The following is a 72,089-nucleotide window of genomic DNA, read 5'->3' on the forward strand; positions in this document are numbered from 1 at the left end:
TGGGCAGCAGTAACTCGGCAACTCGAAAGATCGCCCATATACTGCTGTACGTCTCTGGGGTTGGTGCGGAAGCAAACCACACATTTCCTCAGGATTCGGTAAATAGTTCACTTCGCGTTACTGGTTTACAGCTTTGTACATTTGTTTCAACTCTGGCTGAACTTCTAAGCGGTGCTCCGAAGACAAAAATCGCCGCATCTCATGATTCCGGGATTCTCCGAGCTCTCCAACATTATCGCGAAATGACAGCATTATCAAATAACGGCTTGCCTTGGTTCTACTGTGCGTCTTCTGGAAACTGAGTTCCCATTTATCGTCTGGCCTAGGCGACGCATCACCCCCAAGCTCGTCGATGATCCAAAATCGCCACAGCAATCATCGGTTTCCTCCGATATTCCAGCTTGGCATACCTTCACGGTTCCTATCACCGCAGTGTCGGACACCGGGTCCAGAAACAAACCATCCAAACTGACTCTCCTGCAGCAATGGAAGATTCGTGGCCAGTTTTATCTTACCTTCTTGCAACACTTCGAAAAACAGGACAACCTGGTTCATAGAAAATCGGATTCGCTAGTTGCACCGACTTGGGAATCGTCGCTCCGGAGTCCAGTAGCACACGACACTTATGCGCCACTCCGTTGGAATCATACACCATCACGATAGCTGTCGCCAAAAAAATCTGCTTCGGTTTGCATTGGCTCGATTGAAATTGTGCACTTTACTGCACTTAGTGGATGAGAGGAACTCATTGTCTGCTCTGCCGCAAGTGGCTGAAGGGTTTCACCTGCAATTGGCTTCTTTTCTTCCGGATGCATCAGTGCATGTTTCTTCGAGCAAGTTGGACACGTCTTACCGCTCTTGCAGGCTACCGTTCGATGTCCTCGTATCAGGCAGCTGGAGCATAATCCCAGCTACTTTGTTTGCGCATACCGCTCGTCAACATTCAATTTTTTGAACGCTCCACATGCATCGACCGAATGAGCACGTCTTACTGGTAACGGTAAATGGCTGGGTCTTCATCGGAACGATGTTACTCTTGATTGGCATGACATTTTGCTTACACCACTCCAGAACATGACAATCCTTTGAAGGAATGCAATCGTGTCCTTAAACACAACTTACCGTGTTTACAAGATGCCTCCTAGCTCTTCGGGTACTCGGATCTAACTTTGACGCGAGTAACGTGATAACGATGGCTTCAAACATCTTGTCCATCTTGAGCTTGTGGAGCTCCAAGGACTCCAAACGCTTCGTACAGTCGTCGATCAACATGCGCGATTCCACTAACGACTCCTTGGCCATCTGCTTCATGTTCAGCAATCTTATCATGTGACCATGAATCACCATCGAGAGTTTTTCGTAGCGTTCAACCAGAATTCTCCATGCACCGTCGTAGTTGTTGTCGTTGAGGGTCTGCTCATCGATTGCCCCAAGGGGTGGATCACTCCTGATGCATCGAAATATTTGCATGCATTCAAATGCATTTAAATGCACACTCGATAGATTTACAATTCATGGCTTGCTCAAACGTTTGATTGTTGTTTTTGTCGAAGTGTCAAACTCAGTTTTTGCATTAACTTTCGAAGAGTTGCGCTACCTCATCTAAAAACGGTCAACCCGGTACCAAAAGGGACTGGAAACATTATTCATTGAAGTGCCGGGTTCGATATTTAAATAACGGCTTAACAAAAAAAGCGTTAAATCTAAACGTGAATCACACCATTTCGACTGAGCTGACAACGAATGAAATTGAATCAACGCTGAGTCGACAAGCTTGTTGTAGTTCATGCTGGCGAACCGGTTCCGCATTCCGTTGCCGTTCCGCTATCATTGCGTTTGGGCCTTTAGGATGCTTGCGAAGTGCCTGCTTCATGATGGCCCGGTACTTTTCAATTGGTCGCATTGCCGGTGCGTTCGGAGGGTTGAGATGCTTCGGCACGAAATTGACCTCCTTAGCCTTGTTCCACTCCAACACTTCTTTTGTAATATACCAATCCAGTTGCCTGCGTAGTAGTGCAATATTGGCACAATTTTCTTTGTTTGCTGTGAGAACTAAACAACATTGCTTTTGTTTACTGTGAGAATCCAAATATAAAAGAATTGCTGAAAATCAACCACTTCCTTGTTGGCCTGCCGTTGGCCGAAAGCTCAATAACGTCAAACAAACATCGATTCGTTTTCATTCTGATCATCTTGTAGCCTCCGAAGAGGAAGTAGACGCTTTTGGAGGCATTCCTTTACACCTGCCTAATGATCGTTCCAGTTGTCATAAATGGGGTGCACCGCTTTTTTTAAGGCACTCCGTGCTCGCGGCCACTATTGTGCCGAAGAATCAGTTTATCTGTATCTTCCTTACCGATGCAGTTCTATTTTTAACTAATCTTTATTTACATCTGCTTTCACTCTCTTCTGCTCTTTTGCTCTCACACCGAGCAGGTAGGAGAGTGCTCTGCTGTTGGTCCAATCGATTTCCATAAGCCATAGTCCAATGCTCTTGCGGTGGTTCGTTTTGCCGTGTTTTTGAGTCGTTTGAGGCTAGCTGCCTGTGAAGTGGGTCAGTTTGTCTCAGTCACCATCTGATACTGACGGAGGATGGATGTGCTCCCCTAAGCACGGTCCTCCGTGCGGTGTCTTCTGGTGGCTGGACGGGTTATTTTTTTTTGGAGGGGCTGGGAATAGAATCCATGACCTTCCGCTTATGAAGCGAAAGCGTAACCTCAAGGCTACAGACCCCCCTAAGGGGTGCACCGCTTCCCACACGAGCAAATTGCTTGCCAATATAACATAAACTGGAGCAGGGATGGGAAAAGTACTGTAGCCAACATATACCACCTCTACATTTACATGTTTCCATGTTGACCATCAAAATCCAAAACAAACTTCGAGATAAACCAGCCTAGGGCTGAAAATCTCTTAAATAAAGACAATAATAATAATAATAATAATAACAAAACAAACCATGACCGTTCAAATCAAAAAAATGTCACGGCTCTTCAAAACTGTAATCTTTTTCTTCCCAACGTTTTTTCAAACCCGCATGCGAAATGACTCGAGCACAGTGGTGACACGATTTTTCCGATTTTCAGGGTTTCGTTTTTTTACTCGATAAAGGCAGCATGAAATTGAACTTGTTTATATGTATCGCAACGGAATGATTGTGCTCTTGCTGTTAGCGCTAATAGATTTCAATTAGTTGAAAACACAAGCGAAATATTAGCGATTGAATTATTTAACATTATTTTAAATCATTCACCTCGGGATGGCTTCCCGAAAACGATCATAGTGGAGAGACAAACACATTCAAGCAGTGTGTTAACCGTTGGCAGCGCAACGTGTGATGGTATTGATGCTGCTGCTGCTTTGTGGTTTGGTTGAATGGCAGAATCGATGAACTGTGCTAAATTGTGGTCACAGTTCCCAAGCCTGAACTGGAGCCTCGGAAGCTACCGGAAGTCTGCTTTTACATACGTCTCATTATCCATAACGAGGCAATCTTGTTTCGTCAACATCTGGGTGTAGAGCTTCCGTGCACGTGTTTTACCTACCGTATTCTGCCGTTCATCGCGATTAGGCGTCTTTTGGATTTTGTACGTACGTAACGTGAAGGACTACGTTTTTTTCGCATCTTGCACGAGTGTTTTGGATGGATTTCGCATCTTGCACGAAAGTTTTGGAAGGATTCAGTTTCTTCGCTACATCTTGAACTGAACTGTTGGGATTCTTGAAAGCTTTAACTACCCGTTTGTGATCCATAACACTATACGGAGATCCATTTTTTCCACTTTTTTTCTTTCCGATCGATGGTCAAACGTTCAAAGTTTTTTGGCCGTAAACTCAAGCGTTTGGTACTAAAATTTAGACATGGCTTTATGACTCCAAAGCTGCATTTTAAATTATTCTTTTTTTGCTGGGCGTGGGATTAAGGATTTTTTTCTTTTAGTTCTAACAAATTTTAAATACAACTTCAAAAAATTCCGTCGTCTAATAGTTTTTTTTTATTCGTATATGGTATAAGTGTATGCGTGTCATGCGTGTGTTCTTGGAGTGCAGTATTGAGTTAAAAATTGTTTCTTTGCGATACATTCTAATTCTTTCGTAACATCATTGTTCGTTTTAACACTATCATAAAATAGTTAAGTCGAGTCAAGTTGGGGAGGCTCTAAATTTACTTTTTTTCTGAACAATATTGGCACTCCCTTTTCCCAGTAGATAATTGTTTTGAGCTTCCATATATCTGTTTCGTTACAAACATCGATTAAGATTTTATACTTATATTCTCACATATTGAGAGATAAATTCGGCAAATGCTCAACGGTAAAAGTTATCCATGTTCTATATAGATTATTATTTATGCCATCCAGTGAATACTATGTCTGCTTCATTTCTAGAATACTGATCAATGCTCGCAAAATGATGTATTAAGAAAGAACTGCATATTTGTATAGTTTATAAAATAAATATAAAATGAAGTTTTCTTGTAGAATCACAAAACAGCAGCTCATGTCATTTAAAAATGGGGTTTTCAATACCGAAAAATGCGTCGCGCTTCGTTCTCTTACAACCTCTATAATGCGATATTCTTTCAGTCATTTTAACGTCTTTGTTCGCCATTTGTAAAAAATATAGCTTTTAATAAGTGACAAAAAATAAATAAAAAATTTATTTGGAATAAATTTCTACTCTATATGACTTTCGCTTATCCCTTCGCCGATAATAGTGCTAGTGCAAATAACGTAGGCGTGAAAACTCATACAAAAATCACTATTGAATTGTATCTGTGTTTTGTCTTTTAATTATAGAATAGTTACCGTATAGCAATAACCTCATCACCGACCACAATCGTGAGCTGCCATTGCTATAGCCACAGGAATTCGGGAGATTTCGATTGCGCGATAGATTTAAACGGCGTCCGTTGGGCTCTGGAACTCCGACAGGGCGTGCACCGGATTCTGGGCCTTTTTCTGGGATGCTCGTCGAACCTTGGCACGGACCTCTTCGGGCTTTTCCGGGCGAACGAGAGGTTTCTTCTCCGGGGCCTTCATCTTCCAGACCACGATCGGAGACTGCGAATGGGGAATAAGTGGGAATAGAGGGATATGAGGATGCGTTGTACGAAACGACCGATTGCCAGTTTGAAATAAAGTTGGAGAATAAAATTGTTATGAATGACGATTATAATATGAGTGGAAAGATACTGAGCCGACTAGTGATCTTCAACTAGCGGTGATGCAAGCGTGTATGATTCGGTGTAAGTCAAGTACCTACTATTTACAAACTTACCTTAGAATTATCTTCCATAATTCATATTTCATAACCGAACTTACCGCAGTTGATTTATAAGACTTTTTCGATGTCTTAACAACCTTTTCAGCTTTCACAGACTGGAGTGGACTTCAAGATTTCCAATACCCTCAAAAACCAATTTCTTGGAGAAACCGCCACGAATGATGAAGGCGACAATGGGTCAAGTGTAATCGGAGTAGCAAGGTCTCTGTCTCGAGTTTTCAGAATTTCGCAGATCGAAACGGCAAGGTGACGGGTTTTAAGCTCGTATATGGGAATGGGAGTTTAAAGCTGTACCTTTACTACCATGTGCAGCGTAGTTGTCTCATTAGAATAGAAGCAGCAGCACTATGATGAACACGTGAATGGCACAGAGGCGGAACACCAACACAGTGAGACGTGCCAACTCGCCAAAGCCAGAAGGGTGCGATGGTCGGGCACGTCGAATAACAATCTCGCTAAAATGGCGTGCAACTCGAATCCGCTACAGGAAGAAAAAGGGCGCAAAGAGCTAGGTTGTGTGAACAAATAGGATCTTGGAAGTGTGGGTCGAACGAGAAACTGGAGGCAAGCAGCCATGGACAGAGTTTTTTGGCGTGACATAGTGGCGCAAGTCATGCCTTGAAGGACGTAGCTCCATCAAAAGTAAGTAAGCAATCATGAGAAAAAGAAAGCGTTGAGAAACTGAAGTAACATTGTCGTAATTTTTAAACGATATTTCACTGAATATTTGCAACATAGATATTGTTGAAGCACTTCGGTTGCACTGGAGTTGATGGTAACGTGAACCAATCAAAAGTCAGTTATGTTTGTAAGAAATGCCTGGTCAAGCAGGGACCTACAGCCAGAGGTGTCCTTCAAATTTCCGGCGAAGGCTCTCCGAATCGCCGAAGAGTATAACTGCCATTGTCCGTGCAAAGGTGTTAGAGGAAGAGTTGGAGCTCAACGCAGCAGCAAAAGAGCAACGGCTTCAATAAGAAGCATTGCAGTAGCAGAAGGACATGAGAAGAGATCGACTAACCGAAGAGGAACGCCTTACTTTACCTTGCCAGTCAGGCTAAGGCCATGTTTTTTTTATTTGTAGTAGGGTACAGGAAGACTTTTTTGCCTGGCCTGTTGTGGGTTGGCACGGTGTGGGACTCACGTTAAGCGTGCTTAACCACTAGAAAACTTTCCCTACTGCGCCTCGATCTTCCCCAGAATTACATCACGCAACTTCCTCGTGGAAGGGCTGTGCTCATGCATTTCGTCAGTCTCAGCATCTACCTATTCTGCTGGTTCGCCGTTGGAGCTTAATGTCATCAAAAACGCTGCTCACGACATTTCTACGGTGTCTCTGCAACTACTCATTTTGCCCAACTGTCATTTGAAGATTGGGTAAGGGCAGCTTTCTATACGAAAACGCATACTTACCTTGAGCTGGCCTCGCGTCAGAGCCCTGTTGAAATTCTACTGGACGCTCATGTGCATTTCGTTGCTCTACGACGACGACGTTCTCCGCTGCTGCTTTTCGAGCTCTCCTGGTTGACCAGTTGAATGTCGAGGTCGGTTCAATGATTCCGGTTCACTGGCGCCCCGACGATCCAGAACTGGTTTGCGACGATCGATGCTACTCGGCCTAGTCCCCGACGGTGGAGCTAGCCTACTCCGGCTACCAGCTTCTTCATGCTTCGATACTGGCCGGTGGAGTATGGAAGATGGCTTCTAGTTTACTGGCACTTCGACAACTCAAGCCTACGTACTACTCAGAGTAGTTCCCAGTGGTGGATCTATGCTGCCCCGATAAAGATTTCCCCGGCGGCGGAAGATCTCCCGAACCGATGCTATCCGGGCAGTCGCCGAGGTCGATCCTGCGATTCCGGTGAAGGGAAACTACTCTAACTGGACTTTGATCGGCCAAATGCCAGGATCTCGCCAGTTATCGTAAGAACGATGTCGTCTGCGAACCCGACGATCTCAAGTCGATTCAGCAGTGTCAAGGTTAGTACTCCATCGTACATCATATTCCATAGTGTTGGCCGAAGTATGGATCCTTGTGGAACTACCGCCGTTTCCTTCGTTGACCTTCTACAGAAGTTTACCAAGAGTATCCAGCAAGCATATTGGTCTATATGCAGCAGGATCTCCTGGCAACTTTCCCGGTTTTGGCAGCAATACAGCTTCTGCACCTTCCATCTGTCTGGGAAGCAGCTTTCTACCACATTTCTGCAACGCTGTCCTAAATATACCTATCTGGGAAAGGCAAGATTGCAGTCCTTAGCGCTACGTTAAGGATACCATCTGGACCAGGAGTTGTGTTCAGTTTCAATCCTTTCGCAACCGTTATCAGTTCGGCGTTGGAAACTTGGATGTCGGCATTTTTTCACCTACGTCAGCATTTGGTGTGGGCGGCCACGCGGTGGGAGCATGCGTAGGACAGGGATTATCAACTTCAGTTTGTCGGGGCACATTTCAGCTGGTGATCTTCATTAGCAATACTCAATATGCGTCAACTTTTCGGCACAACTCCGTGTAGCAGTTCCATTTACTCGTCGCTATCTCTCGTTTGAACGCGGCTCTGGCCAGCCGGTAGGTCACCTTACGCTCTTCCATGTTGGCTTCCGATCTAGCTCTCTGCACGCGTCGTCTGGCTCATAAGCAGGCTGCACGGAGGGTGAGTCTGTCGTTCTACCAATATGCAGGACGCCGCTGATTCCTTGGCTCCAATTTTCTCGGTATAATTGCGTCACAACCTAAAGCCTCGGTTGCTTCTGCTGTACGTAAGAGACGTCTCCATTAGACTCGGTCCATGGCTGCCCGTAGCCAGCCACGCATTCTAAATGAGATCGTCCTCAATTTGATCGAGCCATTTTGCTCGCTGCGCATCACGTCGTTTGTGTCAGGTCGGATTGCTTTCGAGAACCATTTTCACCGGGTGGTCCAACATTCTAGTGACATGCCCGGCCCACCGCAACCTTCCAACCTCCCATTCAAGAACACCAAGAAGGGCGCGTTGATTCTCTGCACGTAGGGTCCATGTTTCGTGCACATAGAGGAGTACCGATCTAATCAGCGTCTTGTAGATGATTCATTTCGTGCGATGGCAAACTTTGCTCGATCGAAGAGTTTTGCGAAGTCCAAAGTAGGCACGATTTCCAGAAACGATGCGTTTCTGAATTTCTCTGCCGGTTTCGCTGTCGGCGGTCACCAGTGAGCCCAAGTGCACAAATTCTTCAACAACCTCGATTTTACCACCGTCAATATGAACTCGAGATGGGGGCGTGCTGTGTCCTCTCTTGAATCTGTCGTCTTCGACACATTGCATTGATGCTTAGACCCCTTCACTTAGCTTCAGCCCTTAGTCGGATGTTATCAATGTCATTGGCGAAACCAAGCAGCTGAACGGATTTTCTGAAGATCGTGCCACTCGTGTCTATCCCCGCTCTTCTCATAACACCATCTAACACAATGTTGAAGGGTAAACACGAAAGGCCATACCTTGCCGTAACCCACTGCGAGGTTCAAAGGGACTCGAGAGTGTCCCTGATACTTGGATTTGTATGCACCTCACTCGCTCCATCGTCGCCTTGATCAATCTTATCAGTTTGTTCGTGAAACCTTATTCGATAATACGAAGAGGAACGCCGGCTGAAGCAAAAAGGGCGAATAGCGGAAGATGCGCAAACGGAAATGCAGGAATCCTAATTGCAGTTGAAGCGAAAAAGATCCGAAAGGACGCTCGAATAACGACAGGCCTTCTTCCGAGAGGAGGCTTTGACGAGTAGTAGAAGCAGGGTGCGATCTAAAGGAGTAACAAGTGGCTGACTTTTCGGAATTGTGTTGGATGGTCTAGACTAACTATGGAGTGCAACAACGATCCACTAGAAGATGCCGTAGATTCAGTATTCGAATTCCCTGATATCAGAGCGCATAAAGTCGTATTTGTCCTTTCCCTATCAACTTTAACTCGCAAGTTTACAATACGTGGACCTTGTGTTGGCTCGACGGTAGACCAGAATTTCTCGTTTAATCTCTGCAGTTGGAGAAAATACCAGGTACCTACCACGTCTCGATCATTTCAAAGCAAAAAGCGAGCTAAATCATTTTTCAAGGTTGGCATTGCAACTTGATTGAGCAATCCACTAAAACAAAAATTTGCAGGCAAATCTCGACACGTCCAGCAAAGTACCTGTTCTCAGTTGAATCTGTGCAACATGTGCAAGCTACAGTCGGTGCTTGGCATGAAATGGGTTCCATACGAGGACGTCTTCGCGTACACATTCGGGATGAGAGAAGCTCAGCAAGCTATACTCGTCAAAGGTCACATCACTAATAAGCGCGAGATCGTCAGGATTGTGATGAGCTTGTTCGACCTGCTTCTAGTACACGGTAAGATACTGCTACAAGACGTATGGGCTAAAGAGTGTGATCAACATATGTCGTAGGACATCAATGAACAACTCGATCGGCGGAATTGGGAGTCGGTCTGAAGGAATGTCTGCCGAAGAAATTTGGAGTAGCAGACCTAATATTAGTGACTTCGTAACAATGGCTTTAGGATCATATGGAAGGAAGAATGTGACAAGCCTTGGTACAAATATCAAAGAGGGTTCATCCGAAAAGCAACTGTAAACTAGCCGTTATGAACCTCTTTCTGATATTCTGAAAGTTCCGAATTAGATTTTTGGAAGATTTTGCCTAAATTTAAATATTCATTCGATTACTGGTTGACGACTGACTCGTACATATTCAATGTTGTGCCTAACATAGTTATATCTGAGAGAAACTCGGTAAACATACGAAAAGCAGATTTTTTTTTATATGATTTTGTGATATAGTCTGCCAAGGAAGCCTAGAATCATGGAGATGAACTCTTATCGGGACGTGCCTGTCAATGACGTGTACCATCCAAGACCAAGACATATTCCTAGTTAAGACTGGTCAACAATTGGCAAGGACTATCGACGGAAATGATCAATAAAGGGTGCTGTGGGACATCCTCAACTAGTGGACAAGGTGCCACTGAGATCAAGGACGCTCATCATCAAGCAAAGATCCAAGCTACATCCGTTCTCATTGACTACGTGATTTATTTAGGAAAGCATAACGGCACTACAGCTGTACGAAGCTTTTGGAGACCATATGGAGGACCTTATCGATCTGAGAAGCAACGAAAATCGATTGACAGTGAGTATCGAAGATAGCGTTGTCCCGAGGTAGATCGGGTGCGATGTAGAGCGCATAGAGGAACAGTTTTCGACCGCGGAGATCAACAGCTATTCAAACTTGTTCTAGACATTTCCAGGGGTCGTATTCGACGTACCTCGCCCACTCCCAATAGCTAGCCGCAATTTATCAGCCTAGAATGGTTGTCGAAGCATACACTTACACCGAATCAACATTTCCAACCGTATGAATTTTGAAAACGAAAGAAATAAGCTAACGAAATGAGAATACAGTGTTTCATGAGTTCAAGCCAAACTTTTCAATCCGACGTATCTGCAAAAATAAACAAATCGAGATTTGCTTTGCATGGGCTTGACAAACGCATAATCTACCTATTGTGTCTTTAAAAGTATTCCTACATCCAATTTTTGATTTTTAGAAATAAATTAAAATTATGCCCTATGTGCACTTTACTCAGTGTTTTTAATTTGGCTACATACACCCTTCGTTTGCAAAGCGACTCAACTGTCAACATTTTTCATGCTAGCACATACACCGTACATATGCTCATAGTAAAGCGACCTATATGTAGAATCAAAACATAAAATTTCGAACACCAGATACGTCATACTGTTTCCAAATCACTAAACATGTTGGAAATCGAGAGAATTGGATTTCCACAGTTGAGCGAACTGACGGGTCGGCAAACTGATGTAGAACATCATCAGTATTCGGTTTAAGACAATATTTCTCACCAAATTTCGCACAAGAACTGTTCTCCTCCTGCTTTTGTTATTTACGGCTCCGTCCGGTGCTCCTCTTAGTCGAGTTGAAATTGGAAACATTCGGAAACTAATATTCGTTGTCGTTGAAAGTTGAAACTGACGAATTGACTAAGTTTAATAAGTTTTATGGGAATTTGCAAACCGGTGTATGTGCAACTTCAAAACAATACTGATGTATATGACGTGACGGATGTGCAAAACGAACTGTCAAACCGACGCATCAAGCAAGGTGTATGTATCAATCAAGGTATGGTATCGACGAATCATCCATGGTGTATGTGAGCAGCACAAAGCAAAAGGGTTTATTCTCTAATTTTACCTGTTTTTCAATTAAATTCAAAACAAATCGGATTTGTTTAATAGTGGTTAGAAACAGTGTTCTTTTTTTCAACTTATAGTACACATCGCAATAGAAAAAATGCAAAACATTTTAAACAGGATTTAAAATGCTTTACAATATTTTGCATCGCATTTTTCTCGAAACCATCCGAGTGTTAGATACGCCGATTTGAAAAATCATGCTTGAGTTGTTACTTTCATCTACTGCTACGTTTGGGTTAGAATGTGGGTTGTTGCTGTCTGTTCGGTGTCGTGTTTGTGAAAATCAACTCAGGAGAATGCTTTTTAAGATATATACATCCAGATTTTGGAGAAAAAGACATGTAGGTTAGGAAAGAGGCGAATGTACAGACGAATAATCTTGGCAACACCGAGAGAGAGAGAACAACTTACGTAATTCTGAACAGGGTGCAACGTTCCCGTTAGTTACAGAAGTGGGGAATAGAGAAAGAGGTTAGTTGATTAGACAATTGGTTCCGATTGCAAATACCATTTGGGAATCCGAGGTGGAAATCGGGGGGTAGAAAAGAGGACAGCGAACTCCCTCGCCGACACTTACCGAAACGGTTCCCTGGCGAGTATATTTGGTAGACGCAACGTAGGAGTATTTTACCGTGTAGACCACGGCGTTCATCAGATTCTTAGCCGCCTGAATGAGCGAAGTGGCACTGTCCAGCTGCAAAGGTAAAGGAAAACGCAAACGTCAACGGTAGATTATATCGCTCAACTAAAGAAAATGGAACAAATTTTACAATTACCCCTGATACAATCAGCTCACCGCTGATGTTCTGTACGTCAGCCTTGACCTTGGAGGTGATTTGTATCTGATGGCAGTAGAGCGCGATGCGTTGAAGGTACGCCAGGAGATCCTTTTTGGTGGAACTTTCCGGACACTGATCGGCGATCTCCCGCGTCAACTTGTCCAGCTTGGTGCCCGCTTCGGAGATCTTTTTGGCAGCGTTGATCACGTCCATGGTGGTCTTCAGAGGACCACGACCGCTGTAAAGAGTGACGATTGAAAAATGCTAACAACTATCAAAGTAGCAGAGAAACAAACCGTGTGAAGTCCGTCATCTCCATCATGATCATACACATGTGCTTGGCCAGGTAGATGATATCGTTTCCGGTATCGTCCCACTTGGCCACCTCCGAATCGAACGTCAGCTTTTCGCGACGGAACAGCTCTACCTGTTGCATGATCTTCTGCTTGTCCTCTTCGTTCATCTTACGCATAGCTTCCTATAATTGTCAATGGTACTGTTTGCTGATGTGTGTTACCGGTAAGATTTCGATAACAACTTACCCTAGCTGTGGTAATTCCGCTGATGTCCGGGTACTCATCTATGGTTTGATCACCCGTGTGTGCGCTCGCTAAACACAAAGGAAGGTTCATTTGTCATTACAAATTCATTACCATAGATTGTGATAAGTAATAGACTAGGACCCTGTACCAAATACCAATTAGTCAAACGTATAACTATAATGCTACAACTCTAACCCTACTCGCATAGAACATAGAAAACACGCAATCCTTACATCTACTTCTGGTTTCTACGGTCATGTCTTCGACGGGTTCGAACTCGGTATCGGTGTCCAGCTCGTCGGAGCTCTGAAGGATTATGTTGATGGCGATTTGATGATTTGATTTTGGGATGTGACGGGACAAATGATACAGAAAACAATACGCACAGAAACGAACAGGTATGGAAAGAAAAAGAATGCAGATAGTTTAAATTATTGTAAAGGTACAAAACACACAGCTGGAAGGTTGCGATGGGTTACTACAAAAACTTATGACACGAATTTGTACACTTTTCGAATTACAGTATGGCCGTTGAAAATGCGAAAATGGTACGAACTTGAGTTTAGCACACACAAGCGTTATTTAACATGATATTTCGATTTTTACATTTTTATGGGCCATACATAGGAGTTGGAAGGACGATGTGACTAATAGGATATCATTAGCATTAACTAGATGGCAAGACACACAAACATTGAAACAGAGATGGTCATACTCAAGGGCCTAGTCACAGCTTAAGACCGCCCGTGAGGCTTACATTTGCTTCTAGTTTCCAGTGTGTACTGCTCGTCTTCAATATCTTCCGGATCGAGATCTTCTTCGTCCTTGGAGGCGATGTGGCAAGGGAGAAATTCGTGTTATTTCGTGATTTTGAGATCATTGATTCAACCCATAAAATCAAAGCCAGCAATATCAAGCTTCGTCCATTTCACCCCAAAACTTACCCTGTTCATGAGCACGGCTCGGCGGATCTCCCGCACTCCATCGTACACCAACCGGCTGGCATCGATGAAATCGTTCTCGTCCACGTCTTTGGGAGAATTGGACGACAACGCATCGACTGCCACGTCCACCCGCTGGGCAAACTTGGACATGACCTGATCCCGCAGGACCTTGACCGCTTCCAGCACGCGTTTGGTGTAGATGCACGGTTCGTAGTTGTCCATTTCCGCTTCGACGACGTTGCAAACGCGTGCCGACCGCCCTTGGATGGCACCGGCCGTGTTCCGCAGATCCAAAGCATCGCCTTCCTGCAGTGCCAGCACGCACTTGTTCACGTCCTCCAGAATGTGATTCTCCGATACGGCCAAGAAGTCATCGATCGTCGTAATGTCATCGACCGCTTCCGTCAGAATACGAACCTGATTCTCCCAGGCCTGACGGTAGGCTTCCATGTTCTCCTGAGCCACCTTTGAGTTTGGCCTGGCGCACAGAATCAGCGCAGCGTTGATCACCTGTGGACACAGAGTTTCAATCTGAGCCGCAGCATAACGGACCATCTTAACGCCGTCCTCATTGTTGGACATGCTGCACACCAAGTTGGCCACCTCGACCAACTTTTCCGCATGTTTGGTGAACGTTTCAGCACGCTCGTGCACCTTCTTCTCGTTTCCGGAGCGGGCCGCATCAATCAGATCCAACAAGGGCATGTTCGTCTCCAGGAAAGAATCCGAAACGTGGTCCACGACGGCCTTCCGCAACTGGCGTCGTAGATCCTTCGTCTTGCGATACATCTGACCGATTGCACGCTCTAGTTCCGGGGTGCGTTCCTTCGTTCCCATCTGGAAGTTTAACGAAATTTATCATTCTTTTTGTTCGGATTATCCATTACGACCATTATTCAGATCTATTGTGGCATTACCCGTATTCTTAGTGTACAGTGTATGTTGCATTACTTCATTTCTATGATAATGAAGTAATGATTTCTGTACAGTTCTTGTTCAGAGATCGTCAAAGATTGATGAAAAATCGAATGTGATGAAAAGGTCCCGCTATGTACACCTCAAGGAAGACACGCCTCTTATCAAACACAATCGAGTTTGAGTAACTAAATCGGTGGTACTGATATTCGACCATGCTACGGAACTCTAGTCCTATCCCTGTTTAACTTTTAGGCTAATCGCCGAAAACTACAAAAATGGACTATGTAGTCGAAAAACCGTATCATGCTAGAATGTTTATTTAGTAGTCAGCATTCATGTGAATTACAGTATCTAACAGTCCTTCTTAAGTCGATACTCATGATTGTTGCCCTGGTTTCAAGTGTAGTCTCATAGATAGTAAACTCCGAGTCTTTAGCCCTTTAGCCATCTGCTAGGTAAAATAGATTCAATTTCAAAAACTGTTGCCAGTAACAGCTTCATACCGTGAATCCTTGAATTACCAAAACATAACACCTCAGCTCGACACACAAGATGAGACTAGTGTTCAGATTTGTAGATCTTACCCCGTAAGGCATCATGAAAAGCGAGTTTACCCCGTTTGGCATACCGTGCTGCATCGAATTGCCGGACGCTTCGAAAGCCGGACACTGGCCTTTTTCATGGTGTTTATGGACCTTATTCCGATTCCATAAATAAGATGTCTTCTACATTTTTCATGCTTTAAAGTTGTCAGAAAAATATTTTTTTGGTGATTTAAGGCCGGTGTCCGGGATTCGAAGCATCCGGACACTTCGAATTAACACGGTAATAGCTGTTTGACATACTGCCATTTGGCATAACAGTCGTTTAACATGATCGCCATTTGACATAATATCCATTCGGCATAATTTTGAAACACATTAAATTTGATCTAATTCCTCCCATTAAACAAAAAGGTGTTGATAAACTGCTCACGATCGATTCGTTGTCAGTTAATGATAGGACATACCTCTAATCTTCATTTTCAAGGAAGCCAATATCAAACCAAGTTTTTTTTTTTTTTTTTTGAATTGCCTTATACATCACTTCCAGGGCCATCATGTCCATCCCAGACAACTCGAAGCACATTTTAAACAAAAATACAGTCGACTCTCCACATCTCGATGTTCTACATCTCGATATCTCTCCCTATGTCGATGATTGCTTCGGTCCCTTCATTCTGCATACGATTTCTCTCTCCATATCTCGATATCCTCCTTATCTCGATATCTCCATATCTCGATATGTTCCTGTTGATTTCATGTTCCCAATTTTCTCTCCATATGTCGATATGAACATAATCAAAGGTTACTAGACCAGATTTAGGAGGTTCAGAACAATTTGAAAACTCGAAATGAAGTTTGTTTGTTTATTATTTTCCTAGTAACGGAATGATTTTCAATCTAGTGTTCATTAAATTAATCTTCTTTGTCTCGATCTCTCCCTATCTCGATGGTCCCTTTGATATCGAGATGTGGAGAGGCGACTGTATGTCCAACACCAAAGATATGCAATTTCCTTTAAAAAAATAGAGCGAACATGATATATGACGCATTTTATGGTCCCGGATATTGATGTACACCACTACAGTATCTTTCTTTTCAAATTATGCCAAACAACTCACAAACGGCATTATCCCAAACGGAATATATGATTAGGTTCTAGGTTGGTTGGTTTGACTTTATTAACGAGATTTTTCTCCTTCCAGAAGCAAGTTTTTACTAACAACTGTAAAATCAAGCCTCGATTGACAGAATACTTCCAATAGATGCAACCTCCCAACTCGTAACCTCCCTTTTTACCTGTTCTACAAATCTAAAATTGGCTAATTAGGCAAATTTAGATTATGAAGCACAAAGTAAATGATTGGTATCAGTGTCTGCATATTTCAATATACAGTCAACAACGCCGATCCTCAGTAGGCTCCGTCATCGTTGAATTCTTCTTTGTGTGAATGTTTGTTTGACAATACATGCACGAATCTGGTAGAACGTGCATTCAGTTTTCAATTACTTTTGCTACACTAATTCTCATCCAATACTGACATTCAAATTCAATTTCCCTAGTGAAAAAAATCATTTCCGTCAGAATACCCCACAAAACATCCGCAAATTGCAAAAGTTGTATTTTTTATTAAAAGACAATCATGATTCATCAACTGGAGGCATCACATTGCCGTTTTCTTACACCAGTAATATAAAATTCATTTGTAATTTTTTATATTCAATTTTCAATTTCAGTGCCTCTAGGTGAAACTGAATTTTGAAATGACACCAACAGTAGGTGAAACTGAATGTGTGTGTGTGTTGCACCCACTCTCTTTCTCGTCGCATTCGCGCTCGAAGTCAGATTGGCTTCTTGCTAGCGGAGTTTGTTTTTGTTCGTTTTCGCACTGATCGGGTATCATTCGGCTGAATTTTTACGACACTGATTGGTATATTCCTTTCTAACAAAGCTCTACTTATAAGATACCAATTTGTTCTTGAAAGTCTATGATTTGTAATCGTGGAACAGGTAGATTTAAGGTTAGGGAATCGCCACTGCATAATATAAATTCATCATGAAAAGATGTCACCGGTTTAGTTGGGTAGTTTTTGGAACACATCATGTAAACTATTGATTGCTTGATTAGTTCAAGTGTTCAGAAACGAAAACATGATCTTTATAATCAAGAATATTAACAAGCCTAAACATTAAGTAAAATTAAAAACGAAATTACAGAGCAGGCATACGAAACAGCTTTAAATTACGAATTCAAGTCAATAGAGAAAATCCCCTGGAAATTCGAAGTTCATCATCTCTGAAGAAAAAAAATATGACATAATTAGCATCAATGGCAAACCTTATCGTCAATATTCATAATAGCTGTTTCATATGCCAAAAGTTTCTTTCTTTAGGAGTTTATCTAGTGTTTCTTAGATTCCTAAGGAATCCTTCGAAGATACCTTCAAAAATTCAAAATGGAATGTTTCAGAGAGCAACCTCTGAAATAACCTCAGAAATTCCAACAGGAATTTCCCTACAGATTATTTTAAAATTTTCTCGAGAAAGTACTAAATCCTTCAGTTCTTCCAAGTTTCCCGTTTAGAACATCTTCAAGAAGTCTAACGGTAATTTCTACCGGAGATGCTTCTGGAGATTTTTTTTTAGGATTCCCTCCAAAATTGTCGTTTTTTATATAAGGGGTGTGTTGAAAAGGATAGAGGATTCAAATGAGTTGGAAATGAGAGAAACATAGGAGGCTTTGAAAATAGAAAAGTGTCATGATTTTGATGATTTAAATCAGTCTTTCAACGAACCTTAAGAAGCACAGAAGCAAAATATCAATAGCTTGGATTCCTCCGGTCACAACAATGGCGCATTCAAGTCTCCCATAAACCGAAGTGAATTCTTGAGATGTAGATATGAAGTGTTGAAAAATCTAAGGAATCACGAAAATGCAAATCAGAGAATATAACGGTATATGCAATTCAATCATATTTTGATTTTACAGGACCTGATTGCGTCAAAGTAAATGATGGGCTCTGATTGAGAAGGCAGAGCGCCAATGAGCTCCGATAGTTAAGGCGGAGTTTCATAAAAAAAACTGGGCTCTGATAGGGAAGGCAGAGGACCCTGCAGATATTGATCTTCGATTGAGAAGGCGAAGCATCTTATTGAAAATGGTCTCTGATAGAGAAGGCAGAGTAACCAAATAGAAAAAAAAATGATTGAGTTATTTTGCAAACCTCTGTTGCTGAGAACAGAAATCTTATTGAACAAAAACTGTGTAGTACCGAACCGATAGTATCTTATACAAAAAAACGAAGAGAATGATTAAATCGGAATTGAGTAGCTTGATAACTAATTTATAGAATATTGCTCGGTATGTCAACTGTTGTGTACGTCTAACAGCTTGAAACACTATTTGACAGAGTTGTTTGAATTAGATTCATAGATTCATTTACACCTTTAGCTGTTTGTTAAAATACGAGCGGAACAAGTTACAAGATTTGGAATAATTAGTTTATTCGTAGTCAAATCACGTGATACTGTTGGTGTTTTACTCATGCTCTTCGGCAAAATTATTATTCGTCTATAAAGAAAAGCATTTGGTAAAAATGATTAAATTGATGCTCGAAAATCGTGGCTTTCGTGGCTAAGCTTACAGTCTCAATAACATGGAATGAAATACAAATGTGCAGTATCTTTTCTTTTACAAAGCATTATGAAAAAATATTGACATTGGAAAATGCATGGCAGTCTTTGATAAATAAAAGGGAAATGAAGTTCATTGCAATCTTTCAATGGCATGAAGGAAAACAAATTCAAATATGTACAATTTGTATGCAATATAAATATGCAAATTATTCAATATAAAAAGGGCTTGATTGATTAATGTCACATCGCTCTGAGGAATGAAAATTGTGCATATCAGAGTTCTAGTACGATTGTCAATCCTAACTAAATAATCATCTAATGTTATTCAATGTGTTGTAAAATTAAATTGAAGTTGTACTGTAATTAAATGCTGTTTAAAAATATAGTGTAAGGCTTTGGTTCGATAATACAAATATGAATATTATTATTAGCTAACGACTGTTTGATCGGCACATTTATGTTGCGCAATAGTCTTTTTCATAAATCCTGTTATGTCAGCATAAGATATATTTGCTGATAAAAAAAACTATTCTGAATATTCAAGGGCACCACATCAGCATACGAGCTTAAAACGTATTTTTTTGAGTGAATCCCATGGGAATCTGAAGGAATATGTATCACGGTGAATATAGTTGAACAGTTAGGCTTGCTGACTGATTTAGTACGACTTATCAGAAAAATGGTTTGGATTAAACTTTCTTGTAGACAAACGATTACAAGTAAAGTTGTTGTGCCTTTTAAAAATAGTGATTTTATTAAATGAGCTTATATAATCAACCATCACTGTAAACGGGATGGATTTATAGTAATCAGTGTTATCACATCAGGATGCTATTGCGCTGTTTAATGTGGCAATGGTTTAGAGTTTCGACAAAAATCTATTGCAATGAGAGGAATTTATTGCAAAAACAACATGGTAATAACACTGGATTAATTTAATTGACATGATGACTTCTGCAATGGTTATCTTGATGTTGAAATAAAGAAATATTTACGAATTACTGCATTGACACACTATCATTACAAAAATTAGTTGTTGTGGAAATAACATTCTATTGGGGTACTAGATTGAATGCCGCTGGTCAAACACGAAAACAATTTTGAACACACATCTCAGAGTTGATAGCAAATCTTTGGCCATACTTTGATAGTTGGTGAATGAAATGAGGTGAATGGTGTATAAAAGTATGTAATAAATATGTCAATCTCTCCGAAATTCTTTACGAATAAATTGAATAATGCAAGTTAAGAAAAAGAATAATAATTAAACCCAATCAACTGGCAGACGGGGACATTAAATAAATCTTAAAATAACTTAGACAATTACTGGAAACGATGATTGTGATTTAGCAAACGAGCTCTTTAAAAAATCTTAGTTGAGAAATTTTATAAGAAATCAAATTTAATTCCATGTACTTAGTAGGAAAGAGTTCCAAAATAACACGGTACTAATTCAAGATGAGCATATTTGATTTTTAAATCACCTACATACATTGAAATACTTATTTTGATGATTAATTACCCTTATCATAAGAAACATGACATCGTAATTTTTGACAACTAATGTCGTTGTCAATGACTGCTGTGAAAGAAATAGTCTGTTAATTACAAAAATTAGAAAAGGGATAAAAACAAATATATATCATTCGATACCTGATTTAGTGTAGAGGTTTCTTGATAAGATCATGAGGAACCGAATAGTACTGAACCGTTTTGTAACAGGGCTGTATTGCTAATGTTTTGAAAATTTCCCGTCCTGCGAAGTTTTTTGTTCAGCCGCAAATCGGAAAGTTATTTTTAAAATTGCAATAGCAAAGAATTTGTTTATCACAATTGAAAACGTATAAGGTACCGCGGGGCAAGTGGGTAAATGGGGTAAGTGAAAACAATTGATATATTTTACTGAATATGTGAATTAACGTTTTAAACTCATGCGTAAACCTTTGAGGTCATTGAGAACATTACGATAGGTAAGAGATTTCTGAGATTTTTCAGCCATTATTGCATAATAGTGTGAAAAATTGTTAACCTGTCAACTGTTACTCCGTAGCAAGTTGGCGGCGTACAATCTTATTTTAATATTTTCAGTGGAAAAAAGTTGCGGAAAATAATTTCCTGTGCCACTTCTTAGTTGTCCTCTGTGACAGTTTCAAACTGCAATAAAAAAAGTTTTAGAATTAATTCGACGAAGATCTAAAAATAACTAAATTTAAACACCGTCAATTTTCTTATCAGGTGGGGTAAGTGAAAAGTTTATCATTATAGATTGAATTTGTGCTTTCTCTTTAAGTAGCCATAAGTAAACATGGTTCGCAATTATCATAGAAAAACATAACGTGCTGATAATTCAAGAAACACTATACTCAAGCGTTAAAAGCTATTAGAAATCATGGAAATTCTCTAAAAGATGTTGCCTAACATTACAATATTAATATGTCAACTTCGGGCAGCCAATTAAAAGGAAGACGTTGACTGAAAAGTTGCAATATTAGAGAACACACAGAAATCTCGTGAAATGTCTATGTAAAGCTAGTTCAAAACATAAAAATGGGTCTATCCACATAAAAAAGACCCTAAATACGTTATTGAAGGATTCCGTTTGATTTCTCCCGAAGAGTTATCCGACGTCATATCCGACTTTCTCAAAAACAAATAACGAGCGGTGGAAATTCTACAGAGCAGAAATGCTGTCCTATAATGTAAGAACTAACATTGGAAATGTTACAGTTATAATGTTGTCGAATCATTTCAACTAACATAACTGAACAGAAGAAAATTCAAGTGAAAAGAATAACATTTTCTTTGTTTACATGTTACTCATGTTATTGTTCATTGGGAAGCCTTAACAAGTGTTAAAGCTAATAGAAATCGTGAATATAACTGTTTGTTTTTGAATTTATTGTTCAAAACGGTAAACTTTTCACTTGCCCCACTTTTGGGGCAAGTGAAAAGTAAGAAGACATTTTTCAAAAAAAAATTCTGTATTTTTTTCTTCAATTTTTCAAAAAAATCAATTTCAGCATGCTGCTTATATATGGTGGGAGTCAAGCTAAAAAATATACACAACCTCATTTGTTTCAATTTAAAGTCTCTAGAATTGGAAGAATCTCAACTATGCGAATTGCATTACCCACTTGCCCCACGGTACCTTATAGAAGAGAACAGACGATTTTTTTGACCTATCAATGATTTGATATAATTTCATCATTTAAAAATTTTAGTAATGCTGAGCTATGCTATTTTAGAGGATTAAATCTCATAAAACTAATAATTGTATGGAAGCTCGTGATATTATTGAAAAATTTCAATAGATTGTCTTTTTAAAGCTAAGACATTTAGAGTAGAGATGGGAAGTAATGTTGAGAAGGATAGAGGATTCAGATGAGTTGGAAATGAGAGAAACATAGGAGGCTTTGAAAATAGAAAAGTGTCATGATTTTGATGATTTAAATCAGTCTTTCAACGAACCTTAAGAAGCACAGAAGCAAAATATCAATAGCTTGGATTCCTCCGGTCACAACAGGGTGTACTTCTATAGTAAGACGAATGAAACTTCTGTAAATTCTGAAGTAAGCTTCTTTTGAAAGTCTTTCGAAACATTTCGTATATAAATTTTCAAGATAATCATTGAAATAAAACATCAATCGAATCTCGGGATAATATCCTGAACGTTTTCCTGAAGGAATTTTTTGAAGAACCACGTTGGACGGAATCTCAAGATTAATTTGTGTAGAAATGATCGGATGAATTACCGGAATAATTACTGTAGTATTTAGCGGTGTAAGCCATCAATAAGAAAGAACTCATGCTGCAGATTTTACTCGGAAAATTACTCGAGAAATGTTTGAAAGAATTGCAGTAATCCTTGGATGAAACCTACATCCTAATTCCTAGAGAAAACTCTGAAGAAACATCATGGTCGACTTTTGTTGAAGAATTCTTTGAAGAGTTTTCAAAAACTTTTCTCGATTAATACCTAGAGTAATTTTGAAAGCAATTGCTGGGAGGAACCAAATAAATTGAAGGCTTTCTAATCGGAATGCCTGGAAGAATACCCAGTTTGAAGAATAGGCATAAGAATTCTTATAGGCTTTTTTCTATTATAATTTATCGTGTTTGCGGCTAACCAGCCGAGTGGAAGTTTTAAAAACTTGGAATTTAATGGACAAATTGACAAACTTGGATTAAATGGACAAATTGAAGTGAAATTTGCGAAAAGTTACACGTCTTCTCAGTGAAAATCGAACTCTTGACTTTCAATGTGCTTGGTAGAGCGCATTGGGGCTTTCCTTAGCCGAGTGATTAGAGTCCACGGCTACAAAGGAAAGCCATGCTGAAGGTGTCTGGGTTCGATTCCCAGTCTGTCAAGGATTTTTTCGTAATGGAAATTTCCTTGACTTCCCTGGGCATAGAGTATCATCGTACCTGCCATACGGTATCTTTTTCTTCTTTCTGGCAAGACGTCCCAACTGGTACAGTATTCTTATGAGCACTTCCACAGTTATTAACTGAGAGCTTTTTTTGCCGATTGACCATTTTTGCATGTGTATATCGTGTGGCAGGTACGAAGATACTTTATGCTCTGGAAATCGAGAAAATTTCCTTTACGAAAAGATCTTCGACTAGCGAAATTCGAACCTCAGCATGGTCATGGTGAATAGCTGTGCGTTTACCACTACGGCTATCTAGGCCCCGGTATACGGATACGAATGCGAAAATGGCAACTTTGGCAAAGAAAGCTCTCAGTTAATAACTGTGGAAGTGCTTATTAAACACTAAGCTGAGAAACATGCTCAGTCCTCAGTAAATTCGTATAGGGTTCTTTTTAACTGTGATATAAACCGTTGTGATTTTTTTAGAACTCTTGTATGGATCTTCGGAAGTTTGACTTACTGTTACAAATGGTGAAATCCATGGAATTAGTGGAAAAATGACATCCTTAGATAGTCTAAGGGAGGATTTCCAGGATAATGCATGTTGAAATTACTGGAGGTAATTTCCATGAAGTGCTCAAGGATTTGCCGGATCAAATTCAGGAGAAATTAGTCTAAGTTTGCCTTGAGAATCGCTGGAGTATTTTCGAGGAGAATTGTGGAAGAAACTCTCGAGGAACTCCCAGTGGAGTCCCGGAAACTATTTCAGATGAAATCTCTGGATGAATCGCTAGCAAAATTCCTAGCTTTTCCTCGAGGAACCTCAAAAGAAATTCATAAATAACTGCGTAGGAGTCTCTGAACGTTTTTTCTGGAATGTCTATCACGTCCCAATTGAGAGAGGTATTGGATCCAGAGGCGACTCGTAACATCAATTTCTTCATGTTCTAAGTTACTAGAAATTGATGTTTTGACGAATTACTATCTAAAGCTAAGTATATGCTATTTCGCTCTAGAAAAGTAAAGAAATCCCTTGGCTGAATGGGTCAAGAAATTTTCTACAGAGAGCCTCATTTGAAATGACATTACTTCACAACTTCGTACTGCGATCAAAGAAATGCGATTTACTTGACTATTCCTGGCAAAAAAATTTCCACGCATAGGCGAGATAGGCGATTTTTTCTTGTCAGCAACAAATCAGCCGTAATTCAAAACGCTTTTCAATGTATTCGAATCCGCTGAGCAGAATCTCAATAAAGAAACTTAAAAGTAGATTGGAGTACCTTGTACATTGTAAAAGATAAATGATTGAAATCTATTTAGACCATTCCATACTAAGTAGATTAGATACGCGTTTGTTGGGAAAATTCAAAAATTTCGATACGTAGAACAGGTAGATTTGGGGTTAGGAAATCGATACTGATTGGATAGTACCACAATATTCGTATATAATGGAAGCAAGGAAAAAAATTCTCCACAAACGAGGAAAAACTACCTACATTCGACATATACTCCGACAGCAGATCCTGCAGTGCTTGCCGAACGGCATTGCATTCTGCGACGATTCGCTCACGCCTCTCATCCCTGGTACAGTCCGCATCGGCCATCAGTGCAGCAGCACTGATAATACTCTCCAAACGTTCCTCCAGCGACGGCCGCGAGCGAACTTCATTGTAGGCCAATGGATCCATGATGATTCCCTCGTCGAAATCGTCCAAAGCAGCTGCCAGTTCACCTGCTCCGACGTAGATATCCTGCGGGGACGTTGCCTTACCCTGGGCAACATCGCTGATCGTGTTAACCGCTTCGCACACTTGTTTCAAAATGTGATCTCGATTGACCTTGGCCAGATCCAGCTCCGGGTGACGAACGTAAACCTTCGAAGCCGTCAACAGCATGGTGGAATGCTTCTTCAGCACAGCCCGAGCCGCAGCCAAATCATCCCGAAGCTGAGGATCCTTCAATTCCTGCTGCCTCTTGGCAGCCTGTTTGATAAGCTCGTTTGCATTCCTTCCGAATTGCCGCATATTATTCATCAGTTCGTCTTGGGAGGACGCATTCCTCAGTTTGTCCAAATCATCCTCCACGACATGCAGTGACTTCAACAGCAAGTGTACATCGACCATATCAGCGAGAATCAATAGACGCGTGACGGCCGACAAAAGATTCCTCGCTGCTCGAACCATGTTTCCACGTTTCAGTGAACTGCACGGATCTTCGGAAAACTCACGAGCTGCAATGCTCATCGCTGAGCCTGTTTTACGCACCTCATCCACTGCCGAGAGCATTTCCTGTGTAATATCCGGATTTTCGTAGGCGATTTGCTCTCCCCGTTCGATGAAAATATCTGTCGCTTTCTCGACGGCCGCCACCAAAGCACTGGCGCGTTTTGATTTACCTGAAACGATTGAAAGTTGTTAATTGATGCAAAAATATTGTGTTTCCTACGGAAAGCTGATATAATATAATATAAAAAAATTGAAAGCATAAGGCCGAACTATTAAAATGCTGAAAATATCGAAAGACTTCGCACATCAATAAATCAATAAATATGTAAAATCTGGTATAAACTTCTGAGGTTTTTCTCTTGTAGGAATATTTGGAAGATCTGCTCGAGTAACTACTGAAGAAATCAATGGAAGAATTAGTGGAAACAATCTCTGGAGGATATCCTGGAATAGTATCTGAGAAAATGTCAGGAACTATTCCTGTAGAAATTACTGGAAGCAGTTCCATTGGAATTCCTGGAGAAAATTCTTTATAAATCCATTTAATTATTCCGTAAAATCACTGGAGGAATCTCAAGACAACTTCCCGTAAGAGTTTATAGAAAATTCTGTAGGAAGTTTTAGAGGCTTCTGCTTCTGAAAATATTCCAGAAAAAAAAACATCAAAAGAATTTATTAAGCTTTTTATAGCGTGAGAGCCTCTAGAATTATGCTTAAGAATTAACTGCAGGGAGAAAAAGAAAAATAGTGGCATTAAAGACTAATAATAAAAATAATTAAAACGGAGATCAAGTCTCTAAAACAAGATCTGCTACCTGAAATACCTTAAATTCGGGTGAAATTGATCAGTAGGGTGAATTTATTGTGATCAAATCACACGATTTTTATCTCATTAAAAGAGCACAAATATTAATGCAACATAATGTAGCAAATGAACGTTGTTTGCCTCAACTATTGTCGAATTATGTGTTGTGAAGTTTTTTGTATAAAAGAACGTTTATTTCTATGAAAATAATGTAAAATTCCATAATCGTGTTCGGTATGGTATTGACATACATCTATAAACTTCTAGTTTTAAACATGGATTGAGACATGGTGTCAACATGAAAGTTTCTTAGGATGCTTGACATATATCCCTGAAACAGATTTTATCATTGAAATAGGTACCTTTTTGCTCAATTTATTCAAATTATTGAATTTTTGAAAGACATTTGGAAATTCCTTAGGAAATTGCCTACATTTAGGCGTTTTCTGCGGTGGTTTCAATTTTTGATCGTTCGTTATTTCCATAAATATTGCATTTTTAAGAATTTAGCAAGCTTATTTGGATTCGGGGAGCCCAAATTGAGTATGTATAGTTATTTTCAAACCTAACACTAGTGGTTTTGACCAATGATCAATTTCACCCCGAAATGGGATCCCCTGAGTTTTTATTTTAGAGATGATTTTTAGCCCTAAAATCACATCTGTTAGGAAATATTGGTACATGAGCCAATGAGGCTCACCTTCGTACTTGTTTTCCTGCATTCAGTTGTTTAACATTGTCATTATTGTGGAAAACAGACCAAAAAAACCTTAAAAAATGATCAATTTTACCCGAAATTACGGTATGTGCTTTACGTATTTTTTGTTTGTGGTGTCACTTGGACGGCTAAGACCGCTCACGGTCCATCTTGCCAATTTACGTATTTTGGTTTTCATTCATATTGAACATTTCCTTTTATAAAGATGTCCAGGTATCAGCTTATCGTGTTGAGCCTTATGTTAGATTCCATTGCTAGAATCCCAAAACATTCAACCCCCAATCGAACTACCCCCCTCTTACCTTTCTTTTTCTTGCTGGGTCCCTTTGTGTTGACCAGGGTCGTCACCTGCAGCACCAACGGTTCCAACGTTTTTTCCACCGACATCGTACGGATCTCGAGATTCTTCGGGTCCCACTTCAGGGCCACTTGCCCAAAATCCGACAGGGTACCCATTTTGTTCGCCTTCCCTGCCTAGGATGATGAGTCACCAAATATCGCAATGATTCTCACCCCGCACAGCAGATAGCAAAGCTTCGTACACAAAATCGATCCGACTCGCGGAAGAAGTTGACTGCGTTTTGGTAAACAAATCACCAACACTGCGAAACTGGGTTCCGCTTTTCGAAATGCGCCACCTGGGCCGTCGATCCAGTTAGCCCAGCGAAAGGAAGAAAATTAAGAAGCCCAGCGCAGGAATTTTCAATTTCACTCTATCCCTCCCGAAAACACTTTCCCCGGAGAAATTCCACTTCACGCACTTTTTCGAACACTTTATGCACAGTTCCACAATGTTTTCGATCACTTTTGAATGAAAATTAAGGCAAAATTCCGCACAAACTTTGAGGGTGTGACAGACTTTGCTGTCTGGATTTTTGATGACTTCGATTGTTTTCTGCAGAAAAGGGGCGGCTGGAATTCCAAAATCGCTTCAAAAGAGCCGTTCGGCGGCTGATGGCACAACAACACGCACGCTAGTAAAATTCAACTCAAAACTGTTGGCATCTCTTTGAAAACATCGTTAGGGGAAGGGGTGGTAAAATTAACACCTTATGCGTGGTATGCGAAACGTAAAGCGCTCAAGTTAAATTTCTCCTTTTTACCTAAGTAATTTTGACAGTTCATCCAGTATGAACGAAATGTCACTTTTACTTGCGGAATAATTGAGCGGCACATTTTTCCGTACGAAAAAGTGAATGGCGCTCGAAAAAGGGTTTATTCAGAAATTTCATAACGCCAAAAATGGTCATTTTCGACACCCACCCACTCCCTCGTAACGCTTTTTGTATGCATATTTTCAAATTTTGTATGATCCGTAACATCATGAGTGTAGTTATTTGAGAATATTTTCTCAAAACGTCTTTGCGAGCCAAAATTAGACCAATAACTGAAGGTAGCTTGTTTCTTGGTTTCCATCCAGTTTTTCCAAGCCTGCTTATTATAAGATGATGTCTGAACAGATTTTTTGAATACACTTCCATTACTTCCTTACATTACTCCCTGTATCTACTCCTTCATTCAAGAAGTGTTAAATTCGTGTTTCTTTTCATTGGCGATAAAACATATATATTAATATATATATTTTTAACGATATTTATTAGCTCTATTCATATTTAACAGGTTTAAAATTCTTAACTATTTTTTTTATTTATCCGAATATTGTATAAAGTAACATGTCCTTAAACTTGGAAGGTTTCTTCGATGCACGATTTGGCCTTCTTTGTACATCCTCTAGTATGGGGCATTGCTCTTGATGATCACTCGATTTTGAACAACTTTCATGGGAGTTCGTGATTAAACCTTCTGGTACCCTTTTAGCATCCTGAACGTTCCTAGAAAATTGAACACCACGGTCGCTACAAACAACTATTTTGGCTCCATCTCTAGCAATAACAATGTACTTTTCAGAACTGAACGTGGGGTCACTTTTACATCGTTTGGATCTGCATAATACCACAGTATCGCCAACCACTATATCCGAAGGCTTTGCTCCTCGCTTCTCGTCTGCATATTGCTTACTTTCCAACTTTGACATAGCATCTTTTTCTCGTATTTCCGACCGATCCAGATTATTTTCGTGTTCGTTCCAAAGATGAGGAAATGTACCACGGAATTTCCAGCCTACTAAAAGCTCGAAAGGAGTTACCCCTAGACGAGATAACGGCCTTACTTTGTTGTGCATATGTACGTATCGGTCCAGAGCTGATTTCCAATTTGCTTTATCGATTCTTGCTGCCGCAAGCGCTTCCTTGATTCCTCTATTTTGCCTTTCTATTGCTCCGTTTGATTGGGGACTCAGGGGAATAGATTTCCATACTTTCACACCTTTGTCCTCCCATGTCTTGATAAATTTCTCACTTTGAAATGGGGGGCCATTATCACTCTGAATGGCCAATGGGTATCCCCATAGTTCAAAAATTCGACTCAAAGCTAGATTAGTAGCATCGGCATCAATTGTTCTCATTTCGACAACGTAGAGATATCGCGAATAAGTGTCGACTAATACTAAGAACTCTCCATATCCAAAGTCCTTGTCCGTGAAAAAATCAATTTGAAGAATCTCCCATGGCCCGTGTGGAAGCGTTCGACTGGACAATGGAATTGGCGGGTTTTTATGCGATAAAAGAAGACATGTTTCACACTTTTTAACATACTCGTCTGCTTCTTTGGCCAACCCTGGCCACCAGAAGTATTCACGAAGAATACGTTTCACAGAAAGTGCTCCCATATGGCCTTCATGAGCAGATTTCACTGCTTTCCCGCGTAGCTTTCTTGGAAGAATGATTTTACTGTCTTTGAATACCAGAGGACCTAACATTCTAAGGTTCTTGGCCTCGGACTCAAATCTTCGCAATCCTTGTTCCCATTGTCCGGAAGTTAAGGCGTTTCTTACTTTTTGGAGTTCTTCATCTATTTCAGCTTCGATTGTAATTTCGTCCCATGTGATTTCCATCATGCCCACGTCAAGAAAGTAAAGTAAATGTTTCTCATGCGTTTCATCGAACGATTCTGATGGCACAGGTTGAATCTAATAATAAAGGCAAAAACATATTCTTAAATAATTTATCTTTTTATGAAAAATACGAAAATTACCAATCTTGAAACTGCGTCTGCAATATTCATGTTTCCAGGGACTCTTTTAACGTTGAAATCGTATGTTTGTAGGCGCAAAGCCCATGCTTCAGCTCGAGATACAGCTCGTTTTCCAATTCTGTGTTGCCCGTTAAATATAAATTCATTTGCTTCAGCGTCAGTCCTTACAGTGAAAAACTTACTGGTGAGGTATATTGAAAACTTCTCAATTCCCCACACGATTGCCAACGCCTCTTTATGTGTATGTGGATATCTTTGTTCAGTTTCCGAAAGAGCTTTAGAAGAACACGCAATGATCCTTGCTTTGTATGAACTATCATACTGGACCAAGACGGCCCCCAGTGCATACGGGGACGCATCAACATATAACTCGGTTTCATCGTCCCGACTGTAATATCCTAGAACTTCGATCGCCTTTAATGCCTGATCTTTGAGATAGTTGAATTCAAATTCTAAATTTGTATCCCAATAAAACTGGTCAGACTTCACCAAATCTCTCAGATTTTTAGTTTTGTCTGCCCTATGATATATGAACTTCTCAACAAATGTAATCAGACCAAGGAAGCTTTTCACTTCTGCCAAAGACTGCGGCCTTCGAAAGCCCTTGATTGCACTAACTTTCTCTGATTCTATGCTCCAGCCTTCTGATGATAAAGTAAACCCAAGAAAATCCACTGAAGCCTGTGAAATTTTCGATTTTTGCTGATTTATCTTGACATTGTGATTTTCAAACCGATGCATAACTGAAATTGGAAAATATACTCAAAAATCTGTGTGGCTTACGTAAAACAATAATGAATTTACCCTCACGAAGATTTGCGTCATGTTCTTCTTTAGTATCGCCGAAAATTAGCACGTCATCTAAATAATTAACCACCCCTTTGCAGCCAGCAAGGATGTCTGTTTGCATTATCTCCTGAAAAATATCAGGAGCGTTGCATAGCCCGAAGGGTAGTCGGCAGTAACGGTACATAGTATCTCCAGCGAAAAAATTGGTCAAGTGACGGGAATCTTCGGCCAGCGGTACGTGATGGAATGCGCTTGAAAGATCAATGGTCGAAAAAAATTTTGCACCATGAAGTTCCATCAGAATTGACTCGAATGTTGGCATTTTGAAAGGTGTACGAAATATGCATTTGTTAGGCCCACGAAGATCGATCACTAGACGAATATCGGCCTTTCCTTTTGGAACTACCAACAAGGAGGAACAGAACGATCGGTCCATAGATTCAGTCACTTCTTCAATAATACCTGCGTAATGAAACATGAATGTATGATAACTACAGATATAGCTAAGAAGGCGTAACAGAACAAGCAGTCCATGAATTCATCAGTAATACCTGAAGATAAAAGTTCCTGCAGCATGTGTTTTGTCCTATCCTTGAACGCTGGTGGAATATGCGTAAATATGTTCCGAGCTGGAGCAATTTCTTTGTTATAATGTAGACGAACTGGTGCGATATTGAAGATTGGAAACTTCTCTGATGACACGGAACGAATATAAGGTGCATAAAGCTCGCATGGCCATGCTAGATCACCTGTATCTCGAATCGGAACGTTGAGTCCAACTGCCAGAACACTATATCTTGAAGCTGTGTTGAAACCCAACAGCGATCTGATTTCATTCACTACGTAAAACTTCTCCATCGACACTGGACGATCATCCGATATGAATAAGATAGCACTGAACGTAGCTATAACTTCGATATTGCTGCTTGAAGCATATGCCTTTAGAGGTTTATCCGTTGCATATTTTAAATTATAAATATTCTCTGGATTAGAGAGTATAAGATCGAAGAAATTTTTCGTAATGGTGTTGACCTGGGCGCCTGAGTCAATGAAGAATAGAATTTCCACACCTGCCACGCTAGCTCGAATCAATGCTTCGTTTTCAGATTGGGGTTTGTTTGAAGATATACCAATTTTACCGACATTGAACGGGACTCTGTTTAAACCTTTTTCGTTGATTGCTGAATAATTATAACTGTTCTTGGAAATGTGATACGCCTCGATATGGGTTGTTGCAGCTACGATTGCCTTGCAGTCCTGCAAACCAAAATCATGTTTTATTGTACAACTAGTTCATTTGCATTTATTTTATTTTATTAATCATGATATAAAATTTCATTGCTGCTATTATTTACAAAAGCTACTGCCTGTTTGTCTTTGCTGACCATAATATTTCTGAGCAGAGTTTGTTCCTTGATGCGAAACTGCCGCAACTACAGCGGGTTGGACCGGTACGGCCGATTTTTGCTTACGTTGAAATTCTTCCTCGTTGAATTTTTCTATCTCGCTATCTCGAACCATATCTATGAGATCTTTCATTGATCCTTGCTTGGTCCAGTTTCGATATGCCAGAGCACGCACAGTACTGTCATTGGTGCCTTTCGTAATTGTCCTCGCAATCGCTTCCATCTCTTCATCGCTGGTGTACTCACATAACTTGGCTGCGACACCGATTCGCCGCACGAACTGTATGTTTCCTTCGTTTGATAATTGGCTCAAGTTCATCAATTTGCTTCTCTGTGATAGTAAGTACGCTCTTGATCCATAATAGTTGTCTAAGCCAGAGTGTCGTGTTTCTCGTGTATACCTAAATGAGCTAGTGTGCCATGCGATATTTCATATCGCAGCTCACAGATTATGTGAGACACGAGATGCGGATACGTACAAAATATATCTTAGTGAGCGAGTCTCATGAGACATCTCGTGAGGCTCGTCACATGCGCTTACTAGGAGTACTTTTATGCAGTTATGTTTGCCTAGTACAATAACTCCACGGAAGCATACGACTTCGGTCTATACCTATGCTTCTTCGTTGGTCAGCCCAAGTTTTTCGATTCAAATTCTAGAATCTCAACCGCGTTGAACCACATCAGTCCTTTGAAACTGCCTACACTGAACGGAATCTCCCGCCACAAATTGAATGATTTTTGGCTCATCCGAGCCCCAAACCTATTTTCAGACACATTCAAGATGATTTTCATCTTTGTGGAAATCATCTGTTTACAAATCGCGCTGAATGAAAATCATCCAATCTTAAAATGAATTTAGGCTTCCTAGGAGATGGATGAAATTGAATGATTTTCATATGGACATGTAAACAAACCCTGCTATGCTAGTTTATCATTTAGAATAATTTGAATTCCAAAAATAATGACCAATATTTGATGGTTTTACGTAAGATTTATAAGTTTATTCTATCGTTAGTATCAAAAACATCATCTAAAATCGCCATAAGTTTTTGTGCAACAAACACTTCGATAGTCCAAACACAGCTCCATGATTCAATCCAAAACATAAGCGATTTGTGCATTATCTATATCAGCGGGTTGTGGGGTATCAGCAAATCGTGTGTCCTATAGGTTGATAAACACATGCTAAGAAAAGATAATTTTGTACAATTATTACAAACAGTATGCACTTACCTAGTTATATTCGCTCATAAATACCGACCGCACCACATTGCTACCACCATGTTTGTTTACAGTTTACAAGGATGATTTGATAACTTGGATCATTTGGTATCCATATGTTATTTTAGACGAAAATTGAATGATTTTCGATATGGGACATGGAAGAAATTAAAATCCGTCATAGAATAGATGTTTTTCATCTGTGTTATCATTATTCAAGAATCTACTTATTTTCATTCGTATGTAAATTGAAAATCATCCTAGAATTGGATGATTTTTGTTCAATGGTCGTTGGATGCATCATATGTTCTCACATTCATTCAGTTTGAGGAATATGGAGATTTGCAGCCAAATGAATTAGGAATCATTCAATTTTCGGCGGGAGATTCCGTTCAGTGTACGGGCAGTTTGATCCATAGTTTAATCCCTTTTCCTTGCTTCTGAAACCTTCGCCTGCGAGGCTCAAATGTACTGTCACATTGAGATTTGCGCATGAGCCAGTGCAGATGTGATCGTTTGAGCTAGTACATTGCTACATGAGATCTAAAAAAATGTGTCTCACCATAGCACGTGCTCAAGCGCGCGATTATTTTTGTGCGCTCATGGCAAGCTGATCTCAAGCTCTTGATATGAAGCGCGTATACATGATGTCTGGTCTAAGCGAGCGATGGCGTTCGAGTAGGGAAATACCATTTCATCAGGCATGCCCGGAGCTGAAACTGTTCCATTGAAGATTTCCAACAGTCCTGCGCCTGCCTTGATTTTGAAAATTCCCATCTTCATGTGCTCATCCGTCGTGTTGATTAAATTCAACGATGTTTCCAATATGTCCTTCCAGCGTAGGTATGCTTGCTTGTCAACTTCGAATTCTCCATCGGACGGCTTACATTCCGGAACACTCAGCGTACTTAATGAAAGATTATTCATAGAGGCCATCATCATCGACTCGCATGTAGCAGTCTGCCGCTCGGTATTTCACTGGATTGTGCCGCCGGACTATGCTCACCGAATTCCGACACAGAAGATGTAGCGAGATTCACGTTATTGGCCATCTCTTGAAGTTGTGCCCTGAGTGATGCGTTTTCTGCTCTCGACGCTTCTAGTTCTTTCTGGAGCCTTTTTTTCGATGCCGTTTTTTCACCTGCCTCAGCCACCTTTTTTGAAGCCGTATGCTGGTCACTACATAAATTCAAAATCATATATATATTTTTTTTTCTCCAATTAATCTTGAAATGCTTACCCATTTCTCTTCAATTTTCTAGTTTCCATGATCCAATATTGAAATTATTTTTCTTAAATCAGATCTTTAGATTTTTTTTTTCGCTTATGTACAGCCTTAACAACTGAATGCCTGAAGTGATTTTTTTTCGTATGCGCATACTATGTTACGTTTCCAAGAGACAGGAAAACAAACCATATATCAAAACGACGCGAAGCGTCGCCTCAGCAGTTTACACTGAATGAAACACGTATCACGTATTGCCAATTGACAATTTGTTCACTTGTTCTTTTATATATCTACAATTAATATAATGTACTTTTTTTTAGTATTATGAATAAAATGAAATTTGCAACGATCTTGCAACAACAGATTATTTTTGAGGCTTTTCTTAAACAATGATATCAAATTCTTATTTTTTTTTGTGAAACGTGAATCACTTTTTAGTTCAGTGTGCAACAAAAGCTCTTTTTTTTTCAGGCCAAGTTTGTTATTTCCATGGAAACCTCTAGAAGCTCTGTTTAATTTGCTCATTGATTCAACATTTTATTTTCTGTCCGAATTCAAGCTATTTTCGACTGCCATCGGAAGTCATTTTTTTTTTAGATTTCTGCCCATTTCCGTCAGAATCTATTTTGCGGTTCTCTGCCTTTGTCCATCAGAGACCATAATATTTTCGCGAATTTCCGCCTATTTCCATCGGAAATCGCTCATTCGTCTCCGCCCATGTCCGTCGGAGACTACTTCTTTATATGTACAATTTTGAGTTTCTGCCTTTGGCAATCAGAAAACTCACTTTTTTTTTTATTTTACTCTACTGACTGCGCCAATGTAGTTATTTGAGAATATTTTCTCAAAACGTCTTTGCGAGCCAAAATTAGACCAATAACTGAAGGTAGCTTGATTCTTGGTTTCCATCCAGTTTTTCCAAGCCTGCTTATTATAAGATGATGTCTGAACAGATTTTTTGAATACACTTCCATTACTTCCTTACAATGAGGACACCCACCCACCCCCTCCAGTGTTATGAAATTTATGAATGGACCCAAAGCTGGATACAACCACCATCACCATTTTACGGTAGCACCAAATACACCAAGTTTCACCGTCAGCTGCCATTTCTATACCTAGTCATAAAAAAGCCCTTTTACTTATCTTCTTGAAATTGTTGGAGCACCATAACATTTCACCCTTCAATATTGTTATGACCTAAATAGCATTTTGAAAATGCCCCGCTAGTTACCGTTGGCCGGAGAGATTTTTATTTTATTCTATGTAAAAAAAATAAGAGGAATTGTGAATCCGTTTTTTCGCGTGTTGAAAATTCCGATTTTCAACTGTGTGAATAATATTTATGGTGGTAAGCTCCATCGAAGGTAATCAAGAATCAAACATCAAGAAAATCACATTTTTCTGATCGCAGTACGCAGTTGAGAAGAAATGTCACTTCAAAGGAGGCTCTCTGTAGGAAATTTCTTAACCCTTTTCAATCAAGGAATTTCTTTACTTTTCTTGAGCGAAACAGCATGCTTAGCTTAATGGCCGGTACGCTGATCATAAGTTCTGTGCAAAAGGATAGGAAAAGAAACGGTCAAGGAATGATTCCGCTACCGAAATTACTTTAGCTGTACGCTGCTGAGAAGTAGAGCTGATTTCATAACGTCTGTAACGCCTGCCGTACAAATCAAAGGGAGCTGTCACTTTTCCGAACGGAAAAATGTGCCGCTCAATTATTCCGCAAGTAAAAGTGACATTTCTCTCATACTGAATCAGCTGTCAAAATTACTTCGGTAAAAAGGAGAAATTTTACTTGAGTGATTTACGTTTCAGGTCCGTACTTGGCTTAATACGCGATTGGCGTATTAACTTCGATGGAGCTTACCACCATTAGGGGTATCTACAGTAATAGCAAAAGTGGTAGCAAAATGAACAGGGATGGTAAAATGAACACCGAGGCTTTTGCCGAGAACAAAATAATTTCAATTAATTTTTATCATGCACGGACGATTTAGAGCATAAATCGGAGTATTCAAGTTAATACGGAGGTCAATCGAAGTGAAAATTTCAACAAAAACGAAGATTTTAGAAAACTACACTGTAAAAATTTTAATAGTTTTCTGTATTGTAATTTTCACGACTGATTAGACTTTCATGACGAAATTTAGAAGTTGCCAATAATGTACTGATGGTACATTTTCAAACACCATCTAGCTTTCATCCTTGATTTCAGGCACTACCAGCTGGTTTTAACACGAGAACACGATCAGCTGGAGCATGAGAACAATGACGATGACTGTAAACATCGGAGGACCAGCTGGTTTTGTTGTGTACACCTCGGTTGTGCCTCAGTATTGATGTGGTGAGTGTCGAAAGAGTTATTGTGTATTTCTTTCACTATTGCAGGTTGCTTTGAAATATGGATTTTCAGTGCACTTCGTTGATCACACCGTTTTCTTGCTTGAAGGCGGTTGCTAAAAATCATTTCACAAATTCATTTAAAAACAAACTTTTTCAATGGAATAAACGAAAAAGATCGCATAACTGGCAGCTTTGCTCGCCCATTAGTGGTGGTGTAAAATCGAAAACCAAAACAAAACAGAGAAAGACAGGCAAATTTGGTAGCACGTGGCTTTGAATGACATTGCTGTTTGTCAAAATGCTGTCATATCGCGAGGTTGCATTTTGCCGTCACACTTATAGGTGTCACACTTTCAAAGTGTGTTGTTCGATTTAGTGGGAACAGCGCAATACTGGATTGCGAAATGCGGTCTCATAAGTGCGAAAGTGCGGGATTGCAATGAATCCTGTTGGCACAGACAAACAGACGTAACACATAGAACAAACCTCGATCAAAATCATAGTCACGAGGCCATGTACGCCCAATGCTATAATTAGTGTGTTTGGCCGACGGGCAAACAGATGGCGGTAGTGTGTAAACGTCAAACGGGAACACAAATGATGCGAGCGCTGCGGGTGGCGGATTGGCCATCTACCATATTTTTGAATCGACCGTTAAAAAGGTGGTCGATGGACAATGATGAGAGCACAGACAAACAGACGTAACACTTAGAACAAATTTCAATTCAAATCATAGTCTCGAGGACATATACGCCCAATGCTAAAATCGGTGTGTTTGGCCGACGGGCCAACAGATGGCGGTAGTGTGTAAACGTCAAACACGAACAAAAACGATGCGAGCGCTGCGGGCGGTGAATTGGCCACCTACAATATTTTTTAAATGACCGTTAAAAAGGTGGTCGATGGACAATGATGAAAGTGTGACGTCTGTTTGTCTGTGATGAGAGTGTGACGTCTGTTTGTCTGTGCTGTTGGTGTCTTCAGAGCACTTATTCTTTGATTTAAGCTAAGTATGCTGTTCCGCTCAAGAAAAGTAAAGAAATTCCTTGACTGAATGGGTCAAGAAATTTCCTACAGAGAGCTCCATTTGAAATGACATTTCTTCTCAACTGCATATTGCGATCAGAAAAATGTGATTTTCTGGACCATTTCTGGGAAGAAATTTTCCACGCATCGAGATAGGCGATTCCTTTTCTTGTCAGTAGCAAACCTGCCTTTACGAAGAATGAGTCCCCCGAAGACACCAACCCGATTTGACGCCATTGCGCACTTTTATTAGCGTTTCCGCACTTGTAAAAACTTCTGCGATAGTCCAGTGGTGAAAAAAATGCGCAATATTTACCTACAATGATCTGTTTTCTTGATCAACGATCAAAGGATTGGCCCTTTGGGTTCATTCACAAATTTCATTACACCAAAAATGGCCATTTTTGACACCCACTCACCCCCTCGTAAAGCCTGATTCGCTGCTGACAAGTAATTTCTCGGCCTATCTTGATGCATGGAAAATTTCTGCAAGGAATCGATCAATACGCAGTTGAAAAGAAATGTCAGTTCAAATGGGAATCTCTGTAGAAAATTTCTGCAAATCAGCGAGAAATTTCTTTAGCGATTGCTTTTCAGTAGCAAATCAGGCTTAAAGCTAAGTATGCTGTTCCACTCAAGAAAAGTAAAAGTTTCTGCGCAAGAAATGATCAAGAAATTTTCTACCGTGAGCTCCATTTGAATAGGGTCCTAAAGCCCTGTCCCAATTTTAGTGCCAAACGCTTAAGTTTAGGCCAAAAACACATGTTTACTCAATTTTCTTTTGTTTTCCGTTGGTTTAAGCCAGTCTTCACAAAAACATGAGCGGCGCTGCGCTTGAGTGCGATTTTGGGAAGTGCGCGCTCAACCTAAACACGAGCTGTCTCTCATGTCCATGTTCGACGAGAGAGCTAAACTTGGAGACACAGCATGAACGAGGTGCGAATGAACTCAGGCTGGCAGCTCAAGCGCGCAGCCCGAGCGCGCGCGGCGCGCGGCTCAAGCTCACAGCTGAAGCTCACAGCTCAGGCTTGAGCCTGAGCGCAAAACTTCGTTTTGTACCTTGTCTATGGCTTCTCATTCGCTTTCGTGTGTGCACACTGCAGTCAAAACAGATGGTGGCGGATTAGGATGAAAACGATGATGGTTTAGCAGCGCACTTTTAGCCTTCGTCAGCAGCACCACACTCGTGCTGTGTATTAACAGCGAACATTATCCGTGCCGCGTGTACTGATTATACAATGCGACCGATGTTGGAGTGACATTGGGTCAATGCATATGAAACAACATATTTTTGAGAATATGATTGCGAATTGACAGCTGAAAAATATTGATGAAATACGATGCAAACAAGGCGAAAAGACATCTAAGATGTTTCAGAAGTATGATAAACCCACTTGAAAGTACGATTATACCAGAAAATTCGAGACTTTTGTTCCAAAAGTATGTAAATTATTGTCAAGTTTACATAAATTTTCTTCTTTTTTCCTCCAAACTGTCTTCAAAGTCTTATCCTCATTGCCATAAAGAATATTCAGTTTTCCCAAAGGTATACTGAAACAGTGATTATTTTAAACCATCGAAAATAGTTAAATTTCGCTTGAATATTTTATAAATCATTTTTTTTTTTTCGTTTTGACCGAATTACCTTCCCTTAGCAATGCTAGGCTGATTTTTCGATAAGATGACAATAAGAGACACAAGCTTAGTTGAGTTTCAGCAATCAGATTTTATTTATAAATGCTAGAGAACTTGATTCTCGTCTGCTCTATGCCTCAATAAATGTTTCATTATTTTAAATCTTTCAATTCAAATTCAATAATTAAAAAGGATATGCATGTAGAGTAGAGTAATACAAATGAACAACAAATTGGATGTAGATTTCATGGTTCAGGCTTGAGGGTTCGATGCAAACTTTCCATGGCAGCTGGAATGAGATCTTGATTGAAGCGGAGTGTCATTAAATCATTCAATGTATCTGCGGACATTCGCAACCGATGCTGATCCAATAACAACTTAATTCCAGAAAAACATCTCTCTACTGAGACCTGGGATCCCGATGGTGATAATGCTATCATGGCCAGCTCATACAGCTGCGGCTCATCGAATCTGCGGGATTCCCAGTATCTCAGAATATCCGTGTTCACAGGTAGACGGTTTTTTGCATTTGCAAGCTCAAGGAGCTTTACCTTGAGGTCCACTTGCGTTGGTCCAAGTTTGGAAGACGAAGCTTGTTTGCATTCTTCTTCCAGCAATGCCTCTAAATCGTCTTCGGCGGAGACAGATGGATTGAAGCGGGTCGCATCGGGATTCATTTCTTCGAGGGGAGCCGGTTTGAACGATTTTGATATGTTGCTAGCTTTCAGCATGTGCTCCTTTATTAATACAAAACAAATTCAGAAGATTAAGTAAATATTTAAAAATAAATATTGGGGTGAGTTAATAATATAAAAATAAATTTTGAATGAAGAAAAATAAAATCCAATGTTGAAGAAACTAAGCAGAATCTCAAAAATATAAATGTTACTCTATTTGGACTGGAAATTGCACAGGTAACTAAAAATACAGAAAATATACTCACAATAGCAGCCAGTTTATCATCCGGTGTCACATAGGGTGAGTCCATGAAGCACCAGCGTTGATCGAACAGAAGAGCTGATCGAAAAGCATCGTTGTCCATCATGCGTTTCTGATGGAATATGCAATGCTGTTTCCTCTCCGTGCAGTATTCGGTGAGTGGTAACCAAGGTGGCAACCCTGAATGCTACCCACTGCACCGTCGAGCGAGCGCGCCAAAAGCGCATCATTGAGAAGGAGAAGGCAAAGCAACAGTGCAAAGTACAGTTGATTTTTTCATTCATCCGTTTATATTCAACCCGAACAGAAGTGTATTAAAGTTTATCTCGTTTCATTCACACAAGTGTTTCATTCCTTGTCCGGTTCCTTTTCTTCGGTGTTTCGCTTCCGTTGTGCCGTGTCCACCTCTGCCCAACAGGTTAATGGTCCCAGAGGAAATCCGAAATATAATTTCCGGATAGCGTAGGAAGAAAGTGTGAGAAACTGTTTTCCTGTTTCGGGTGTTCGCGCCGCGTGTGATTGGATTTTGTTTCCTGCTGTGGTGATTCAGTTCGGAAAACAAAATGGCGGAGCAGAACAAGTTTGCGTTTGCCAGGTTGAGCAATCACAACTGGCAAATCTGGAAGTTCCGGATGGAGATGCTTCTGACCAGGGAGGAGCTCTGGTATGTGATGGGCGATGTGAAGCCGGAGCCGGTTACCGATCAGTGGACGAAAGACGACCGGAAAGCTCGTGCCACCATCGGTTTATGTATCGAGGACAATCAGTTCGGTTTAGTGAAAAACGCGGACAGTGCGAAAGCTTTCTGGGATGAGTTGAAAGCATACCACGAAAAGAACACGGTTACGTCGCGTGTGTCTTTATTGAAAAAGCTTTGCAGTGTGAACCTCGCAGAAGATGGTGATCTCGAGTGCCATTTGGTAGTTTTGGAAGATTTATTCGACCGTTTGTCGAATGCGGGGCAACCGCTGGAAGAGTCGCTGCGGATCGCGATGATCCTGCGCAGCTTGCCCGACTCCTACGGAACATTGGTGACGGCCCTAGAGAGTCGTGCCGATGCCGATATCACCATGCAACTGGTAAAATCGAAGCTACTGGATGAATTCGAGAGGCGGAAGGAACGATCCGGTGATTCGTTTGATATGAAAGCGATGAAAAGTGCAATGCAAAGTGTGGGTGGTGTTTCACAACGAGTGTGCTATTTCTGCAACAAGCCTGGCCATGTGCGTCGGAATTGCCGGCTTTATCTGGCGAAGCAGAAAAGCGGTGAAGACGAGAAGAAGCTAGAAGAAAAATCGATTGCGAAGAAAGTGAAAAACGAAACCTGCAGTGCCGGTGTGTGCTTCATGGTGGCGGATGATGGACAGCGTGAATGCTGGTTTATAGACAGTGGAGCGAGCTGCCACATGACAAGTGACAAGAAATTTTTCACGACGTTCGAAGACAAGGCTGGTCCAAATGTGATTTTGGCCGACGGCAAAGTTGCTGCCACAGCTGGATGCGGTGAAGGTGTAGTGTTGTGTGTAGGTGGAGATGGAAATACAATTGAAGTAAAGTTGCGCGATGTGTTGTATGTTCCCTCCCTCACAAGTGGACTTGTATCTGTGGACAAGTTAACCGCGAAAGGATTTGTGGTGAAATTCCGAAAGGATGGCTGTTCCATTTGCGACGTCAGCGGTAAGGTGGTTGTTGCCGGAGAGCAGACTGGATCCCTGTACAAGCTGAAGCTGGCGGAAGTCGCAAGGAAAGTGGAAGGTAAGATGCACAATCATAACTGTCAACATCAGTGGCATAAGCGTTTCGGACACAGAGACCCGGCAGTATTGTCGAAGATTGTCGATGGCAAATTGGGCGTAGGCGTGAAGGTCACGGATTGCGGCATCAGGCAAACTTGCGAGCCATGTTTGGAGGGTAAGTTGTCACGGAATCCGATTCCGAAAGTAGCGGAAAGAAAATCAAAGCGTGTTTTGGAGTTGGTCCACACAGATCTCTGTGGTCCAATGCGAACGATGACACCTGGTGGAAAACGATTTCTTATGACGATGATCGACGATTTCAGTCGATACACGGTCCTTTATCTACTGGAGAAGAAATCGGAGGCTGCTGGTAAGATAAAGCAATATGTGAGGTACGTGGAGAACTTGTTTGGGCAGAAACCACAAGTGATCAGATCTGACGGCGGTGGTGAATACGCCAACGAAGAGTTGCGACGATTCTTTGCTGAAGAAGGTATTGAGGCACAGTATACGACTGCGTATACGCCTCAGCAAAACGGAGTGGCCGAAAGGAAGAACAGATCGCTACAGGAGATGGCTACAACGATGCTGTTGGATGCTGGTTTGGACAAGCGTTACTGGGGAGAAGCTTGCGTTTCTGCTGCATACTTGCAGAACAGGCTTCCGTCCCGGTCAGTAGATACGACACCGTATGAGAAATGGTGTGGTCGCAAGCCTGAGCTGGGGCATCTGAAGGCATACGGATGTCAGGCATATGTGCATGTTCCAGGAGTGAAACGTGGCAAGTTCGAGAGCAAAGCGAGAAAGTTGACGTTCATCGGTTATTCGGAGGAGCATAAAGGCTACCGGTTCGTAGATACCGGAACGGATATGGTGACGATAAGCCGAGATGCGAAATTCTTGGAAATGCAGGATCCGAAGTGTTCATCACGGGAGAAAGTGAATGAAGGTAGTGAAGTTGAGTGGTTCTCGGGGGCACAACCTACCGAAGTAGACAATTTCGAAGGATCCGAGTTGGACAAAACTGAAGAAGAAGACTATTTTGATTTGGACGATACGGGAGAAGAGCAAGATCCGTTGCAAGTGAAAGAAGAAATTCAAGATTCTAGTGCGGACGAAAATCCTGAAGACATGCGTCGATCCAGGAGGAGTAATCGAGGTGTCCCGCCTAGTCATCTGTCGGAATACGTTGTAGGCATAGCAAGAGCTGACGGCAGGAGCGCAAGAAGTCAGGAGGAGATATTCCGAGGAATGCAGCGAGGATCAGCATTGAGGAGGAGTGATGGAATATGCAATGCTGTTTCCTCTCCGTGCAGTATTCGGTGAGTGGTAACCAAGGTGGCAACCCTGAATGCTACCCACTGCACCGTCGAGCGAGCGCGCCAAAAGCGCATCATTGAGAAGGAGAAGGCAAAGCAACAGTGCAAAGTACAGTTGATTTTTTCATTCATCCGTTTATATTCAACCCGAACAGAAGTGTATTAAAGTTTATCTCGTTTCATTCACACAAGTGTTTCATTCCTTGTCCGGTTCCTTTTCTTCGGTGTTTCGCTTCCGTTGTGCCGTGTCCACCTCTGCCCAACAGTTTCGACCTTGTGTTGAGAGCTTCTTCAATTCCTTTAGCAAATCGGTTTTCTGGAGGAATTTTCTTTAGCTTCAACTGGCAGATCTTCAAAAATTTGTAAACATCTCCCAAGACAAGATTGTCTGCTTGAACATTTTTTGTGAGAATGTTTAACGGCTCAAATGACATCACGAACTCCTTAATGTAGATCCATTCTTCATTTGTGAGATGTATCTCCGAAAACTTTTCTCCCAAATCCTTGTAAAAATCTTCACGTTTGAAAAAAACTGTTGATCATGTCGAAAAGGGAGCCCCAACGAGTTTCAACATCTATTTTTGGAAGTGGCGCCTTCGCCAGATCGAAAAATGGGCCAAACTCTGTTTTTCGACATGCCTTGACGACTTTTCGGATTTTCTTTAGAATGTCATCTTCCGTGCTGACAACATCTTTTACCACCAGGTTGATGGTGTGTGCCGCACATTTCAGCATTGCGATACACGACTCATTCCCCTCGAGGAAAATGTTCTCCACTGCCTCCAACATTTCATCCACTTCCTTATCAAGCTTAGCAACGTCGTCCTCCTTACATTCCTCTGGGTCATCATCAAAATCTTCTGGTGCAGTTTCCGCTGACTGTTCGCTCTCGCGACTGGTGAGCTCTGTTTCAAGTGCCAACTGCTGAGACTTATCTAGCTCAGACACGCATTTCAGCATGTTTTTACCGTTGTCGGTTGTACACGAGTAAACGTGCAGTACATTAGGCGGCGTCCATATATTACGTAACGCTAAAATTGTAAATTTTTGACCCCCTCCCCCCCCCTCCGTAACGTTTTTTGTATGAAAATTTTCAAATTTTTGTATGAGTCGTAACGCTCGAGCCTACTCCCCCCTCCCCCTAGAGCGTTACGTAATTTGTGGATGCCGCCTTAGTGTTGTGGAGTTCCAACACTTCTTCAATGCGTGTCTTCAAATTTTCACCAGTCTGCCGAGTTGATATTTCCATCATAGAAAGAGTTCGTGTCCTGAATTTCCCGTTCACCAAAATTCTAGCGTTAATGCCAAAAATTTTTCTGTTGTGTCGCTGGGCCCCGTCAAACTCCAAACAGAAAAAGTTTTGCAGTTCAGCAGAAACCAAGTTTCGGATTATTTTGGCAATTTTTGTTACATCAGAAGCGATTGCTTGGCCGTATGAAGGAATATTAAGCGCTTTGGCTAAAATTCCGATCGTCGAGCGACAAGGTTTTGAATTAAAGAAGTTGAAGGGAATTGATTTTATTGCAGGCATTTCCAAAAGCGCAGAGTGGAACTCTACGGGATCGACGTACACAGTAACAGCTTTCAATCGCTTGGCCGGAACGTTTTGAACACATGGCTGATCTGATTTTCGTTTATATGTTGTAATGCCCAATTGGGATGCGATTTCGGGATGCACTTGCGCCACATGCCGTCGCAAACTGCTCATACAGTCCTTGAGTTTTCCCTTACAACCATCAACTTTGCATTTGAAAACCTTTCCATTTTCATCAAAGGCAAAGAATCGTTCTTTAATATTTGCCATTATTGTAACAAATTCCTATCAAATAAAACAAGAAGCACGCTTGAGATAATTAAAATAAACATATTAACTCGTATAGCCCTGAGTGGAAGAAAACAAAACTAAAACTCACACCGCTCATTCAATATTTAAGATCTAGTTTCTAAAAGTGGCCAGAGAACTCGGGAATTCGCTCGTGACCGGAGTTTTTCCGATGGGTCACTTGGTCAGGTCGGGTGAAAAGGGTACTGTTCTTATGTGCTTCTGCAGGAAGGTAAATTTCTAGACACAGTTAGTTTCCGCAATCGGCTATAAGTGGCCACTAGGGCGTTTCATAATTTAAAAAAAAAAATTTGTAAATACATCTCCCATATCTTCCTTACCATCCTTACCAGAAAAATAGTGTTCTGTTAAATTTTCAGCTTTCTAGGTGGTGATTTGAAGGTGGTCCAAAATTTTTAAATTTTATATATACTCATCACTGTGTACCTTTTAAGAAACGATTGAATGGATAATCATGTTTCGTGGATTTCATTGATCCTACAAATGACCATTTTTGGGTCCCAGGACGCTTCAAATTTACTATAAAGTAGCAACGCATATTTTGTGAACTACCGTTGATGAGGGTGACAATGGGTCTAGGGGATGAGATTGGGTCAGAACGGAAAAATATGATTTATGAAATATTCCAGCTGATAACGCTGATATTACTAAAGTTAATAATTCATAAGTAAGGGAACATATTAGACACAATTAATCACAATATACATTTTTAGAAATAGAAGTTTTTGTTTAATATATCAATAAACTTATATGTTGAAACTAAACAAAATTTACAACATTAAATTTCTCCAGTGAAACTTATCACGCATGTACTTTAACCGCTAAGATTGTATTGGTAGAAGGTTCAAAATCTTTTCAATACACATCACATGTATTATCCGGAATATATTTGATTTATCCACAAAAATTGCATTTTTTTTCGGTACGGCGTCTAAAACATCAAAAATGGGGGTGAGATTGGGTCAAGAAAGAACGATAGTGAAAAAAATCACAAGTCTTTCCTCATTAAGATGTGTTTATTCTTTCTTAATACAGCATCGCTGAAACATCAAACAAATCTAGTTGAGGATTCCGTGCATTGAATATCAACGCAACGCATTTTGCCAACTTCTTAACCCCTCTACCGGCAGCTTCATTTTTTTTACCGCAATAACAGAATTCAAATCACTATAACTTTTTTGTTTCTTGGTATTTTTGCACCATTTTTTCACAAGTTCTCAAAAAACTCTTCTATGATAATAAATCTTCGAGCTGTTTAGTAGAATACTTATAAGTAGATGAAAAAACCGAATTTAGTACTATACCATTTAATTCCACTAGAGTTTGTATCCTTTGACAGATACGCGTATTTCGACCTCAACTGTAAGGCCGTCTTCAGTGTCGTGTACTCGAGTCTAGTACACGACTTAAACTCATCTAGTTTAAGAATCTGTGTCAACATTGATCATTGGTAGTCTGAATCCAGAGATATTCCGAAATTCCTTGGGGGACCGACGTGTAACCATAACCCATGTATATATCTCAGGCTACACCATTTTTATCGTACTCGGATATTCACTCTTCGGAACAACACATTAATTCGAGTATCTTGTGAAAAAATGAAGCAATTTGGTGCAGCCGTCTTTGAGTAATGAGCATTTATGTTACAGGTACCATGCTGGCCAAATAAAGATCTTGAAAACTTCAAAAAACCTCATATCAAAATTTTTAGATTTCTCCAAGAATACTGAACCGATTTGCATGATTTTTTCAAAGTAGCTCCTTTTTACCCGCAAATGTATAGCCCACTTTTGATTTTTTTGATAAATTGACCAAAAACAAAATGGCCGTCAAATAAATTTTGTATGGAGAATGTCGGTTCCCCAAGGAACATTGGAATATTTTCAAAACCAGATCACCAATGACTAATATCGACATGGATTCTTGAACTAGAAGAGTTTTTTGAGATCATGTGCAAAAATGGTGCAAAAATACCAAGAAACAAAAAAGTTATGGCGATTTGAATAATTTTTTTACGGTAAAAAATGAAGCTACCGGTAGAGGGGTTAAACCAGCAACTGTTTTTCGTGCCCAACAACATCGTAAAATTTTATCAAATGTATTTTTTTAAATTATTTTTTTTGATAGTTTGACGTTAACTACGTCTTACGGCAATATACTGGGCTGCCCATAACTGCATATTTGTAACATTCGACAAAAATAGGCATTGAGTAAATGGAATACCAAGTGTGCATTTTATGGCAGTATGGGAGGAAACTAAAATTTCTAAAAATTGCCAGGAACTCAAAAGTGCTTATTTGAGGCTGATATTCTGTACAACTCATATCGCATACTAGGTGAATTGTCAGAAAATAATTCTGATAGAAATTTCATCGCTATCACATTACGAGGCTCATTTATAATCTCAATGTGACTGTTATGCGGTTATAATTACCGATGTGACAAAACAACTTGGTATTTTTTTCGAATTTTCTAGAACAATCTCATAGATTTCAGTAAGTTGATCGAAAGTATTTAATATTTGATGACTCTCCATGGTATTAACTCCATTTTGGCAAAAATGTCGAATGTGACTGTTTTGCAGTTATGGGCAGTGGATGTCAATTGAAAATCCAAAATGCTGCGACCGTCATGATATGATGTTAGTTCGAACTATAGGAAGGCTGCAATTATGACAATCGACTAAAATTCAAATACAGAAAATCACTTGGCGTAGTTAACGTCATGCGGTCGTGTCTTGTACACATTTCCCTCTGATTTTTTCATATTATCGAAACATCTCACGGAAGTACAAATGAGTTTGATCGCTGAAATTATGGATTATGACGTCAACATCTGCCTAAAATGTATTAATCGTGGAATTGCGCACCGAAATTAAACTATTTGCGAAGATTTGAAATAATCACTGTTTTAGTAAACCTTTGGAGAAATTGAATAGGCTTTATGGCAATAGAAATGAGACTTTAAAGACAATTTGAGAAAATAAATGTAAACCTGACAATAAATGCTGGGTTTACATATTTTTTTCTCATATATCTTCAATTTTTCGCTATAATCGTTCTTTTAAGTGGGTTTATCATACTTGTGCAATATCTTAGATATCTTTTCGTCTTGTTTGCATCGTATTTCATTAATATTTCTCATTTGTGAATGGTTTTGCGATCATATTCTCAAAAACAAGTTATTTCAATTACAGTGACCCAATGTCACCCCCTCTATGGGGTGAGATTGGGTCATTTTCCATTCACTTGTAGTGCCGCAGATAATAAATATTTCTCTTTAATTTTTTTTTGGACAGTTGTTAATGAACCATCAAAGTACATAAACATCAAATTTTAAGTTTATTGGAGTTAAATTGCGATTGTTATTCAAAAAATAAATCGGACATATCCTTTTTTGACCCATTCTCACCCCCAATGACGGTATTATGTTTGATCTCTAACTTTCGAGGATTGAAACGGTTTAGTATACATCAAATCTATTGCCAGTTCTTCAGGACATTAAGTCCGAGTGGCCTCATACGGTATATTCTTAGCAGTCTAAAACTCTTCATATATAATGTTGATCAAGGATTTATACAAATTAAAATGATTTTCTTTGCAAATAAATACAGATAATAATTTGGCATGCCCCAAAAAATAGATCATATACCCGACCTGACCCTGTGACCCACCGGAATAACTCCGGCCGCATTGATATCTCCGAGGTCCAATGGCCACTTTTAAAAACTATCTCGGAGCCGGATCCCTTTCTTGGCACTTTTGATTCACTTCGGCAGTGGTTTTTTTTTTTAAAGCTATAAAGCTAATATTTGGCCACAACATGCGTCGTACTAACGTGCTTCTTATTGAAAAGTTCCAGACAATTCGTCCGAGAAAAACCCCCCATGCCAAAGTGTATTATGGAAGTGCCCAAGTGGTTCTGCACCCTATGTGTACGAGTATACTGACAAACAATTATTTGAATCCATTAAGTATTCGCTGAGATGGTGAGGGTTTTAGTATTTTTGCTTTCTCTCAGGCCTATACGGGTTAATTGAAGTACACGTAAAACATTTAGCTAACAAAGAAGTGCGGTTTTTTCATTTATCCCTTCCTTTTTCTGAACAGCAAGGGTTCAAAATTCTTGGAGATTTAATGTTGTAGACAACAAAAAAGTAAACCAAAATATTCTTTTATTATTATAAATAAAACACAGTCGAAGCTCCCTTACTTGCAATTGAAATTCAATTTTCACTATATGCTTTAGTTTACACTACAGTGAAATTTCAATATTTTTATCTGTGTAGTTTTACCTAATAAGTGGTGTTCTGCAAACATTACAGCAATAACGGGGTATTTTTTTTTAATTTCAACATTAATTAAAAGTTTTTAAAATGTAATTCATAATAAGCATATTTTTATTTTATTTTTTTCTTACCCATTTTATACATTTTTGAACGCTTTTCATACAGAATTTTTCATAATATGAAGCCGGAGCCGGATCCTATTCTTGGCACTTCTGATTCACTTCGGTTTTTTGAAAGCTACTGGGATCATATTTGGCCACAATATGCGTCAAAGTTGAAGTGCTTCTTATTGCAAAGTTTCAGATAATTTGGCTGAGAAAAACCGTTCATGTTAAAATTAATTAAGGAAATGCCCAAATAGCTCTGCGGCATATAAGGTAATATTGCATCGAATTTAGATTTTTATCTTAAAGCGTTATTATTTTATGGTTGATACAATCGATATTTTTTATAATGGATTAACAAATGGTTTTGGATGTGTCCCACTTGCCCAGCCGAGCGGGTAACTGCATTGTACAGCCTATTTTTTCAAACTTCATTCTTAAGTTTTCAATATTTCACTACTAACACTTCCCATACGTGGAAACAGCAAGAAATATACCGTTTTGATTCATATTACGGACACTTAAGGCCTCAGTGAAGTATAACCCAGCTTGAAACATACAAAATAAATCATTCTGTATGATTTTTTAGCGTTATCGAGCATCGGAAGCCCTTAACTTTCGGATGGTGGGTAAAGAATACGCGTCCGCAACTTGAATAATTTTAAATAAATCAAAACGTGTAGCCTTTTCATGATTCTTATTCCGGACGCTCCATCACTTTGGCCTCATATTCCGGACGCATTGATTCGAATTACGGACAGCTCATGATAATCATTAATGGAACAGTCGAATCATCAATTGAAATCGTTTAACCACTTAAGAGACGTCTAAGGTAGTTGGGCATTATAAATTTGCAATGATATTTATGGAAAAAACCTAATAAAACAAGTCTCGAAAATGAGAACTTTTAGACGGCGAATATTGAAACATTTCGTGTGAAACGTTTCCCATACAAACGAGAGTGTCCGGAATATGAAGCTGTCCGTAATATGAATCAAAACGGTACTGCCGTAAGGTGACTGAAAAATGTTTGTGTTTGGAACTTATGTAGAACAGTATGTTGAACTGCCATATTTTTAGGTCCCAGTTAATTACTTTTGAAAATGTACGATCACTTAACCTTATGATAATCCGGCACACTATACTGTGTGTTATAGAATGTTCTGCTTAATTGAGAAACTTATAAATTTCCTTACCAAAATAATGTTTATGCTTAAAATTAATGCATTTTAACTAACAGGAGTTTGTGAGCAAGAAAAAAATCATTTATTGCTGAAGCTTTCAGTTAAAGCTTCAAAATTAACTAGCAGAATGTTCACAAGAGTCACTTACCCTTTTGGATTGCCGAAAATACAATTAGATTTACAGTTCCGAAAAAAAACTGTAATGAAAATGTTGACGATAAATGCAAAACAGAGCCTAATCCGGCTTGGCTGGCGGTGTACTAACTATCGGTTTCACACAGTGTACGAACTCAATGTTTCGAGCGCCGCTGCAAGCGCCGCTGTGAACGCCGCTTCGAGCCCCGCTGTGAACATGAACAAACAGCGTACGCTCGGGTTCATGTTCATTTTGTTGAGCGCATGTGTGAACTCAAAAACGAATGTTCATTTTCGGTTTTGCGCTTTGCTGCGCATTCGCGCCGGGCTACACTTTGAAGACTGGTTTAAGCCCAAAAAACATTTTTTTAGATTTTGTCACATCCTTTGGCTTAAACTCAAATTTTGGGTGTATTTTGTTTTCCGTGTCCCTTACGAAATGTCACATAGGAACAACCCCAGTGGTCGAACTAAAACCCCTGTGGTGTTTTTGTCGACTAAGCGAACGTCAAACATGGTCAAAAGTGTCAAGGTTCATTTATGGACCAAATTTTTAAATTAAAGTTTAAACATGATATAGCCATAATTTGAACGGGAAAAATTGCTAAAGTAGTTACAGTAACATTCTTTTTCGTGTTATTAAATAAAAACAAGATTTCATTAAAAATTTTAGGACCCAATTGACAATTCTTTTCAACTGCGTACTGCGATCAAAGAAAAGGGCTTAGGGCCCATTCACAAATTTCATAACGCTGAAGGGGGTGGGTGGGTGTCCTTGCGATGTTACGGTTCGTACAAAAATAGAAAAAAATATCAATACAAAAAGCGTTACAAGGGGGTGGGTGGGTGTCAAAAATGGCCATTTTTTGCGTTATGGAATAAATGAATGAGCCCAAACTGCTTTTCTTGAGCATTTCTTGCAAGAAATTTCCCACGCATCGAGATAGGCGATTAATTTTCTGCCGAAGTGCATACTTCGCTTAACGCTTTTTGCATGAAATTTCAACGAATTTTGTATTGCGGTCATTTGAAAATTTTCCGTTCTGCGGTAAGCGGTTGTATTGCGGTTCTTTTGAAAATTTTAAGTTCTACCGCAGCTGCCAAAGTTTTACCGCAGGCTTGAAAATCATTGTATCATTGATCCACAGACATACAGACGTAACACTTAGAAATTTCTCCAAAATACATCGCCCAGTTTACACCTTCATAAGGGATGGTACACAAATTATGTCACGCTAATTTTTAACTTTTTCGACCCCCTCCTCCCCCTTTGTCACAATTTTTGTATGAATCCTCCGAAAATTTTGTAAGGCTTATCACGCTTGGCTCGACCCCCTCCCCCCCTTGGAGCGTGACGTAATTTGTGCATGACCCCTAATCTGGTGTTGCACGAAAAGGTGTTTCGTGAAACAAGACCAGCAGATGGCGGTAGTGTAAAACTTCAAACGCGAAGAAAAACGATGCGCGCGCCTCTGGTTGTGAGATTTGTAACATAGCGAATTTGAAATAATCGTTAAATGAATGTTCGATGGAAATTTCGTCAGTGTTACGTCTGTTTGTCTGTGATTGAACGAAACCAACTAATCAAAGTATGCTTGTAGGGGGCTCTGCCCTGTTTTGATTTTGCATAGGATTTTGACGTTTACTGGCCTTGTTGTTTACTAATTTCCAGAGGGAGTGAAAGAGAGTGAATGGTTTTTGTGCAGAGCCCCTGGCTTTGAAAACAGCAGAAAACAACAGTCATTAGCGTGATTTCCAAGGTATTAGTGTTGCCGATCAATGGTGCTTTGCGAAAATCAGTAATTTGACAGCTGTTGTAGCTTTCTGTTCAAGTGTAGAATGGGAAGTTATCTCTAAAATTGCAGTATGAGCTGTAACATATTGAAGATACCCACCCACCCCCTTCAGCGTTATGGGTTTATTCGTAAATTTCATAACGCCAAAAATAGTCCCACCCCCTCGTAACGCTTTTTGTATGGATATTCTACAAATTTTGTATGAGCTGTAACACCTCAGAGGCACCCACCCACCCCCTAAAGCGTTATGAAATTTGTAAATGGGCCCTATGAAATTTGTGAACAGGCCCTTTTGAGATTTTTATCGACATTTTAATGTGGCTGAATAAAAGGACATCTCCACATCAAAGCTTTTTCTAAAAACGCTTTCCATCTGACAGCTGTCAACCATACGAACAACTCCCGCAGTTCGACCCTGGGTTTCGCCATGAGTTCGACTGCCAGTCGCTTTCAAAGTTCGAGCAGCCGTTTTGCAGTCGCTCCTGTCATTAGATAACTTTTCCATGTGATTATCGGTCCATCGGACTTGCGGTGTTCTCTACTTCGGCGCGCACAGTTTTTCACCCCCAAATCGGCACCAATAATGTGAAATTCGGTTCTAATCGCGTTTCCGCATGTGAATTGATTGTTCCGCCAGTGAATAGCAGTAAAATCCAGAACCCCGCGGTTGATTGTGCAGTGACAATTTCCGAAAGCCGAAAATAGCCATCTCGGGAAATATTTTCACGTGAAGAAAACGATCTGCTGCTGCCTCTAGTTAGTGGTCGTCGCCTCCTTTGCTGGGTGTGTGTGGGGGGATAAGGCAGAGAGCAGCACACAGAAGGAGGAAGAAAAAGAGGAGCGATCAAACAGAGAGTGAAATATCAGCAACAGTCGCGTGTTTCTTCGGAGAAGGGAATAAGAATTTTAAAGGTGTGGAATATTGGAAAATTTGGCCGATTTTGGATGGTAATCCGATGTGAAGATTGCGCGGAATGGAGGTTCCCCGAGTGTAACTTGGAATCGATCCTTCGAGTGCTGATGGAGAACAGTAGGCAGTGAATGGTATGTGTTGGTTGCCTAGGGCAGAGGGAAAATATTCAAAATGTCAACAACGTGGTGCGGAAATAAAGTGGAAAATCAGCCGAATTTGCGTTCAGTTGTCGAGATTTGAAGTGATTTCCTATTGTTTTGTATGAGAGGTTGGTGATGCGATATTGCTATTGCATTTTGATGTTCTGACTCGCCTGGAATCAGAAGGATTCCGGAAGACAACGTGGGCGATTTGGAGCTGCCATAAGGATTGTAAACAAAACACGAGGCCTCTTCCAGTCTGCAAGTAGGTACACATCATAACTCCCTGCTGTTCCGATATTCGGGTGGAAATTTCCCCAGCAGTATCCTCACAACTATAGAGGACGAATTTAGCGGTCAGCCACCGTCTGGGGATGACCCTGGTCGAGGAAGTCTACATAAAAACAATAACAAAAAAAAATAATGCCACAATCAAAACATAACCTCACTGTCCGATTTTTGCTATTGAATCGGACTACTCTTCGAAAGTGGGGTGGTCGTTCTTCTTCTGCTTTTCTTTCGGAAAGGAATCGCATAGCTGTACGGTTTTGCCGGATCGTAGTGTTGCGCCATGTACACACATAGACACGGAAGAACCTTCGAAATTTTGGCTAAAAATCAACGAACTACTGGTGTCTTGCGTATGGTATCCTACGTTGATTTAGGAGAGACCCAGTTGATTTGATGTTTTCAGTATCTATGTTCATATGCAGGTAGGGTGGGATTCGTCATGCTGTTACACTATTGGCAATAGTATTGCACAATGTTACGAATTGGGTTTTCCCCGGTTTTTTCTTACATATTTTAGTCGATAGACTAGATTGAATATCATGTCTAGCCTTTTGCGAATTCCTTTATTAGTATCATTTCAAACATTACATTCATTTTTTAAATGTAGGTGTTCTGTGTTAGGCAACACGTTCATCCTAATGCGGTAAAACTAAATTAAGCTGAGTTGAATTCACCTGCTTATTAAAGAAAATTTTTTTAATTATCTTTACCTAAATAGAATATCGCATTTACCATGACAATAAAAGATCGTAACTGTTTTTTTTTTTCTAAAAATGTCAATAATTTTAATCGACATTTGTTCTAATGCATCAACATTGGATATTCTATGTAACTCATTAGTACTATATCAGGGAGGGAGCTTCAGATGAATTTTCAAAATGTAATTTTGAATCCTCTGCATAACTTTCCTTCTAGTATCACAACAACTAGTCTATATTATTACAGCATAGCCAGGATGAATTTAATTTTGAAGATCAAGAACTTGTATTTAAGACAAAGTTTCGATTTTATGTTAATAAGTTAATACAGACATTTTCTATATTTGTAATATGTATTTGGCTTTAAAGCAGTGGCGATTCCCTAACCTCAAATCTACCTGTTCCACGAATAGAAATTCTTGAATTTCAGCAACAAATTTGCATCTATTGAGAAGAGATCTGTTAGAAAGAACGATTCCCATAATTTATTGTTTGCTTTATAATCTAATTCTGCCGAATTAATCATTTTTAAATTTGTAGAACAGGTAAAAAGTGAGGTTACGAGTCGCCTCTGCTTTAAAGCTCTCTCAAAAAGATTTTTTAAAGTTAAGTTGCTATCTAGCATGGACCCTAGATTCTTATCTTCATTTTATCGATTTATTGGAATCCCTCTCATCGCGGCAACATGTCTTTTTTTTTGAAGGTATCAAATAAAGAGCTTTTGGTTTATGTGAGAATTTTATAAGTTGCGTTTTGGAAGCATTCGGAGAAATCTTTCATTTTTGAAAGTGTGAAGAAAAAATATCCAAACATTTTTGCAATCTACTACAGATGACACGCAGACTTCGTCCTTTGGCGGAGAGGCCTGTGTCATCCGCAAACAAAGATTTTTGATATCCCTGAGGTAACTCAGGTAAGTCAGATGTGAATATATTGTATAATATTGGTCCCAAAATGCTGCCTTGAGGAACACCAGCTCTTACAGGAAGTCTTTCAGATCTGGAGTTCTGATAATTAACCTGAAGTGTACGATTTGACAGATAACTTTGAATTATTCTAACAATGTATGTTGGAAAATTAGAGTTTTTTTTTAATTTTACGATCAAACCTTCATGCCAAACACTGTCGAATGCTTTTTCTATGTCTAGAAGAGCAAGACCAGTAGAATAGCCTTCAGATTTGTTGGAACGGATCAAATTTGTTACACGTTAAAGTTGATGACTGGTCGAATGTCCATGGCGGAATCCGAACTGTTCATTGGCAAAAATTGAATTTTCGTTGATGTGGGCCATCATTCTTTTCAAAATAACCTTTTCAAAAAGTTTACTGATGGAGGAAAGCAAACTGATTGGACGATAGCTAGAAGCTTCTGCAGGATTTTTGTCTGGTTTTAAAATTGGAACAACCTTAGCATTTTTCCTTTTGTCAGGAAAATATATCAACTGAAATCATTTCTTAAATATACCAAATGATGAACAACTCTCTGCTATTTCTTAAATACAAACAAAAACGATGAGCTACTCTCTGCGATTTGTTTACTTTTATTCATTTATTTTTATTTCGAGTGCTGGAATGACTCCAAGATTTCCTCAGAAGGTAGAAAGTTTTCCCGAGATCCTCGCAAGAGTTCATGAGGAATGTAAACAGAACTTCATCAGAGATTACTATAGGATCTGCTTCAGCAATAGTTTCCGGATTTTCACGGGTTCAGTCCTTGACGATTCTCTAAAAAAATACCTGGATAAATTATTTGAGAATTCCCTTGAGAAATTTATCGAAGAATTTTTATTGGGCTTTCTGGAGAGATCATATAAGGTATATCAAAAGTAAAAATAGGTATCATTAGATAAATTTTTGGTTGAAATCTTTGAAAAACTGAACGAAAATTCTGTAGGAAATTGTAAGGAATCAGTAGAGATAGCTCTGGATAAATTATTGCTTGAGTTCTTGAAAATGTCCAACACGGAAATCTTGGACGAACTCCAAGCGAAATCTTTTGGAAAACCACTAAATTTACTTCAGGATTTTCTTGAGAAGATTGTGAAACTATCTTCATAGGAATTCCTAAATAACTTCATAGTGGAGTTTAAAGAGTAATTTTTGGGATTGTCCTTAAAAAAATCAGGTTAAATTGAAGGGTATTCAGTTGACGATAATTTCATAGAAATATTCCCTAAGAAGGCAGTTCAAGAACCAATAAATTAATTCCTTGCGCAAACACCTGCATTAGCTTCTGATGAAATTCTTGGAAAAAATCTTGAAAATATGCGTACAATAATACGAACAATAACACTTGTAATTCCAAAAAAAAAATGGTCATAGGGAAATGTTTGGTCGAATTTTCTAAGAAATTCTTATAGAATTCATCTTTATACCCAGATACCTTATTGGATTATTTTTATTTCCTGTTGTCTTTTTCGATTGTTCCCGTTTGACGTCTTTTTATTTTCTGTTTGGTTTCTTTTTGGTCTCTATTTTCAAGCATAAAGGTCTTTAAAGTTCCTATTTTAAAGGCATTCAGTCGCTACCAATTCTGAGTTTGTATTGCTTTAGATCAGTGATTCCCAAAATGGGTGAATCCATCCCTCTTCGGAATGATTTTCATATTCAAGGGGGCAAAAATCTGAAAAACTCACTCTTGATTTAGTTTCGTTATATACGCAACTCTCCATGCAAATAATCTGTTATCTCTCCCTCAAGAGGGCCTACAATCGGAAAATTTCGCAAACTGTCATTGACCTAAGCACAGTCGGAGCCGAACGATTATATCTTGCTCATTCGTTGAAAATCAAAAGGGCCTAGCCTTGGGCCAATGCACGCTAGCAAAATTCAAGTTGGCCTATAAAAATGGTCCATGAGTGGTTGAAAATCGAAAATGGGCCAAGCATTTAAGATCATCATTTTTTGCCACATTTTTGACAGCTTTCAGGATAAAATCGAATGTTAACGTGTAGTAATAGTCTGAGACGAGACTCGCGAAGACGGTCTTCTTTTTCTGCGATTGCTGAGTTTTTTCTTATTCCACTCAGTGTTTATATCAATCTTGCGCAAGCCGTTCAAGCTCTCACATGATCATCTCAGCAAACAATTGCGTTTGCATCACTCCGAAGAACAACGGCATTTTGAGTAAAGTTTCATGCCAGCAAACGTAGCAGAAATTATAAATAACTAGTTTTGTGTTTTGATTTATCAGCATCTTTGGAAAAACTGCTCCGCTAACTGAGGTTTTACAAAATAGTTTATTTTGAATACAATACTTTTCACTTTTGCAGCCATAAAAACGACGGGCTGCATTTGAAGTTTCGTGACAGCTGAATCTGGGCTGCATATGACGTTGATATTTTTCCTCTTCGCGAGTCTCTCTCAGGTAATAGTAAATCGTCACTCAACGAGCAAGAAATCACATTGCTTGATTTGAATACTGAGAAATAGGAATTGAAAATGTGGTGAACAATATTCACATAGAATTTTCTCAGAATCAACGATCTGAAGATTGGCCCTTTTGGATTTGTTACGCGAGATAGGAGATAATTTTGAAGGAGAAGAAGAACAACCATTCAAAGAAATTTCTTCGCGCAACTCTCTGTATATAGACTCTGAATGGATCGTCTTTGAAAATAGATTTGAAACATATACTGGGATATACCTACAAAATTTCAAGTAAAATCTGAAGTCTCTCGTAGTTTAGAATATCTTTTTCGCGTTAAACTGCAGTAGAGAAAAAACACAGTTTTGGGTTTCACATGTGTATTTTATATGTTTTGGATTGGATGGAAATGTGTTCTTAGTATGGTTAAGTATTTGTTACCAAAACGTTTGAAACTTATTTCAACCAAATTAGAAATATTACACAAGTCAACATGAAATCGTGAATTACGAATCAAACGAAATTAGGTTTCAAAAGCAGAAAATGGGTTTCGAATGGCGTTGTTCAGCAGCAACTGATTCAGTAACCTGTTTAACATTCTTCTTCTTTCTGGCGTTACGTCCCCACTGGGACAGACCCTGCTTCTCAGCTTAGTGTTCTAATGACCACTTCCTCAGTTATTAACTGGGAGCTTACTATGCCAATGACCATTTTTGCATGCGTACATCGTGTGGCAGGTACTAAGATACTGTATGCCCAGGAAAGTCGAGAAAATTTCCAACCCGAAAAGATCCTCAACCGATGGGATTCGAACCCACGACCCTCAGCTTGGTCTTGCTGAATAGCTGCGCGTTTACCGCTACGGCTATCTGGGCCACCTGTTTAACATATAAGATACTATAAAAATTATATTTATGTATCACTGATCTTCAATAATTGTCGTTCTTACTATTAAGCTGATAGCTAGGTGGATACTATTCTTGGCAATTTTCAAAAGCTAATTGGCTCATATTTGGCCTTATTGAAGTGCTTCTTATTGCAAAGTTTCTGGCTGTTTGGCCGAGAAAAAAAAACCATACCAAGGAGAATCAATGAAATGAAACGCATAAGAAATTCGTTACTCTGTATCGGATATATTTTTGTTGCTTGAATCAGATTGAACAATATGATATTTTTTTTGAATTGAGCAAACTTACTAGTTTGATTGATTTTGGCACATTTATCATTATCAAATTGTTGAAAAAATCAAAATTCTCGTATTCAAAATACATATAAGGGTGGGGACTGTATCAAAAAGTTTGGGAAACATTTTAGAGTCAATAAAACATTCTTGCTCCAGTCTGATTTAACACCGACCATAATAAACGCTAAAACTTCCATTTCAGTGAGTAACGTTTTAAATTTCAAAGTTTTAATATGTTTCTGTAGTCATGTGTGATAATCAATTTCAAAACCTCAACATGTTGATTTTATAATAATCCATCATTTTCGCCAGTCATCCTATAGATGATGATTTTGGGAAGAGTCGTGCAAGGAAACCAACAGGAATTTCATCTGGATCCCATTGTAGGCATTCATTTCTTAATTCTTCCAGATCCCTCTTCTAGGTCCTTCTCTTCATAGGGTCACGTTCCATCTCGGACAGAGTCTGCTTCTCAGCTTAGTGCACGTATGAGCACTTCCATAGCGTTACTAACTGAAACCTTCTTTTGCCAATTTTGAAGGTATTCATTTAAAAATCTCACTTATGATACCTTCATGACCCTCTCCAAATAGTCTTATAAATAAGGAAGATAAAATACTGAAGGTGTTCTCTTCCAGGAAATACATCCAGAATTCCTCTAGAATTCAGGAATTCTGTTCCAGACTTTCTAAGAATCACTTCGATAATATTTTCGAGGATTCTTTTCAGAATTTATGTAACTTGGTTTTCTTAGGATACTTTCGGTAATTCTTCAATCTATTTGCTTAGAAATTACAAGAAACAAAAATTTCCCCACTCACTTTATTCCAGATGAACTTTTTACCATGCTTTTTTACTGATTACCTCAAAGATTTTTTCCAGATTTCCCTTACAAATTTTCCACTATAATTTCTGGGGAACTTATTGTGTACATTAAAAAAAATGGATGGATTCATAAATAAATTTCTAAACATATTTTTGTAGAACATTTCTAAAACATTATTTTTGCTAAAAACTGTCGTTCACTCAACTCTCCCTTACTCAATAATCCGTATCTCGATATCGAGATAGAGCACCATAGTAAAAGTTGGTTTTCATGGCTACCTCGATGGTCCCTTGGATCACAGTTTCACTGGTTTTGTGTTCTGTAACTCGATACCTCCCTAAATCGACGATCCCTTCAACATCGAGTTATGGAGAGTTGACCGTAGAAAGCTTCAATTGTTTCTGGAAAAACAATTTATGGATAAACATTTTCAGTAATTCATACGTAAAAAATGGAATAGTTACAGAAGTGTTCTTACAGTAAGTTAAAGTTTTGGAATAATCGTAACAACAGATGCACAAATTATCGCAGTAATTTTTCTGTTATTCGTCTTTTTATCATGGATATCATATTCATAGCGTAAACTGGAATTTGCAATATTTCTACACATCAATACGCGTCCATGAAAATTCTTCATAAAAGCTGTTATGCCTCTTAAAGCTGACATCAGAAGGTCTCCTTGAAAATATAAGAAAACAAGTTGTCTTGTTGCTTTAAAGCAATTGCTTTCAGCGCTTGATTGCATTGATTATTTCTCTAAATAACCCGAAATTTTTATAATAGTTTCAATGACAAACTGCGCTGAACAATACAGAACTCTTGACGAGAATCTTCTTCTTTATAGTAGGTACGCACTGGGACAGAGTCTGCTTCTCAGCTTAGTGTTCCTATGAGCACTTCCACAGCTATTAACTGAGAGCATTACCGCATTCGTTTATTTTGGGCAAGTACGATGGTACTCTATGGCCAGGGAATTTAGGATAATTTCCATTACGAAACCATGCTGGATCGATCGGAAATCGAACCCAGACACCTTCAGCATGGCCTTGCTTTGTAGCCGCAGACTTTAACCACTTGGCTAAAGAAAGCCGCTTGACGAGAATATCTACTGAATTGCGCGTAAATGGCTTGTGGAATGTGAAGAAAAGACTAAGTTGAAGTCTAGCATGGAGTACTTTTCCAAAACTCTGGAAAGAATTCTATCGAACTGTTTTCTGTGTCGATAGAAAAATTCATCTTGATAATGTCTTCTTGTTTTCCCAGGATTCGATCGACAGCTATATTCCTCAGTTATTCAAGAAGAAGAATATAGAGAATAGACAGACAGAATACTAACAGTTCCAACAAGCTAAATGAACAAGAAAATCGAATAAATGAATCTCCATCGAATACCATTATTGCATGAATGCACGCTCAAAAAAGAGTTCTGGAAAACGTGAACTGCTGTTCACGGATTCGAGAACGGTTTTTTTTGGGCAGGCCAAACGGATTTTTTTCGGCAGGTCAAAAGAGATAATTTTTAGAAATTTATCGCAATCAATTCCCATAGAGTTCTGTTACAATACACAAAATGACTTGAGCTTCTCATTTGTAATGAGGCTTTCCTTGACGGAAAAAGCGAAGTTTTCTTCAAAAACTAAGCAGGAAACTAAACTGTGTATCACGAAGAGAGTACAACACACCAGTTCTGGTAGAGGGCTGGAACCAGATCTGGACATTGCAACGGACTTCTTTTGTTAGACATAAAGACTCGTCGCTTTCTTAAGAGTCCGGTCAACGAGAAACAACAAAGGACGTAGAGTCTTTCGCAGACAGACCAATAAAAACATTCCAGGCAACTTGCATTTGCACCTCGGCGCTAATTTTGTCCATTAGCAGAGTTATCGCGAAAGGACATCGTTAGCTCACTCAATCAGGCGCAACACCCAAAGCAAGATTGGTTCGAAATTATGATTAAAAATCACCTATTACTTCAAACAGTACAGAAATGCTGCATAATTTGCGACCCACGTTCGAAAACTACGTAAAAATTGAACTAATGTAGTGCATGCTTTGGTCCAGTTTGGATGTGATGCCTTGAAGAAGAAGATTTCGTGACAAGCAAAATTCAACATCTGGAAGTGTCGAACTGATTGCACGGGGATCACGTTTTCTACGTTACGCTAAGTGACAAAGCGTTGTCATGTAGAAATGGAACCGGATTGAACCACCTTTAGGCAGATCAACCTGATCTCTCATCATTCTAACAAGGATTCTCAAACAAATACATATTTTACTCGAGGGATTTAAAGGATCAATCACAAGCATCACAAGCTATGACATCAAACAATAACTACTGGAGAAGATTCGCTGCTTATCATTCGCGAATCTAACAAACGGTTTGCCATGTCCCGCACCGGTTCAGTTTCCCCCGGTGCCCAAAAAGCTAGAGATAACAGAGCAGATGACGAGGAACGACACCTCCCTTTGTATATTGCTTCGCTGACCGAAGCATTCTCACGAGTTCGACCGTTGACGTCATAGGCGTGTACTTCACGACGGTTGTGGCTGATACGTCTCCTCAAAGCGTAAAGTAGTCCAAGTCGTTGCTTTTTCGCCTGCTGCTCAATCAAACAACTTTGCTAACCTGCTGCTGCTGTGGTCAAGCCGAGCGAAAAAAAATAAGCAGAAAGAGATAATTTTGGTGCAAATAGTTCGACACACCACACCATACGCGTGTGTGTCTGAGTGTTGGAATCTATGCTTAGAGTTTAAAAGACGGATGGACGGACGTGCTCCTGATGATCAACGTCGCAACCACATGCACACAGCTAGAAGAATTGAATAATCGGGTTTCTTCATCTGTAGAGCCATCGCACCCTATCCTATCTACTCTATGTTGTTCGGAATTCGAAGCACAAAAAAAACTGTCACGAGACGTTTGGCAAGTTGTCAAACGGTTAGATAGCGCGTGTATACTTTTATATACATACGTCGGTCACTTGCTCTGAATCACACCGGAGAAGAAGAGGAAGCGGTGTATTTTGCGGCTGCTGTTGGGAATTTTTGTAGATGCCGGTAGATTCTGAGTGGAAGTTCTGATCAGAACTGTATTGTCCAAGATTTTTAAACAATACTGCTGTTACCATGGGACGCACCGCGGGATGAGTGCAAATCACGTGAAGAATGGAATTTCGATATCAGTCAACAGAAGCTTTTTTGAAGTGCGAGAGCCCACTCTTATCTTTGTTATACAGACCTCTACCATTAACACTGTAATGCTACTTTGGCGCTTGGTCGAGCTTGCTCTCGATTTCATACAGTGGTTTGTTGATACAATACATCATCAAGCGTCGACAATGACTGTGAAGTTCGCGCAATTCAATTCGTATTCTCACCTCCGACATAGCTGCTGCAATCGGCGTGTCATTCCTGTGGTAAAATTCCACTGCACATCATTGGACAGACGATCAGCTGTCGCACGATGGACGACGAAGACGGCAGCCACATGGTGCGCGTCAGACATAGCCAAGGAAAAACTTCTATTAGGTGGATGCTGCTACTTCTATACCGTTCTGATTCAAATTCCGGACACTACTTTGTATGGGAAACATTTCACACGATTTGTTTCAATATTTGCGGTAAAAAATTCCCACTTCCATGGTTTCAATGAGCATTGTCCAAAAATATCTTTGAAAATTTGGTTTGCTTGGTTGGTGACTTCAATTGTTGATTTAACTTTTCAAGCTAGGTATTAATTTCATGAGATGTCTGCAATTCGAATCAAAGTGTCCGGAATGTGATCAAAGAAAGGACACACTTTTCTATTTAATATATATAATACCTGAGTTGTCTATTTTCCACTAACGCTATGAATTCCTTCACGTGAAATGTTTCACATCAAAGGCCAATCTACAATAGCTTTTATGAGAACACTATGACAGCTGTTTTAAACTTGACGATAGAACACTACAATAGCATTCCGACAACATGCGCTATGCAGTATAGATAGAGTATACATATTTTGGCCTGAACTGTCCGTAATACGAATCCAAACGGTACAGCCATTGCTTCCGCTTACTTCACTTGGCCGCGGTTATCTATTTTTGCACTGCCAACGACAACAACGGTCGTCGTCTCCGCGCCGCACCAACATCTTCTTTCCATATGGTGTTATGCAATTTTACCGGCACAATCTGATTCTCGCTGTTGTTGCGCCGGTATGGGCCGGACGGAGCGATGCGCTATAGTGGGACAGGGGTAAGGGGTTAAGAACGACGGCGACGAGGGTCTTGTCGGTAATAGATAACAATTTAACACACGATTAGCTATGACCCAAACCGTATGAGTGAAGGTGTTTGTCGTAGGGGCAGTTGTCAGACGGAGCCGGTTGGTTTTCTTTTCGAGGGCACGTGTGTTCAGAGATGTTTATGGGGATGTTGGGAGAGATTGCGGAGATTTATAGCGCTTCAAGGCCCGTACTCAGTGGAGACAATGCGAGTGTTCTAGTTAATGAAATTGATGTACAATAAATTAAGGAAGTTGGCCTTTTTGATTGAACCTTTGGAAATTGCATGAATTGTGCGATCACACAGACAAAATGAAAGGTAAAGATATTTTGACATGTGGTAAAATCCGCAATTATGTATGAAGCAAAGTCATGCTAATGGTGTTTTAATTCGATAGCTGGACGGCCAAGATCTATAAAAGAATCCAAAGATCCTTATTGGATTCTCATTTGATTGACTATCTTATCGGGTGACACAATGCAAATTTTATGAGTAGGAAGAGCATCGTATTTAGAGCTATCAGCTAAATACTAGCTAAACGGTTATCAAGCTAACAATTAGATTGGTTAACCCTATCTTGATTTTATCTAACACAAAACAATAACTGGGGAAATTCGTAGATATGTAGTATGCGAAGTTGAATATTTTATAGCTTCAAAACCTAGTTAAGATAAGTATGAGCTGTTTTAAAGTCCTTATTTTGTTAGCTTCTCTTCTTTGCCTTACATCCCACGAATACATGACATTCGAAAATGTTTCAATCTGAAAGCTTCGAGTATCATTTGGAAATATCTTGACCATAACACTATCTTTTTGTACAGTGATCAATAAACTGCAGCTGGATAGGTTCACATCATTGGTCAGGGGCTTACTAGCACATCGGCAATCATTTTTTCATTAGAACAACATATGAATTATCTTTAAAATATAATATTTGGTGTGCACATGTCCATACGGTTTGGACGATTGGTGGAACGTCCGAACTCCAATTCTTCAATACGAGATTGCATGTTTTCAGGAATTACTATCGGTTTCACTGCATTCACTGAGAAGTTCGTTAGTAGCCGATCAATCTATTCAGTGGCGATTCCCTAACCTTAAATCTACCTGTTCTACGTATAGACATTTATGAATTTTCACAACAAATGCGCATCTAATGAGTAGAGAAAAGTCAAAATAGTTGGTTTCAATCATTTAATTGTTGCGTATGATTGTAAATTTATTAAAATATTGTGTATTTCTTTCACTACTGGACTGCGAAGTGCGGTCTCATAAGTGAGAATAAAAGTGCGGGATTGCATTCAATCCTGTTGGTGTCTTCAGAGCACTTATTTTTTGATTTACAAAGAATAAGTCCCCCGAAGACACCTACCCGATTTGATGCAATTGCGCACTTTTATTAGCGTTTCCGCACTTATAAAAACTTCTGCGATAGTCCAGTGGTGAAAGAAATGCGCAATATAAATTTTAACAGTTAAAAAGTGAGGTTACAAGTCCCCCGGAATTCATTGTAGGGAAAAGTGGAGCAGTTTGGCCACCCTATTTTCAGTTTAGTTTAGTAAAAATCAATTATTTTTTTCATTTAACTTGAAAATTATTAGCATATATTAACGCTCCATGGAAACATATTAATATTTTGAGGACATTGTAATAGTCAAACATCATCATTCTAAAATGTTAAAATTTGAAAGAGCTATTCGGGGCAATATCAAAGTTTTGTCGAACATTATCTATTTATTTTTCTTTGATTTGCATTGCGTTGCGTAGTAATAGCGTAATTCGTGGATTCCATACTGAGAGCTTTCATGTTTTAGCTTGCTCAATCTTATTCCGATTGCCTACACACTAAGCTCTTACGGTGAATGTCACCGTAATATCAACAGCTGAACAGTTCGGTGAAATAAAACACCGTAACTTCGTCGGAATTTAAAGGATTCCGGTGATTTTTCACCGAATACTGTAAAAATTTACCGTACTCCGTTAATTTATTTTACCGAACTGTTCAGCTGTTGAGATTTTACAGGAATCCGTAAAATAATTTAAGTGTGTATGGAGAGCTCTTTTGGAGTGAATAGTCATACTATCAGAGTTCAGAGTTGAGAGCACTTGAGAGCTCCCAGTGTCGGCCATACCTATCATCTCCGTCACTAGGAAAGGAAACGATAATAATGATATGATCTCTACTTAGCAAGAGGTTAGCGACTCAAACGCTCTCATAGATGTGGGATGTGGGTGAGTGGTAAGGTGATGGTCTAGGATTCATCTCAAGCGAGTGATAAGACCGGGTTATGACCAATGGGAGCGGTATTTATAAGAATGATTATTTGCACTCCATAGTTATCCTAGGATTGAGCGCCACTATTCGTTCTCTGGAACGAGAGGTACATAGTTTTATATGAAATTCTAATTCTCAATACTTTGTATCCATTTCGATAGTTTTTATGCCATTTTAGAATATTGTTCTTAAGGTCGTATCGTACATTACGGAGATGGAAAATGATTGTTGTAGAATATCTACTTAGCAAGAGGTCAGTGACTTTTTGACGCCAATATTACGCGTTGCAAGAAAAATGTTGCTTCCTGCAAAATTCAGAACTTCTATCAAAAAAATTTCCATCAAATTCATCCTAGTCACCCGTGATATTGTTGCAGCTTCTGCCTGTCATTGTGCAGATTTTACCAGATTTTACCAAATGCGCAAAACTTCTTGTATGAACATTGTGCATTCAGATAAATTTTTGATCGAAGTTAATAAGAGAAATGAAATATTTCTCATAAAAGTTCGCCGTCGGCATTCTAAATAGTGCTACGCCGACAACAACAATTCTTATGCGTGGGCGAAGCACCAAATTGGAATGTCGACGCTGAACTTAGCTGAAGTTTTCACTGCCGAACGAACTGTGTATTTCCAAAATTTATGAAATCAAAAGCTTGGAGCGGAGATATTGTTAAAAGCTTCACAATGTACATAAGACAGTTAGGACAAATCAAGACTAACAATTCAAAAGGCCTCATCTCCAAAAAGTAAACAATGAAAAAAACGCAATCTTGTTTTGTCAACCAATAAATCAAATTTTTATTATGAATTTACGCATTGTATGTTATTTCATCGTCCAGAAAGTCGTTGGACAAACTGATTTATAGTAATAAATATTATTACTATCATTTTAGCAAAAAATCGTGCTAAAAATCGAGTCAAAGGAAATGAGGCTTTCATTTCACCAAAAGCTATGCAGCCCTTTTGATTTGTGCCCATAGACGCCGGCCGACGCTGATGAGGCCAGTGAGTTGACGCCTTTGTTTACTCTAACTAACATGTGTTGAGGCCTTCTAGTTGTGGCTTATTTTTTCACCATCCTGAGATGTGGCTTTTTGAAAATCATCCAAAATTGATGATGAAATGTTGAAGTGTTGAAGAGTGTTAAGTGGTGAAGTAAGGTACAAGGAAATCTCTACAGCTGAAGAAGATTCGTGCGGTCGAATAAATATGTGATTTCAAGCGTGTGCTAGAATAAGGGCGTAAGTCGCATGATCGATTTCTCTTCATCGATCCTCTCTTTTGTGAATAAAGGTGACAAGAAGCGGGTTTGTAAGCAATTTTAAACTTCAGGGCGCTAGGCAGCGATCCATTTTCGCGTCGATACAAAATACATCAGTCTACAGGAACCCGACGGAAAATTTGATAATGTTCACCGTTGCTACAAGAGCTGTGTAAAATAATACAAAGCGTAGTCGCTCCGTAGCATAACTTACTTCTACTTAGTAAATTGAAATGTTTTTCGTTATCTAAATTTCAATTTAGATGTTTTTTTTTAATAGGCGGTTTCAGTCGAATATAGAAATAAGGCGTTTTTAGGAAAAGGCCGCATTTGCGATAAATATCCTGGTTAGCGGAAAATGAGATGGGGCCTTTTAGAAAAATGTTATTTTTTCAACTTTTATGCATATTTTTAAATGACTATTGTATGTTTCAGTAAGAATAGGCTCTTATACACTAAAATCAGCAAAAAACGGATTTGTTTACATTTTGGCCTTTTGAATTGTTATTCTTGAAATGAGTAAATTATTCTTCTACGAATCGTACAAAGAATGCGGGTTGAGCGATACGCATCTCGCTAGAAAAGAATTGCCGATGAAATATTCCATTCAAAGACTCCGGATTTATTTAGGGATGCAGGATCAGATAGCACATCTTTGATTCTGATGGTTTTTTGAATCCATGGACGGATGATTTAACTCATCTGCTGATTTCCAATATTAATCTCATACTTTGTGAGGAAAATGATAGCTTAAATAAAAGTGTGAGATAGTTTGTGGATGACTCCTAAGAAATTCTAAGACGAATTTCATCTAGTATTACTGTTAAGTTTTTATTTTCCTTCCTTTTAAAACCGATCCGACTACCCCTATCTTGGTTGCGAGCTCCGCCTTTATACGACTGCTTATGTTATCCCCAGTACCCGATTTCGCATTCATCAGCTTCAATACCTGATCAAATTCCTGTTTTATGCATAGCCCCACCTCCATAACGCTTATGAGGCTGTCACTGAGTCAGAGGCCTTTCGTAAGGGATGTGCTACATCAACATTTCCTTCCTCAATCCCGGCTTTGAAGGCTTCATGCCCGTGTGGTTAATGTTACCGAGCATTTAGCCGTATCGTGTCAAGGAGTTCGATTCCCGCTTCAGTCCGGAAAACTTTTCGTCAGGGAAGTATTTCGCCTGTGCCACTGGGCGTTATATACTAGTTCGTTGTCATGTGTGGTGCTTTCTTGAACGGACAGAGCGTCCACTGGAAGCATTAATGTCTTCTTCTTCTTTCTGGCGTTACGTCCCAACTGGGACAAAGCCTGCTTCTCAGATTAGTGTTCTTATGAGCACTTCCACAGTTATTAACTGAGAGCTCTCTTTGTCGATTGACCATTTTTGCATATGTATATCGTGTGGCAGGTACGAAGATACTGTATGCCCTGGGAATCGAGAAAATTTCCTTTACGAAAAGATCCTCGACCAGCGGATTCGAACCCACGACCCTCAGCATGGTCATACTGAATAGCCGCGCGTTTACCGCTACGGCTATCTGGGCCCCAAGCATTAATGTGTCGGTGCCTTAAAAAAAGGTTACGGTAAAGATGAGCGTGGCTAGGAATAGCGATAGTCATAGCCTTGTTCCTGAAAGCAGTCTAGATGAGACTATTAAAGAAAAAAAATGAATATTGCTAGTATCTAATTTACGAAGTTTACCGTAACTACGCTCACGTTAACGCTATGTATAGCCAGCTTGTTTCGTGTTTGACCAACATTCATCGTTTGTTGGCATCACTCTTAATATCACTTGACACACGGAAAAAAATCGGTTGCCGGATTCATGAACAAAAAGTCATGAATTCATAAAATTTTATATTTCATGATATCATGACTAAAAGTCATGAAATCGAGAGTATTATGCAAGAATTTGTATGCTCAGGGCGTTACACAAATCTAACTGTCACTTTCTTCATCTTAGTCAACGCGTCTCATGGCGATCGGTGATTTTTTCTAGTAGTTTTGTTTTTGAAAAAGTTTAAATTGAAGACACTGCTCTTCGGTACCTTGCCATCGTATCGATCAGAGGCGTCGCGTGACCTAATTATCCACCTGTGCACTGCTTACTTAACTTTATCTCTTTTTTTTTGCAATATGTATGCTCCACGGACATGCTAAGTTTTTTAGTATAAAGAGCGTAATCACCATTCTCGAATATGTGTTTTTCTCAGCTTTTCAATAGAATTAAATATTTTATATTTTATTTAGTAATCAAGCTCTTTAGTTGAATTTATCAATAGAGTTGTATATGGGTATCCAATTTATATATTCTAAATCTTCGTTAACTGGAATCCTGTTTCAACATTTTCCGTGGCCTGAAACTGTTGGCAAATTTTACTACAGGACGAGCTGTCGGGATGAAATGTCATTGAGCCTGAAATTTGAGCTTGAAATCTATTTTGATCATTCAGAATATCAAAAATAAGATGTCGATCGTAATAATATCGTTCTAAACAAGAAAAAAGCGGAGGTCAATGGATCATTAAAATAATTAAAACGGCCGCAATGAAAAGCACAGATAGCACCACCGTAGTCTTGTGTGTTTGACATAACAGCGATGCTGTCACAATGTTTAATTCCCAATACGGTAGCGCCGCTGTTTTGATGCGGTAAGTACCGAAAGAGTTACCTTCAATGGTCCATTTATTCGTGATCAAACGTCAAAATCCCACCGCAAAATCGCTAGTGTTTGGAAGTGATGTTTTCTTCCAAAACAGGGATTGAATCCTGACAAAATTGAGAGAATCTCTCACGTATCGCTCTCTGTAACTATCATAACATGCTGCACATTATGAGAGACTGTTTATCGTATACTGCTACAACTTTGATCAGATTGGGGGGATAGTAGTGCATGATAAAACCCCTCTAATCAAGCTCCAAACCTGGGGGACACTATTGCTACTGAAAGTTCGTGGATTGTTTATCGTGCCAGTAAAGAAAAACACCTATCCCCAACGGTAAACAAGCGAGATAAATGGATTTTATCATCGCTCTCTCTTTGGGGCTCTCGCTCGCTGCTTCCATTTATCAGACTTGTTACACCTTGCGATACAATGACGATCGTGGACCGCAACAGATGGAATGTTTTTCTTTGCTTGCTTTGATCGTGCTTCATACTCAAATGAGAGCGAATTCTACAAGGCGGCATCCACAAATTACGTAACGCTCTAGGGGGAGGGGGGGAGTAGGCTCAAGCGTTACGGCTCATACAAAAATTAAAAAAAATTCATACAAAAAGCGTTACGGAGGGGGGGGGGAGGGGGTCAAAAATTTCCAATTTTAGCGTTACGTAATAAATGGACGCCGCCCAATGCCTGTTCCAAAATGCAAAATCATCACTTCCAGTTTAGTTCTAAACCCACCGTTATATGAATAATGGGGGCGCGTCAGTCGTCGCAAGTTTCTTGTTAAGCAGTCAATAAAAACCGGTAAATTTTTCATCGCAAAATAACCCAATAATCAATCATCATTCAATGATGAATTCTGAAGAAGCAGTGCCAATTTCAACAGCACTGGTTTCAAACTAATCTTGCAATTTAAAACTTTGACTATCTATGGTCACCATGGTCATGTATATCTTTACATATAATTGAACCAAAACAGTTCGCATCGTGTAAAATATTCGCTTGTGTTACATATAGAACAAGCGTGGTGACGACGATGGCGCTGGGGGTGGGCGCGTCCATTCTGCAATTAATTATTGCAA

The 72,089-nt window shown here is 39.6% G+C and overlaps 1 protein-coding gene across 5 annotated transcripts; it reads right to left on the reverse strand.

Moving 5' to 3' along the window:
- Positions 1–3,972: 3,972 nt before the first annotated feature.
- Positions 3,973–27,934, reverse strand: LOC110680825 (catenin alpha). 5 transcript variants are annotated; one of them, XM_021856612.1, is made up of 10 exons: positions 27,323–27,934; positions 24,769–25,667; positions 13,800–14,636; positions 13,089–13,161; positions 12,856–12,923; positions 12,610–12,791; positions 12,311–12,551; positions 12,112–12,228; positions 11,946–11,951; positions 3,973–5,063 (listed from the first exon to the last, which is right to left on the reverse strand). In XM_021856612.1, the coding sequence occupies exons 1-10, from the start codon at positions 27,474–27,476 to the stop codon at positions 4,899–4,901; spliced, it is 2,742 nt and encodes a 913-aa protein (XP_021712304.1). In that variant the 5' UTR covers positions 27,477–27,934; the 3' UTR covers positions 3,973–4,898. The 5 variants fall into 5 exon arrangements, with proteins under 5 accessions (XP_021712304.1, XP_021712300.1, XP_021712301.1 ...); XM_021856608.1 differs by having other exon boundaries at positions 12,305–12,551; XM_021856609.1 differs by lacking the exon at positions 13,089–13,161 and adding an exon at positions 13,613–13,679 and having other exon boundaries at positions 12,305–12,551; positions 27,323–27,933.
- Positions 27,935–72,089: the final 44,155 nt, after the last annotated feature.

Source organism: Aedes aegypti, unplaced genomic scaffold, assembly GCF_002204515.2.
Source record: "Aedes aegypti strain LVP_AGWG unplaced genomic scaffold, AaegL5.0 Primary Assembly AGWG_AaegL5_hic_scaff_1893_PBJ_arrow, whole genome shotgun sequence".
In the NCBI taxonomy this organism is placed as follows: domain Eukaryota; kingdom Metazoa; phylum Arthropoda; class Insecta; order Diptera; family Culicidae; genus Aedes; species Aedes aegypti.

What these genes read in the sequence shown, in the direction of transcription:
- LOC110680825 (XM_021856608.1), bottom strand. Translation starts at nt 27,476, where the DNA reads ATGGGTACCCTGTCGGATTTTGGGCAAGTGGCCCTGAAGTGGGACCCG. An exon ending in CGTAGAAACCAGAAGTAGAT is followed by an intron (nt 12,924 to 13,088) that starts GTAAGGATTGCG and finishes CTTTGTGTTTAG; the next exon opens with CGAGCGCACACACGGGTGAT. An exon ending in GCGGAATTACCACAGCTAGG is followed by an intron (nt 12,792 to 12,855) that starts GTAAGTTGTTAT and finishes TGACAATTATAG; the next exon opens with GAAGCTATGCGTAAGATGAA.